At 41.5% G+C, this 72,089-nt stretch overlaps 1 protein-coding gene across 2 annotated transcripts; it reads left to right on the top strand.

Annotated features, from left to right (window-relative positions):
* The first annotated feature begins 45,622 nt into the window (after positions 1-45,622).
* On the top strand, positions 45,623-56,083 carry LOC147340918 (uncharacterized). 2 transcript variants are annotated; one of them, XM_086386582.1, is made up of 3 exons: positions 45,623-46,622; positions 47,611-47,785; positions 55,853-56,083. In XM_086386582.1, exons 1-3 carry the CDS (start codon positions 46,232-46,234, stop codon positions 55,863-55,865), a joined length of 579 nt encoding a protein of 192 aa, XP_086242708.1. In that variant the 5' UTR covers positions 45,623-46,231; the 3' UTR covers positions 55,866-56,083. The 2 variants fall into 2 exon arrangements, 1 of the variants encoding a protein (XP_086242708.1); XR_015158437.1 differs by having other exon boundaries at positions 45,728-46,061.
* The last annotated feature ends 16,006 nt before the right edge of the window (positions 56,084-72,089 follow it).

The following is a 72,089-nucleotide window of genomic DNA, read 5'->3' as shown; positions in this document are numbered from 1 at the left end:
TATAGATTCCTTAATTCACAGTCTTTTTCTTTCAATGCATCATTACACTACCTCTGAGTCTTCCTGGATCTTGCTGAGAAGGAAATATCTCTTATAGGTGATGAGTTGCTTTTTTCTTATTGCTTTCAAGATCTTCTCTTGGTTTGGGCTTTGAAAGTTTGATTATATCATGTCCAGCTGTGTCTTTCTCAGAGTGTATCCTACTTGGATGCTACTGAATTTCTTGAGTGTATATATTAATATTTTCAACAATTTTAGTGAGTTTAGTGATAATTTCTTCATATATTCTTTTTGCCCATTCCTGGATCTCCTTTATTTCTGAGGCTACCATTATGTGTATGTTGATATGCTTGATTCTTGCCCCACAGATCTGACTCTGTTCTGTTTTCTTCACTTGTTTTACCTTTTCTGTTCCTCAATTTGTATAATGTTAGTAGACCTACCCTAAATCTGCTATTGACCTCCAATGGGAAGTTTTTCATTTCAATTGTTGTACTTTCAATTTCAGAATTTCTATTTTCTTCTTATTCTTTTTTAAAAAATATATTCTTGTTGATATTGTATATTTGGTGAGATACATTTCTCAAATTTAACTTTTATTATGTAGACATACTTACCTGTACTTATTTGAAAATATTTATAACAGTTGATTTAAAGTCTTTATTTGGTAAGTTCAATGTCTAGGCTTTATCAAGAATGGTTTATATGACTGTTTTTTTTTTCCTGTTTTCATGAGTCATTCTTAGTTTGTTCTTTTCATGTTTATATAGTTTTATATAGTTTATATAGTTCTATTGTTTTGATTTTTATTTTTTCAAGTTAGATATTTAAAATAATACATTGTGGAACTTTTCTGGCGGTCCAGTGGTACACCTGCCAGTGCAAAGTGCATGGGTTTGATCCCTGGTCAATGAAGACTACACACCCTGAAGGGCAACTGAAGCCACATGCAGCAACTGCTAGAGCCCACCAAGCTGCAGCTACTGAGCCCATGTGACATAGATACTGAAGCCTGAACACCCTAGAGCCTGTGTTATGCAACAAAATGAATCCATTGCAATGAAAAGCTCATGAGCTGCAGCTAGAGAGTATCCCACATTTGCCACAGCTAGAGAAAGCCTGTGAGCAGCAATGAAGACTCAGCATAGCCAAAAATAAAAATAGATAATAATAAATTTAAAAAACATTGTGGAAACTCCATCAAAAAATGGGCCAAAAAACTAAACAGACATCTCTCCAAAGAAGACATACAGATGGCTAACAAACACATGAAAAGATGCTCAACATCACTCATTATCAGAGAAATGCAAATCCAAACCACAATGAGGTACCATCTCATGCCAGTCAGAATGGCTGCCATCAAAAGGTCTACAAACAATAAATGCTGGAGAGGGTATGGAGAAAAGGGGATACTCTTTTATTTTTGGTGGGAATGCAAACTAGTACAGCCACTATGGAGAAGAGTGTGGAGATTCCTTAAAAAACTGGAAATAGAACTGCCATATGACCCAGCAATCCCACTGCTGGGCATATACACTGAGGAAACCAGAGTTGAAAGAGACACGTGTACCCCAATGTTCATTGCAGCACTGTTTACAATAGCTAGGAATGGAAGCAACCTAGATGTCCATCAGCAGATGAATGGATAAGAACGTTGTGGTTTATATACATAATATGTGTTATACATAATACACAGCTATTAAAAAGAACACATTTGAGTCAGTTTTAATGAAGTGGATGAAACTGGAGCCTATTATACAAAGTGAAGTAAGTGAGAAAGAAAAACACCAGTACAGTATATTAATGCATATATATGGAATTTAGAAAGATGATAATGACAACCCAATGTGCAATATAGCAAAAAAAAAAAAAAAAATATATATATATATATATAAAACAGACTTTTGGACTCTGTGGGAAAAGGCGAGAGTGGGATGATTTGAGAGAATAGCACTGAAACATGTATATTACCATATGTGAAATAGATGACCAGTCAATGTTCTATGCCTGAAACAGGGCACACAAAGCTGGTGCACTGGGATGATCCAGAGGGATGGGATGGGGAAGGAGGTGGGAGGGGGATTTGGGATGGGGGGACACGTGTACACCTGTGGCTGATTCATATCATTGTATGGCAAAACCCACCACAATATTGTAAAGTAATTAGCCTTTAATTAAAATAAATAAATAAGTAAGTAAATAAATAACCTTATAAACATCTCCTTATGATAAAGGGACACTGTGTGTATTGAGCACCAGTGAGGACTCTCAATAAGAGATGAGACAATTACACACCTACTTTACTCACTTGGAAGTCATAATGGAGATCTTAACTTTGGCAAAGGATGAAATGATCCATGTGTTTTAGTCAAAAATATCCTTTATTAATTTCTTATAGTAATAGGGATTTGGGAATTCTTGCCCATAGCAGAGTATGAAGGTAGGAATCCATAGTAATGAGATGAGAGACATTCATCAAGATGGTGGAGAAAGAAGTTGTGGAGGTCACCTCTCCCCATGAACATACCAAATACACCTACGTGTGGGACAATTCTCACTGAAAACTAATTGGAAACTGGCGGAAACACTCCTGTATAAGCCAGGCTATAACAATGATACACACATCATCAGGTAGAAAAGGAAGAGAAGTGATTGGGTCCGGACATATGCCTCTGGGAAGAGACTCAGAGGAAAAGGATGATTACATGGGCAGACACCTGCCCTGGGGAGTGAGTAATTTGAGCCAGAGACTGGGCGCCTCTGTCCTGGAGTTCTACATGGAGGAGAAAAACCTCTTACTGGTTCAAGGACTGCTGCAACAGATAGAAGGACTGTGGAAGCCTGGACTCTGCTGGTGAAGAGTGCACGTGTACTGACTTGCCCCCAGGCAGGGTGCAAAGTGTTCTGCCCTAGCTGGTGCCAGCTGTCGGGTGACTACCTAGCCACAAGCCCCAGCCTTGCAAATGCTCTGCTCACTCCACATCACAGTTTGGCGCTGGATCTGGGGCAGACATGACTGGGCACAAGACTGGATCATGGAATGCAGAGGCTATGGAGTCCCTGGGTGGAGCCTGAGTTGCACCGTAGGGGCTATTGTTAGCACATACTCAAAGAGTGCCTCAGAAGCAGCCCAAATCTTGGATAGCAGCCGCTTTACCACAACTTGCCCCTGATACATGCTAAGATTTCATTCAGGCACTGCCTGCTCTGACCAGTGGTTCCACCACAAGGTGGGGGCATGAGTTGGGGGCAGAGGCTGGGAGTGGTAGTTGGCTATGAAGGAATAAATAAGGGTGGGAACATGCACTCAAGGCTGCCTCTGAGTAGAGTCATGGGAACCTGCACAGGCAATGCATTGGACCTTCCTCGGGCAGAGGCCCTGCTTGCTTGAGCACTAACTTCCCTTGGGACAGGGGTTCCAGTGCAGGAAGAGGGAAAAGTAAATACACACTTAAAGGGAACAGAGTCAACTTGGAACCAACTTGGACTCTGTTCCCAATGAAATTCCCACCAAAAAAGTGTTAGAACTAATAAATGAATTCAGCAAAGTTGCAGGATACAACTATGCTCCACAAAAAAAAAAAAAAAAAAAAAGAGTGAATCGATGACCGATGTTTTATTCTTTCAAAAAAAAAAAAGTGCTACATTTATTTAGATTGGCCAAGGGAAAACTGAGGAGATTTTATTTTAAAATATCAGGAATGAAAGAGGTGACATAACAATTGTTAAAAACAAGACAATAGGTCCAAAATGGAGTCATTTATGCTAAGCTTCTGGTCATCAAACAGAGACTTAACTTCATTACAGTTTCAACTCTCCCAAAAGTGTAATCTTAAACAAGTCAGTCATAAATCAACTAATCAGCACTAGTTAAACAGTCTTCATAGACCTAGGCCATCCTCTATAGGAAAGTGACCTTGCCACAACCTTTCTGCTTTTTGCTAGCATAACCTCTTAATTCTTGTTCCCTTTTGCCTATAAAAGTCTTTCACTTTGTAAAGCTCCTTGGAACTCCTTTCTGTCTACTAGATTGGATGCTGCCTGGTTCATGAATAACTGAATAAAGCTAATAAGATCTTTAAAATTTACTCAGCTGAATTTTGTTTTGTAACACTACCAATGCTACAACATTAAAAGGATTATAAGGGAGTACTATGAAAAACTGTATGCCAACAAGTTAGATAACTATATGAAATGTAAAAATTACTGGAAAGATACAAAGCAATAAAACTGACTCAAAAATCAATAGAAAACCTGAATAGACTTTTCACAAGAGATTGACTTATTAATCAAAATACTTCTCACATGGAAAAACCCAGTATCAGATGTTTTCACAGATGTACTCTATATTTAAGGAAAGCTTAACATCTTTTAAAAACACTTCCAATATATGCACTTAACATAGGAGCACTGCAATATGGAAGGCAAATGCTACCAAGTATGAAAGGGGAATTTAACAGTAACACAATAATAGTGGGAGACTTTAATACTGCATTCACACCTATGGATAGGTCAACTAAACAGAAAATTAGCAAGGAAACTCAAACTTTAAATGATACAATGGACCAGTAAGACCTAATTGATGTCTATAGGACATTTCACCCCAAAACAGTGAATTTCACCTTTTTCTCAAGTGCACACGGAAACTTCTCCAGGGTAGATAACATCTTGGGCCATAAATCTAGCCTTGGTAAATTGAAAAAGAATTGAAATCATTTCAAGCATCTTATCTGATCACAATGCAGTAAGATTAGATGTCAAATACAGGAACACACACACACACACAGAACACATTCATACATGCTCATTTACAAACAGAAACATACTCATACATTCAGTCACACATATGGGCATCCCCATCTCAACATGATCACACACTCAAATGTTAACACATTCAAACCATGCACACATATTAATGAGATCGTACACATGTATACTCTTACATGTGATGATTTGTACAAATCACATGTCCAGTCTTATGCCCATATTCATATACACATGCGCAAACGTCTCTGCGTTCTCTCACACACACGTACCTGCTATTCCCCTTGAATATGCTTACAAATTCACTAAAACAAATTTGTGCTCATATGCATATATTCACACATTCACTGACACTGCTGCTAAGCTGCTAAGTCACCTCAGTCCTGTCCCATTCTGCGACCCCAGAGACGGCAGCCCACCAGGCTCCACCGTCCCTGGTATTCTCCAGGTAAGAACGCTGGAGTAGGTTGCCATTTCCTTCTCCAATGCATGAAAGTGAAAAGTGAAAGTGAAGTCGCTCAGTTGTGTCTGACCCTCATCGACCCCATGGACTGCAGCCCACCAGGCTCCTCCATTCATGGGATTTTCCAGGCAAGAGTGCTGGAGTGGGGTGCCATTCACTGATACAAGCATCCTCAATTCTCACACACATGTAAACACACATATTTTGAGACCACCAATGCACACATTCACTCATTCACACAATTCATATAAAAGACACACTCATATCTCACATGAACACATTTCCTCATTTACACATATTAGCACACACTTGAAGGTGAAAGAGGAGAGTGAAAAAGCTGACTTAAAACTCAACATTTAGAAAACAAAGATCATGGCATCTGGTCTCATCACTTCATGGCAAATAGATGGGGAAACAATGGAAACAATGACAGATTTTATTTTCTTGGGCTTCAAAATCACTGCAGATGGTTACTGCAGCTGAAATTAAAAGATGCTGGCTTGACAAACATAGACGGTGTTTTCAAAGGCAGAGACATCACTTTGCTGAGAAAGGTCTGCATGGTCAAAGCTATGATTTTTCCAGTAGCCATGTATGGATGTGAGAGTTGGACCATAAAGAAGGCTGAGCACCAAAGAATTGATAGGCACAAATTGTGATGCTGAAGAAGACTCTTGAAAGCCCCTTGGACAGCAAGGAGATCAAACTTGTCAATTCTAAAGGGAATCAGTCCTGAACATTCATTGGAAGGACTGATGCTGAAGCTGAGGTTCCAGTCCTTTGGCCAACTGGTGGAAAGATTTGACTCATTGGGAAAAGACCCTGATGCTGGGAAAGATTGAGGGCAGGAGGACAAAGGGGCGGCAGAGGATGAGATGGTTGGATGGCACCACTGACTCAAAGGACAAGAGTTTGAGCAAACTCCAGGAAATAGTGAAGGACAGGGAAGCCTGGCATGCTGCAGTCCATGGGGTTGCAAAGAGTCGGACATGACTGAGTGACTGAACAACAACCAAGCACACTCAAAAACAGGGACATACTCACATTCATTGACTTAACGTGCATTCTCACAGACTCACACTCACAGAAACCCAGTCATATAGATGATGTGCTTACACGCAGCCTGCTCACAGGCACGTTGACACACTCAAACAGAAATCTGATTACATAGTCTCTCTGACACAAGCATACTCACACTCACCATCAACTCAAACATTCACTCACACACACAAAGATTAACTCACACAAATTTAACATAGAGCACACGCTCACATTAACAGGCTTATGAAAACAAATATAGATATTCCCTCACTGACACAAGCATGTAAACACATATACAGAGACTCACAAATTCCACAGGCTTGAACACACACATCTACTTCAACACTCAAATATTGTTACATAACATACTGTAAGACATGAAAAAGTTCACAAACTCACTCTCACAAATGTTTTTGTTGTTGTTCAGTCACTCAGTCGTGTCTGACTCTTTGCGGCCCCATGGACTGGAGCATGCCAGGCTTCCCTGTCCTTTTCCACCTCCCAGAATTTGCTCAAACTCATGTCCATTGAGTCAGTGATGCCATCCAGCCATCTTGTCTTCTGTCGTTCCCTTCTCCTGCCTTCAATCTTTCCCAGCATCAGGGTCTTTTCTATGAGTCAGCTCATCATCTGTTTTAGCATCAGTCCTTCTAATGAATATTCAAGACTGATTTCCTTTAGGACTGACTGGTTTGATCTCCTTGCAGTCCAAGGGACTCTCAAGAGTCTTCTCCAACAGCACAGTTCAAAAAGCATCAGTTCTTCAGTGGTCAGCCTTCTTTATGGTCCAACTCTCACATCCATACATACTGGAAAAACGAAAGCTTTGACTAGACGGACCTTTGTTGCTAATGTCTCTGTTTTTAATACACTGTCTACGTTGGTCATATCTTTTCTTCCAAGGAGCAAGTGTCTTTTTTAATTTCATGGCTGCAGCCACCATCTGCAGTGATTTTGGAGCCCAAGAAAATAAAGTCTGTCATGGTTTCCATTGTTTCCCCATCTATTTGCCATGAAGCATTGGGACCAGATGTCATGATCTTAGTTTTTTGAATGTTGAGTTTTAAGCCAGCTCTTTCACTCTCCTCTTGCACCTTCATCAAGATGAAGAGCCTCTTCGCTTTCTGCCATACGGGTGGTGTCATCTGTATATCTGAGTTTATTGATGTTTCTCCTGGCACTCTTGATTCCAGCTTGTGCTTCATCCAGCCCAGCATTTCTCATGATGTACTCTGCATATAAGTTAAATAAGCAGGGTGACAATATACAGTCTTGATGTACTCCTTTCCCAATTTGGAACCAGTCCTTTGTTCTATGTCCAGTTCTAACTACTGCTTCTTGACCTGCATACAGGTTTCGCAGGAGGCAGGTAGTGTGTACAAATGTATATGTTCAGATGTATGTGTATGCTCCCACATTCAGTCACTTACATTAACATGTTTACTGTTTACTCACTCAAATGAACATGCTGACAAATTATTCACATGCAGACACACTCATGTACATTCACACCCACATGGTCACACATTCACTCATTAATACAGATGTGCTCACATCATTGCCTCACGTGAACTTGCTCACAGATGTATTCAAATATGTACACATAACTAGTCACACTATAATAAATTCACTCTGTGCAAACTTGCACAAAAATTCACTCAATCACATGAATATTCCTACAAGTTCAGTCACACAGGTTCATGAATACATAAACTCAGGTGCTCCCAGACATTCACTTTCACATGCACACTAGCACTCTCATAGTCAGGAACATGCTCACATGGATGCTCTCCTACAAACATGTGCACATCCTCCACAAAGTACAAATATTCCCTCATAAAGAAAATACACCCATATGTATTTACATTCAGATGATCACATTTCACTCATACAAGAATACTCCACATGTTACTTAGTTTGCAACACGAAACATGATACACATTCACTGACTCACAGGAAAGTGCTAATAACATCCATACACATGGCTTCAAATTCAGGTATACACTTGGACACACACAAACATGCATTTCAACACTCAAACATTACTTTAACCTACTCTGACATGTACAAGTCCATATGTTCACCCTCTTGAACAGTATTACTCACACGTGCAGACACTGACACATTCACTCACATAAACATACTCAGATCTCATTCACATGAAAATTATCACACATTCACTCACGAGCATACATGATCAAAATTCACTCACACTCATGAGATTTGTGTACCCACAAAGACACACTCATTTAGACATGCAGGCCAACATTGACATAAAGAAGAACATGCCCAGGTATTCATCTGCACACAAACAGTAAAGCTCACTAGGAAGCTCACAAATTCAGTCACATAAATACACTTACATTCACTGACACACATATATGTGCCTTTACACAAATACAACCATATATTAATAAGATTACACAGAAACACATAAACACGCTAACATGTGTGTTCATGCTCACAAATACCTTCATACAACCGAGCACACACATATTCACTAAAGCACAAATTTACTCACAATGGACCGCTCTTACCTATAAACAGGCTCAAATACACACTGACACTGTCACATTTATGCTCATGTGCAAAAGTGCTCAAACAAAAAATCCAAATAACAAATACACTAAAAAAATGCTCAAAACATTTACTTACCAAAAACGCTCACTCATTAGCTCCCATCAATGTGATGAAAATCTCACTCACATGCCAGCACACATTCAGATTGTTGATTTGAAACCTCATGAATTCCCTGGATGAAATTTGAAACTCACTCCCATGTATGAAGGGCAAGGAGATACCAGAGCAAGAGGCAGAGCACTCCAAGTGGATGGGTGGCATTTTTTTTTTAGCTCTAGAAGGGAAATTTATATATATATATATATATATATATATATATATATATATATATACACATACACACACACACATATATATATTTATGTATATATATGTATATATATATATTTTTTTAATTGGAGGCTTTTAATTGGAGACTTTACAATATTGTGGTGGTTTTTGCCATATATTCACATGAATCAGCCATGGGTGTACATGTGTTATTAGCAAGAGAACTTACATATAAGTTGTTGCGTGGCCACAAGACAAGTAGTTCTCCACGCCTGACTGTCAGAATCTTAAGTTTATATGGCGAATTTAATGGGGCTCAGCCAAATGTCTTATCCATATGATCTCAACAGCACATTCCTCTTTCAAGGCTGTGTCTTTAAAACAAGACCTAGTATGGGAACTGTGGGCAGAACATACATTGCAAGGATGAGGAGGGGGTGAGGAGACTCTGATTGCCAAGATTCAGCTCTTGGGTCAACCAGTAGTCATGTCTTCTTTTTTAAAAAAAATTAAGTATTTCTATTTGGCTATGCCAGGTCTTTGTTTTGACACACGGGATCTTCAATCTTCATTGCGGCATGCAGGATCTTTTTAGTTACAGCATGAGAGACCTTTAGCTGTGGCATGTAATCTCTTAGTTGCAGCATGTGGGATCTAGTTCCTTGACCAGAGACTGAGCCTGGGCCCCCTGCATTGGGAAAGTGGCATCTTAGCCGCTGGACCACCAGAGAAGTCCCTGTCATATCTTCTTGATGATCTTCTCCAACATTCCATCCCTCATGACTGATTCTTACAATCTTATACATCCCCCTCTTCTGCCATGTGCCCTGAGCCATTAACAAGGGGTTTTATTAGCATGGAAATAGTTCATTTGGTGGCTGTCTAGCTGCATTGGAGGCAGATACCCCAATAATAATATAAGCATATGCAAGAGAAAAGACAGATTATGATTCCTGATGAATAAGCTTTTTTGTTCTCCCCACCAAGAGCTCCATGATCTGAACCACTGAAAATAAGTCCCCTAAGCAGGGAGTTGGATCACTCAAGGTGTTCACTTGTGTGACTGAATAAGGATGATACATTAGTAGACTCATCAGGTATGAACGTATAACATTCTGTTACCCAACGGTTGTGTTGATTCCTTCGGCAGGCCCTTGAGCAGACCTACTGAAGGAAGGTATTTCCATCAGAGTTCATTGTGTGACCAGACACTGGAGCAGTAGTAGTCTAAAGACAAAAAGACAGATATTTAGTAGGGACTTGTATGGAAAGTCTTCCCCTCGCATAAAAATTACACTTCTGGCCTAATCCTTAGATGTTAATGGTTAATGTGGCTGTTGCATTAGGAGCTTGACCTGGTTGTTTATACCATATATATTGGCTGGGGAAGGCAGCGCTGTCAGGCATATGGGGATGAACTGTGGGTGGGATATGCTAGGCCAGGACTCCCACCTTCTCCCCTCTTTCAGTGGTGTGTATTCGATTCCAAGCATAGTGCATTTCCTCAGGTCTGGCTCCCAGTGGAGATGTGAGCAGTTCCTCCTCACCCAGGGTTGCAGAGTAACTCATCCATCCTGGTACAAAGTCTTATTGCAAATTCCATTAGACAATGCCTTTCCCAGGTGTGACGTGGCTTGCGTGTTCCCAGCATCATAGTATGTAGATCCTGTTGGAAATGCTCTCAAAATGGTGCCACGGGAATAGAACAGACAATCAAAAATGGCTCAGCAAGGTATTCTTCACTTCTGCAGAAGGGCGCTTTGCAGACAAAAGGTCTGGAAGCAAGCACACTGAGTGGGAGGTCTGACCAGGTTTTATCTCTAAGACCCAGGTTCCCGCCCCTGGCTCCTCATAGGCTGAGGACCAGAGTCACAATCTTCCCAGGATGTCACCTAAGATTTTTATTGGTCGATGGGGTCATGAGTAATATCTGCAAGCTCTTGAGTGGAGGACTGTTTTACCCACCCTTTTAGTCCTCTGAACGTATGCAGTGAAAAAACCCATGAAATTACCCTACCAAACTGTTTTTATGAGGAAGGGGAGAGAACAAAGGACTGGCAACAAGCTGCCATTTTTAGAAACCTTATTCACAAGCTGGGTGTATATGTATATATATCTAAATAATGTGTGCCTAAAATGAATATGGATCACTTCTCTATTTCTCATACCTTTCTTTTGGTAGAAAAGACTGTATTTTCCTACAGTCCACAGTGAGAAGAGTGCAATCTAAGTCATATTCCATGACTTCTGTACCTTCATGATACTGGGTGTCTTGGTAGAGGGCCTCAGTCTGGATTATGGGGCAGTCAGCATCATTCAAATGTATTAAAGCTTGAGATAGTACTTTAGGCTACCTGGCTAAAGTGGTTTTACCTGTTAGTAATTTAATCTGCTGCTTCAATATTCTCCTTTTCTTTTCCATCTCCCATGCTCCTTAGGGGAGACAGAACCTCCATTTACTATCATGTTCTTTTGTGCAAGCTTGTATATCACGATATTTGAAATGTCATCCTTGGTCACTGTCCATTTGACTAGTGTATCTATACATAGTACTCTACTCTTGTAACTCCCTAATGATGACCTCTTTTTTGTGTGTGGTGACTGGAGAAAGTCTAAATTAGGCCAGACACCGTGTCCACCCAAACCAAGACATTTAGAACCCTCACTCAGAGGAAGGGGGTCGATATAATCATTTTGCTCTCAGTGACTCACAAGTGGGGAGCTCCAGTGAACGGACTCATGCTCCTTTGGCAGTTGCCTTGGGCCTTGTTTAGAACACACAGCAACTGCATTAAGCAAGTCATTTTGTTTCAAGGGCAGTCTAGCAACCTTGGCCATATGCCATCCCCTTCAAACACTATGGTGGCCACTCTTTGTATGCTGTATCTACTGAAGGACAGATTCCTAAGGCTTGTACCTGGGCTAGGGCATCAGCTTCCTGCTGCCAGAGGATATCAGTGCCTCATGATCTGGTATATGGACATCAGTGACAACTGACTCAGGTTCTGGCAAGCAAACCCAAATGCCTTTCTATATATTCTAACCTCCAAAGGGCTTATTCATAATTATCCACTCATATGCTTCCCACTGTCCAAGCCACAGGGTTAATCCCTTTAGAACAGCAGAATTGTCAGTGCAAAATGTTAACAGTCAGGACCTATGAGTGATTACCAGTGAAATCTTCTGCATTCATCCCCATGGCTGCCGCAGTTCATTCCTGTTTCTATCCAGATGATGTGAGTGTTGCTAAGACCAAGACCAAATTCCCAGACACCTGGATTAAACCGATCTGTACCTGATGTCCTCACGGGCTGCCAGAGGAATTCGAGTGGGGGAATTTGGAGGACTGACACATTCTATAAGGCCTAGTGGGGAAGGAAATGGCAACCCACTCCAGTATTCATGCCTGGGAAATCCCATGGACCGAGGAGCCTGGTGGGCTACAGTCCATGGGATCGCAAAGAGTTGGACATGACTGCGTGACTTCACTTCACTTCACTTCATAAGGCCTAGAAGAACCTTAATTTTTAGAGACAGTGGGCCGGCATACAGGATGTGCCTCTGCTGCAAATAGGCAACCATTTAGTCAAAGTGGGGGCTTAAGCTATGGCAGATGTGGGTCAATAGAACATGTTCTCAATCTCCCCTTGACAGAAAGGCAAACTCTTACTGTAAAATGCTGTTCCTTAAAACTGTCTGGCCATATCTAATTTGTGTGTATTCTCAGATATTCGAGTCAGAGCCTTGGTAATATAACCAATGTTTCCAATTGTGTCCTGTTACAAGGAGAACAGATTATTATTGTATTTATACAAATAAATATATGACCATAAAAATCAGAATACTCACAGAACACTCCAAAACCTGGAGGGATCAGATAGGGAGAAAAAATTAAATGTTTCATCTTTATTCACAAATGTATATGTTAGCAAATTGCTCATAGCTTAAGAGAAAAGAGAAAAAGTTTTCTTAAATCTGGAAAACCAAAACACAAAAGAACTAACAATGTTTCAAACAGAAAGTCAAAATTGTGATCATGCACATTATTTCACTCAGTCCCATGAAATTTATGGAGAAAGACCAACACTAAAAAAACAAAACATAGAAACAAAAAAACTGCCCTTTTTAACTGATGAAGGAAAATTAAGTTTTAGTTTTACGTAAGTACACTATAGATATTAAAGCCTGTTTTTCTTTCGTATAGAAGCCTTAATGAGTTCAATAATGTATCCAATCTAGATCATATAAGCAACACTACTCTCTCAAGGCTGCATTTTTGACATGCCTCCTAGTATGGGAACTGTGGGCCACATCTACATTCCAAGAAGAGGGGAGGTAGCAAGGAGCCTCTCATTGCCTGAGTTCAGCTCGCCTGTCAACCAGTGGTCATATACTCTCAGTAAGCTCTAACACAGATACACTGACCTGGACCCTGACACATTGACTCCTTCACACAAATGTGCTCAACTGCTCATAAATTCACTCAGTTCAGTTCAGTTCAGCCGCTCAGTCATGTCTGACTCTTTGTGACCCCATGAATTGCAGCACGCAATTAATTTCCATCACCAACTCCCAGAGTTCACCCAAATTCATGTGCATTGAGTCGGTGATGCCATCCAGCCATCTCATCCTCTGTCGTCCCCTTCTCCTCCTGCCCCTAATCCTTCCCAGCATCAGAGTCTTTTCCAATGAGTCAGCTCTTCGCATGAGGTGGCCAAAGTACTGGAGTTTCAGCTTTAGCATCAGTCCTTCCAAAGAACACCCAGGACTGATCTCCTTTAGAATGGACTGGTTGGATCTCCTTGCAATTCAAGGGACTCTGAAGAGTCTTCTCCAACACCACAGTTCAAAAGCATCAATTTTTCGGCACTCAGCTTTCTTCACAGTCCAACTCTCACATCCATACATGACTACTGGTAAAACAGTAGCCTTGAGTAGACGGACCTTTGTTGGCAAAGTAACGTCTCTGCTTTTTAATATGCTATCTAGGTTGGTCCAAATATGTACACTCTGATTTTCCCATATACCCCTTCATTTACACATGCACATTAACCTCAAAATAAGGAATCTGCTAACATACACACTCACACACAAGCAAACTCACGTCTACCATGAAGCTCAACCATTCACTCATATGTAAATAAAGTCACACTCCCATTCATGATTATGTTACACTCATACAATTCTTGCAAGTTAAGCTCACTTTAACTTGTGTGAACCTAGTACACATTCACTGCCTCACATAAACTTACTGATGTTCTCTCATGTGTTCACAAATTTCAGTCATACCCCTGAACATAAACATGTACTTCAATACTCAAGTATTATCACACTAACAGACTCTTAATGTTAGTGTTATAATACTTGAGTATTTTGGTGTATAGGATTATGAGGCTTGGAGAGAGGAGTGCACTTCTCCAGAGGTGGAACCAGCACTGGAGCACCAGCACCTTTGGGCTGCATCCTTTCCTTGCTGGACAGCACTTCAGCTGCACACTTTCCCCCACCCTCAAGACTCAGTGAACAGACAGGTCCCACAAGACTGTGGACTAGAAGAATGTGCATTCATATTCTCCTGTGAGAACTCCAAAACTACAAAGAACTGTTGAACAACCATCGACAGGAAAATGTTGGATCCCACTGAGAAAAGATACCCCATGTCCCAACGAGACGGTAGGAGAGGCGAAATTGTGTTTAGAATCAAACCTCATACCCACCAAAGATGCTCAGAGGGCTCAAACAAAACCTTGTGTGCACCAGGACCAAGAAACCCCACAAGAGACTGAGCCACACCTGCCTTTCAGTGTTTGAGTCTCCTCTATGGCTGCATAGGTCAGCATTGTCCTGCCATGGGAACAGGGGCTCTGGCTGCAGCAGACCTGGGAGGCGTGGTGTGTAAGCTCCACCATAGAGTCACCAAGCAAAAAACTCACAAAATGGAGGACAATCAAACAATTATACCAAAGAAGTTCTCACAGTGTTGTGAAAGTTCTGGGGCCCATAACAGATTTCCCAACCTGGGAATCCAGCAAAGAGACTGAGAACCCCCAGGGAATGTGATTTTGAAGGCCAGTGGGCTTTGATTACAGAACTTACACAGGACTAGGGAAACAGACTCTTGGAGGGCACAAACAAAACCTTGTGTGCCCCAGGACCCAGGAGAAAGGAGCAGTGACCCCACAGGAGAATGAGCCAGACTTGCCTGTGAGTATCCAGGAGATTCCAGTGGAGGCATGGGTCAACAGTGACTTGCTGTGGGGTCAGGGGCACTGAATCTAACAGTCATGGCATAAGTTCTTTTGCAGGACCTCCATTACCCCTATCATAGTTTAGCCTCAGGCCAGACGACAGGGAGGGAACACAGCCCCTCCAATCAACAGAAAATTGGATTAAAGATTTACTGAGCATGGCCCTGCCCATCAGAGCAAGACCCAGATGCCCCTACAGCCAGTCCTTCCCATCAGGAAGCTTCCACAAGCCACGTATGCTTATCCATCAAAGAACAGACAGAATGGAAACCACAGTTACAGAAAACTAACCAAAGTGATCACTTGGATCACAGCCTTGTCTAACTCAATGAAACGATGAGCCATGCCATGTAGGGCCACGCAAGACGGATGGGTCAGTGTGGAGAGTTTTGACAAAACGTGGTTCACTGGAGAAGGAATGGAAAACCACTTCAGTATTCTTGCCTTAAGAACCCCATGAAGAGTATGAAAAGGCAAAAATATATGACACTGAAAGATGAACTCCTCATGTCAGTACATGCCCAATACACTACTGGAGAAGAGTGGAGAAATAGCTCCAGGAAGAATGAAGAGGCTGAGGCAAAGCATAAACAATGCCCACCTGTGGATGTGACTAGTGATGGACGTTAAGTCTGATGCTGTAGAGAACAATATTGTATATGAACCTGGAATGCTAGGTCCATGAATCAAGGTAAATTGGAAGTGGTCAAACAGGAGATTGCAAGAGTACACATCGACACTTTAGGAATCAGTGAACTAAAATGGACCAGAATGGGCAAATTTAATTCAGTTGGCCATTATGTCTACTGCTGTGGACAAGAATCCCTTAGAAGAAATGGACTAGCCCTCATAGTCGACAAAAGAGTCTGAAATGCAGTACTTGGGTGCAATCTCAAAAAAGACAGAATGATCTCTGTTCATTTCCAAGGCAAACTATTCAATATTACAGTAATCCAAGTCTATGCCCTAACCACTAATGCCAAAGAAGCTGAATTGACTGGTTTGATGAAAGCATGCAAGACCTTCTAGAACTAACAGCAAAAGAAGGTATCCTTTTCATCATAGGGAACTAGAAAGCAAAAGTAGGAATTCAAGACATACCTGAAGGAGCAAGCAAGTTTGGCCTTGAAGTACAAAATGAAGCAGGACAAAGGCTAGCACAGTTTTGCTGAGAAAACGCACTGGTCATAGCAAACACCCTCTTCCAACAACACAAGGGATGACTACACATGGACATCACCAGATGGTCAACACTGAAATCATATTGATTATATTCTTTGCAGCCAAAGATGGAGAAGCTCTATTCAGTTAGCAAAACCAAGACCAGGAGCTGACTGTGACTCAGATCATGAACTCCTTATTGCCAAATTCAGACTAAAGTTGACGAACGAAGGGAAAACCACTAGACCATTCAGGTGTGACCTAATTCAAATCTCTTACGATTATACAGTGGAAGTAAACAATAGATTCAAGGGATTCAATCTTATAGAAAGAGTGCCTGAAGAACTGTGGATGGAAGTTCCTAACATTGTGCAAGAGGCGGTGATCAAAACCATCCCCAAGAAGAAGAAATTCAAGCAGGCAAAATGGTTGTCTGAGAAGGCCTTACAAATAGCAGAGAAAAGAAGAGAAGTGAAAGGCAAAGGAGAAAAGGAAAGATATATCCATTTGAATCCAGAGTACCAAAGAACAGCGGGAGAGATAAGAAAGCCTTCCTCAGTAATCAATGCAAAGAAATAGAGGAAAACAATAGAATGGGAAAGACTAGCGATCTCCTCAAGAAAATTAGAGATACCAAGGGAATATTTCATGCAAAGATGGGCCCAATAAAGTACAGAAATGGTGTAGACATAACAGAAACAGAAGATATTAAGAAGAGATGGCAAGAACACACAGAAGACCTATACAAAAATGATCTTCATGACCCAGATAACCACGATGACGTGATCACTCACATACAGCCAGACATCTTGGAATGTGAAGTCCAGTGGGCCTTAGGAAACATCACTATTAATAAAGCTAGTGGAGGTGATGGCATTCCAGCTGAGCTATTTCAAATCCTAAAAGATAATGCTGTGAAAATGCTGCACTTAATATGCCAGCAAATTTGGAAAACTCAGCAGTGGCCACAGGACTGGAAAAGGTCAGTTTTCACTCCAGTCACAAAGAAAGGCAATGCCAAAGAATGTTCAAACTACTGCACAAATGCACTCATCTCACAGACTAGCAAAGGAATGCTCAAAATTCTCCAAGCTAGGCTTCAACAATATGTGAACTGAGAACTTCCTGATGCTCAAGCTGGATTTAGAAAAGGCAGAGGAATCAGAGATCAAATTGTCAACATCCTTTATATCATCGAAAAAGCAAGAGAGTGCCAGTAAAACATCTCCTTCTGCTTCGATGACTATGCTAAAGGCTTTGACTGTGTGGATCACAACAAACTCTGCAACACTCTTAAGGAGATGGGAATACCAGCCCACCTTACTTGCCTCCTGACAAATCTGGTTGCAGGTCAAGAAGCAAGAGTTAGAACCAGACATGGAACAACAGACTGGCTCCAAATTAGGAAAGGGGTATGTCAAGGCTGTATATAGTCACCTTACTTTTTTAATTTATATGCAGAGTACATCATGCGAAATGCCAGGCTGGATGAAGCACAAGCTGGAATCAAGATTGTCAGGAGAAATATCAGTAACTAGCCTCAGATATGCAGGTGACAGTACCCTTATGGCAGAAAGCAAAGAGGAACTAAAGAGCCTCTTGATGAAAGTGAAACAGGAGAGTGAAAAAGCTGGTTTAAAACTCAACACTGAAAAATGAAGACCATGACATCTTGCCCCATCACTTCATGGCAAATTGATGGGGAAACAATGGAAACAGTGACAGACTTTATTTTCTTGGTCTCCAGAATCACTGCAGATGGTGACTGCATCCATGATTAAAAGACGCTTGCTCCTTGGAAGAAAAGCTATGGCAAACCTAGACAGTGTATTAAAAAGCAGTGACATTACTTTAGCGACAAAGGTCCGTGTAGTCAAAGCTATGGTTTTTCCAGCAGTCATGTATGTCTGTGAGAGTTGGACCATAAAGAAAGCTGAGCACCGAAGAACTGATGCTTTTGAAATGTGGTGTTGGGGAAGACTCTTGAGAGTCTCTTGAACTGCAAGGACATCAGACCAGGCAATGCTAAAGGAAACCAGTTCTGAATATTCATTGGAAGGACTGATGCTGAAACTGAAGCTCCAATACTTTGGTCACCTGATGCGAAGAACTGACTCATTAGAAAGGACCCTGATGCTGGGAAAGATTGAAGGCAGGAGGAGAAGGGGACGACAGAGGATGAGATGGTTGGATGGCATCACTGACTCGATGGACATGAGTCTGAGCAAGCTCCGGGACTTGGTGATGGACAGGGAAGCCTGGCATGCTGTGGTCCATGGGGTCACAGAGTCGGACATGACTGAATGACTGAACTCACTGGAAAAATAACATGCTCATATGTTTACTTGCACACAAATATGGTCACACCAGGAAGCTCCCAGATTCACTCAGTCACATTAATTAACAGTAGCTATGTTCACTCACATGCTCACAGGTTTCTTTTTTCAAATATTTTCACACTTTTACAAGATCACTTGCACAACAAAATCACTGACTCAGTACTCAGATATATACTAAAATGCATTCATGTGATCGAAAATTTATCTATAGAGATGAGCACACATAAATTTATACTCTAAGTGTGCAAATTTATAGCCAGAAAATTCCTCTTGCCCCTACATAGTCTCACACATAGACTGTTGCACACAGATATCCTGACTTACATCCAGATACACATTCACTCACAAAACAGATCAAATATTCACAAACTCAAACATGCACTCACATTCAGAAACACAGATGCATGTACACATACACTCTTGACACATTCACTCTTTCACAAAAACATGCTTAAACATGCATTCAACCAAATGACCATTCCAATGAATTCACTCAAACTGAAATACAAATACATACAGTCAGATGCTCCCACTCACACCTTCACTTACACATATCATTCACAATCTTAAAATGCAGACTGTGCCCACATGAATGCATGAATACAAGCATGCTCACATCCATCTTGGAGCTGAAACATTTGCTCACAGAAGAAAATGCACTCATACGTCCTTCCGTGTACACCCATATTTTATACTAAGGTGCTCACTCTACATTAACTAGTTCAAAACAAAGAACCTGATACATATTCCCTTACACAAACCATCCAAGCACATGGTCACAGATATGTAACCAGGCATGCACACTGTGTTTATAGGTGCAAACATGTGAATTCATTTACTCAAGCAAACTTTTTGTCATAAGCATGAACATGGTCACAAATATAGTTGCACACAAACATACTCACCCATCTATATAAAACAGTTACATTCACTCACACATGGGTATGAATGACCTTATTCCAATATACAGTTGACCCTTGCATGACACGGATTTCAACTGTGGGTCCACTTATGTACAAACTTTTTCAATAAATATACAGTTGGCCCTCTGTGTCTATGGGTTTTGAATTCACAGATTTAACCAACTGCATATCACATTCTATACTGATGATCCACGGCTGGTTGAATCTGAGGATGCAGACTACAGGGACAGAGAGGGCTGACTATGGGACTTGGACACGCTCAGATTTTGGTATCCTCAGTGGGTCCTAGACTCAGTCTTCTGTGGATAGTGAGTGACCACTGTAATCACATATTAACAAGGTCACAAGAAAATATACTTTCCCTTCCATTATACATGAATATGCCAAGATGATTATCAGACTTGCAAATGCGTTTATACAGATGAGCATACATAAATGTTCACTCTAAGCATACAGATAAATATATATCCTAGAGACCACTCTCACCCATGAACAGGCTCACAGAAACACTGTCACAGACAGATGTGCTGACATACCTATACATTTACACATTCACTCACTCACAAAACACTTTAACACTCAAACATTCTCAGACTTGCCCACCAGTACATTCCCATTCACACACCCATACACTTACATGTGCATATTGACATTCACTCCTTCACACAAACATGCTCAAACATTCACTCAATCACATGACCATGCCCATAGATTCATTCACACAGGGACACAAATGCTTATATTCAAAAGTTCCCACTCACACATTCCACTTATACATGCACATTTTCACTCAAAATCTATGTTCACATAGATACTCACATACAAATATGTTCACATCCTCTATGAAGCTCAGATATTCACTCAAAGAAGAAAATACACTCAGAAGCACTTCCACTCATGTTTATGTCTCACACAAATACACTCACCTGTTAACTAGCTCACAACGGTGAACCTGATACACATTCCTACTCATACAAATGTGCCAACACCCATGCATGTGGCTACAAATTCAGGGTATACTTGAACACACAAACATTGACAGCAATACCCAAATATTGAAATATGAACACACTCTCAGATGTACTCGGTCACATATTTACTCTCACAAATGGACAAACTCATATATATGCACATGCTCATTTGTTCAGGCTTCTCTGGTGGCTCAAATGGTAGAGAATCTGCCTGCAATGCAGGAGACCCGGGTTAGATCCTGGGTCAGGAGTATCTGCTGGGGAAGGGAATGGCAACCCACTCCAGCATTGTAGCTTGGAGAATCCCATGGATAGACAAGCCTGGCGGGCTACAGTCCATGGAATCACAGAGTCGGACACGACTGAGTGACTAGCTTACAAATTAACACATGCTGACCAATGTACTCACACGTATACACATACTAACATGCATTCACACTTGGTGGCTCACAATTCACACATATGAAGTGGCCCTAGATAATTCATATTATCATAGTCGTGCACTTAAAAACATACACATGATTATAAATTCACTCACATTCAAGATACACTCATTTCATTTATACATGCACACACCCATCACTTACCCATATAAAATATCATTGTCACAAACATGCTTAAATATTGAATTGCACAGGAACATGCTCACAATCAGCAAGAAGCTCACAATTTCATTCATTTATTAAATAACCGTTACATGGGACTTCCTGGTGGCTCCGTGGTAAAAGCCAATGTAAAAGCCATGGGTTTGATCCCTGGTCCGAGAGGATCCTACGTGCCACGAAGCAACTAAGCCCATGTGCCACAACTATTGAGCCTGTGCTCTAGACCCCGCAAGCCACAAGTACTGAGCCCACATGCCACAACCACTGAAGCCTGCGTGCCCTAGAGTCCTTGCTCTGCAACCAGAATTCTGTGCACCTCAGCCAAAGAGAAGCAACTAGAGAAACACCCTTGCAGCAACAAAGACACAGCACAGCCAAAAATAAATAAATAAAATTATTCATGCATATATGTGCAATTTAGAAAGATGATATGGACAATCCTATATGCATGGCAGCAAAGGAGACATGGATGTAAAGAACAGACTTTTGGACTCAGTGGGAGAAGGCGAGGGTGGGATGATTTGAGAGAATAGTATCAAAGCATATGCATTACCACATGTAAAATAGATGGCCAGTGCGAGTTTGATGCAAGAAGCAGGGCACCCAAAGCCGGTTTTCTGGGACAACCTAAAGGGATAGGGTGGGGAGGGAGGTGGGTGGGAGATTCAGGATGAGGGGGGACACGTATATGTATGGCCGATTGATGTTGTTTTTTTTTTGATGTTGATTTATAGCAAAACCCATCACGATATTGTAAATAATTATCTTCCAAGTAATTTAAAAAATAAAAAACCATTGAATGTACTCCCACATATATGCTCACAAATAACCTTACTCAAATGTATTCACACATAAACAAGATCACACAAAAAACACATTTACCCCAACTACTCAGTATTATGCTAATATGCATTCACATGCCTACAAATTCATTTATACAGGTGAACACACTTAAATATTCATTTTAAGCACACACATTTACACCTAGGAAAACACTCTCACCATGAACATGCTCACACATACAATGTCACACAGAGATATGTTGACATACATACACATTCTCACACACTAACTAAACACACACTGATTTGCCCTCAAATGCAAATTCAAAAACACATACATTCACATGCGTGCACCAACACATTCATTGTTTCACATAAACATGCTGATGTGTGTGTGTGTGTCTGTGTGTGTGTGTCTGTGTTAGCCGCTCAGTCGTGTCCGACTCTTTGTGACCCCATGGACTGTAACTGAGGCTGCCAGGCTCTTCTGTCCGTGGGGATTCGCCAGGCCAGAATGCTGGAGTGGGTTGCTAGGCCCCCCTCCAGGGGATCTTCCTGACCCAGGTATCGAACCCAGATCTGCCACATTGCAGGTGGATTCTTTACCGTCTGAGCCACCAGGGAAGCCCAAGAATCCTGGAGTGGGTAGCCTATCCCTTCTCCAGGGGATCTTCCCAACCCAGGAATCGAACCAGGATCTCCGGCATTGCAGGTGGATTCTTTACCAGCTGAGCTACCAGGGAAGCCAAAACATGCTGATATAGTCACTCAATTTTAGGACCTTACTCACAAGTTTACTCACAAAGGGACTCAGATATAAACAGTCAGATGCTTCCAGATGTTCCCACTCACACTTTCACTTACACATTCTTAAAATCCAGAACATGCTTATATACATGTATACACAAACATGTTTCCATCCGCCATAAAGCTCAGACATTAGCTCACAGAAGAAATTTGCTCACATGTACTCACATTCTCATTTTATCTCACATAAATATGCACATACTAGCTCACAGCTGAGAACCTGACACACATTCTCTCATTCACATGAACATAACTTGAATATTGTCAATAGATAATTATGCCACATGGAGTTTAAGGCAAGGAAGGCTTTGTTTAAGACTTTGTTTAAGCCTTTGTTTAAGGCTTTGTTTAAGGCTTTGTTTAAATGGGAACAGAGACTGTTGCAACAGGGAAAATAAACTCAACTCCATCTACATGAGAGACAGATGAAAATTTATCGCCAACAAGGTGGTTGAAGGAGGTAGTGACTGGGAAATTACTAACAGGAACTTAGGTATTGTGCTGGCTAATTTTAGATGTCAACTTCCTTGTACAGCATTTCCTGGTGTGTCTGTAAGCAGGATTCTGGAAGAGATTAGCATATGAATTGGTAGACTGAGTAAAGAAAATTGCCCTCATCAATGCAAGTGGGCATCACCCAATCCCTTGAGGGCCTAAATAGAACAGAAAGACAGAGGAAGGATGAGTTTGCTCTTTGCCTGAACTGAGACATCCGTATGACTCTGTTCTAAGACATCGGCATTCCTCGTCTTAGGCCTTTGCACTTAGACCAGGATTTGCACCGTCTGCCCTCTGATTCTCAGGCTTTTAGCCTTGAACTGGGTTCAGGGTTTGTCAGGCCTTCTGACTTAGACTGAATTATACCACCGACTTTCTTGGTTTACCAGCTTGCAGACAGCAGATTGCATGATTTCTGCATGAGCCAATTTCTATAATAAATCTCCTCATGTATATGTATGCTCGTGCTCATGCTCAGTTGCTAAGTCATGCCTGACTCTGCAACCCTGTGGACCTGTAACCCTCCAGAATCCTCTGTCCATGGGATTTCCCAGACAAGAATACTGGAGTGCGTTGCCATTACCTCCTCCAGGGGATCTTCCCAACCGAGGGATTGAACCCATGTCTCCTGCGTCTCCTGCATTGGCAGGCAGATTTTTACCACTGAGCCACCTGGGAAGCCATATCTATATCTATCTTATATCTATGCTGCTGCTGCTGCTAAGTCACTTCAGTCGTGTCTGACTCTGTGCAACCCCATAGACGGCAGCCTACCAGGCTCCCCCGTCCCTGGGGTTCTCCAGGCAAGAACACTGGAGTGGGTTGCCATTTCCTTCTCCAATGCATGAAAGTGAAAAGTGAAAGTGAAGTCACTCATTCATGTCTGATTCTTAGCAACCCCATGGACTGCAGCCCACCAGGCTGCTCCATCCATGGGATTTTCCAGGCAAGAGTACTGGAGTGGGGTGCCATTTCCTTCTCCGTCTTATATCTATAGCAACATCTATATATAGTAGAGGAATAGAACTAATATATATATATATATATATATATATATATATATATGTATACACACACACACACATACACACACACACATATAAATTTATAGACATTAGGTATCTGATCTAGTTATCTATACCTATAGGTATAGATACTTGATATATAAGATATGTGTATATCTATCTGTTTCTTTTTTTTTTTTTTTAATCTGTTTTTTGTTGATCCTGTTTCTGTGGAGAACCCTGACTAACATAAGTATCAAGGGAGGCTGGGAGTGGACCTTGATTAGATATCAAGAGGAGGGATTAAAAACTCAGATATGAAGTATGGGGGGATTCTGATTACACTGATTCTGATTAGGGAGGATCTTTGCTAAAACTGGGCTCAGCAGCTTGGCAGGTAGGATCAAGCTTCAGGTAGAGTGAAGAAGAGGACTCAGAACGGCCTAAGGTTTGGTTAAGGAGGGAGTTATTTTCAGTTCCTCCCCTTCTTCAAGGGAAGAAGAGGCATTCTTTTTCCTGTGAACAGTATAAGTCCATTTCTCACTCAGTCACCTTTTGTTCACTAAGCAACAGCTGAAGCATCTGCTGATATTTGGTCGTAGAAGATATCTGCTGGATCCTGCTAGGAGTCAATCACTTAATGAGGGAGGTTTCTAAGGAAACAAAAAAGAAAGATTAAGATTTATAGTGGACTATTAATATTTAGACACAGTTTCTGAGTCCAGAAGGATAACCAATTGAAAACATTTCTAGATGTTGCGCTTGAAGCATGTTTAGATGGTGGAATGAGGAGATGGCAGTGGTAAGCTGATAGATTTCCTAGTTTGCAGTGAATGTTTTCTATGAAGCATAGACATCAGATAGGTTTTGGTAAGCTCATCCACAATCATGATTATTTCCTGGAGCAGAGCATGGAGATAAAGTGTAGTTTCCTGAGTGGCCCACATGGCAGCAGTTTCAGGCATGAAGATCATACATAATCTGCTGCAATGATGAGTCCTTTGAAATTTATATCAAGTTGTCTAGCTTCAGCTCATAGGACTTCTTTTGATCCTATGAAGACAAAGCGTAGACTTCCAATAAGAATCTGGGCAGTCAGCTTTGTGTTCTCAATGATGTCAAATCAGGAGGGTTGGAAAAAATTTGGAAACAGAAGTTTGAGGAGTTGCTGCCAGATATTGAAGCAAACTGGAAGAGCTGAGAATTTGGTAAGGACTGACAAAATGTATGAGATAGCAGAAGCCAGTCCAATTTAGATGTAGGTCACATAACCACGTAGTTTACAACAACGTGCAAAATAGCTCAAAGACCAGAATCCCATACCTTACAATGCTGTGTTTTCTTTTTTAAAAAAAAATTTCAACAGTCACTTCCTTTTTGGCCAAAGATACTCAAAGTAAGATTATTATGTGTAATTCTTTGTAATTCTTGTTCTGTTTGATCTGGGATTAGCCATCTCATGAATTTATCAGCTTCTCCAGGAGAATTCAGGAAATCCTGACTCGGTCTAGTGGTGTGGTCTCCAAGTTGTTTAAGCAATGCCATTAGGAGTTCTGTGCCTCAAGAGTACCTGGCAGAGTCCTTTCAGGACTCCAAGATAGTCTCATTTTGTTGAAGATAGTCTGGCATGTAGCTGATTGCAAGGGTTTTCAGGGAAGCATCAAGGTAAAATAACTATGGATGACAAAAGATGAAAATCATTGGTCTGTATTTCTGCTTTTGTGCCAATACCATACTGTCTTGATGACTGTAGCCTTGTAGTATAATCTGAAGTCAGGAAGGTTGATTCCTCCAGCTCCATTCTTCTTTTCAAGACTGCTTTGGATTTTTGGGGTCTTTTGTGTTTCCATATTAATTGTGAACTTTTTTGTTCTAGTTCTGTGAAAAATGCCATTGGTAACTATTTACAATAGCTAGAACATAGAAGCAACCTAGATGTTCATTGACAGATGAATGGATAAAGAGATAGTGGTACATATACACACGGGAATATTACTCAGCAATAAAAAGGAACGCGTTTCAGTCAGTTCTAACGAGGTGGATGAACCTGGAACCTGTTATAAGTAAGAAGTATGTATTATAGGACTGAAGTAAGTCAGAAAGAGAAAGATAAATATCATATTCTAACGCATATATACGGAAAATAGAAAAATGGTACTGAAGAATTTATTTACAGGGCAACAATGGAGAAACAGACATAGAGAATAGACTTATGGACATGGGGAGAGGGGAAGAGATGGTAAGATGTATGGAAAGAGTAACACGGAAACATACATTACCAAATGTCAAAGAGATAGCCAATGGGAATTTGCTGTATGGCTCAGGAAACTCAAACAGGGGCTCTGTATCAACCTAGAGGGGTGTGATGGGGAGGGTGATGGGAGGGAGGATCAAAAGGGAGGGGATATATGTATACCTATGGCTGATTCATGTTGAGGTTTGACAGAAAAGAGCAAAATTCTATAAAGCAATTATCCTTCAATAAAAAATAAATAAATTAAAAAAAAAGATGAAAATCACCATGGTAAAAGATGGGATGGATGTTCATTATACAATGTTCGTTATACAAAGTGATGCAATTGACAAGGACATTTAGTTGTTTCTGTGGCATACAGCATTCTAAAATAGTAACTGGAATTGCAGCTGATAACATTATGCCAGTGTTGTCTAATTATAAGGCAAAGCAGCACCAAGATACATCATGAACAACAAAGACATTGACATTTCTAGGAAGTTAATATAATTTCTAAAGTATTTACATTAACATTGTACGCAAAGAAGTATAAATTAGAAAAGGTGAAGCATCTCTTAGTATTTGAGAGTGCTTCCTGTGCAACTCAGCTGATCAAATAAACCTAATTATTGTAACATCTCTCATTTACAAGGTGAAGGAACAGGCTCTTCGTGATTTTCCAGAGGCCTTCTGGGAAATATCAAGGTCAGTTTGAGATCAAGCAGATTTAATTTAGAATTTTATTTTGGAAAGACAGAATTGCACAAGTTGTTAGAAATATCAAAAGATTTGTACAATTTCCTAAATACATTCATGAGTCATGGACTTCCCTGGCGGTTGAATGGTTAAGACTCTTCCTTCCGATGCAGGAGACACAGATTTGAGCCCTGGTCAAAGAAATAGGATCCCACATGCGGTGTGGAACAACAAATGATGCTGGAAGACTTGAATGTGTGTGTGTGTGTGCGTGTGTGTGTGTGTGTGCACGCGTGCATGTGTGCACAGGCACACGTACATGCTCAGTTGTGTCTGACTCTTTGCAACCCCATGGACTGCCAGGCTCCTCTGTGCATGGAATTTTCCAAGCAAGAATACTGGAGTGTGTTGCTATTTTCTCCTCCAGTGAATCTTCCTCACCCAGGGATCAAACCCGCATCTCCTGCATCGGCAGGAGGATTCTTTGCCACTTGAGTCTCCTGGGAAGCCCAGAAAACATGAATACCTCTATGGAAATAGAACAGCAACAACAACTGATCACACCTTGTACCATATACAAAGATTAACTCAAAAAATGAATTATAGACCTAAATGTAAAACCTGAAGAAAAAAAAAAAAACAACCCAGAATTAAAAAAAGAATCATAGGTAACTAAGAAACTGTTTGGCTATCCATTTATCCAGAGTATTGATAAGAAGATTTCAAAAGTAAATATTAAAGGTAATGTGATTGCAAATAGCCTTATCTCTTTTATTTATTTATCTATTAAACATGTGGTTTTAATCTTTATTAAAGAATCCTTGTATAATTTCACTGAAACTAAGGAAATGTGGCAACAAAGAAGGGAAAAATTCTTGCTATTGCATCGAGGGCTTCCCTGGTTGCTCAGTGGTAAAGAACCTGCCTGCCAACGCAGGAGACACAGGTTCCATCCCTGATCCCACATGCCGTGGAGTAACTAAGCCTGTGGCACAACTCCAACCCTGTGCTCTAGAGCCTGGAAGCCACAGCTACTAGACCCACATGCTGCAACTGCTGAGACTCACATGCTCTAGAACCCATGCTCTGCAACAAGAGAAGCCACCGCAACGAGACACCCATGTACTGCAACGAGAGATAGGCCCCAGTCTCCACAACTAGAGAAAAGCCTGCACAGCAACAAAGAACTAGCAAGCCAAAAATAAATACATAAATAAATAAAATTGAGTTGCACCTACATGGGCAAACTAAAAGTCATACCTACGAATCAGTCCTATAAATCAAAGCAAAAACTACAACATTTTTTTTCTTTAAAACATTAACTGCATGTGTAAGCATGAAAACAATGATCTCTTTTAGAAGTAAGACTGCTCAGTTCTCTTACAAATAAAAGACGCGATAAATCACAAAGAGCACAGGACATTATTCTGATAAGACATAGAATCTGTGCCTTCTAAGGAGATTACTTAGAAGATAAGGAAAAAACTTTTACAATCTCATATTAAGAGCAAACCTAGGAAAAAGTTACCTTAGCAACTGTCAAATATACAATACAGTATTATTAACTATAGTCACCATGCTGTACATTATATTCTTATGATTATCTATTTTATAACTGAGAGTTTGTACCTTTTTTTGGCTTCATAACTGTTTCATTTTTTGTTGTTGTTGCTGCTGTTCAGTCACTATGTTGTGTCTGACTCTGCAACCCCATGGACTGCAGCACGCCAGGCACCCCTGACCATCACTATCTCCTGGACACTGCTCAAATTCATGTTCATTGGGTCGGTGTCTGCACTAAGTCATGTCTGTCATGTCTGACTCATTCTGACCCATGTACTGTAGCCTGCCAGGCTCCTCTGTCCATGCAATTCTCCAAGCAAGCATACTGGAGTGGGCTGCCATGCCCTCCTCCAGGGGATCTTCCCGACCAAGGAGGGATCGAACCCCCGTCTCTTACATCTCCTGCTTTGGCACTCGGGTTCTTTACCACTAGCACCGCCTGAGAAGCCCAAAAGTAGATGAGGGTTTCCCTCATGACTCAGTGGTAAAGAATTTGCCTGCCACTTCAGGAGACTTAGGTTCAGTCCCTGATCCCAGAAGATCCCACATGCCACTGAGCAGCTAAGCCCATGTGCCACAACTATTGAGCTTTCATTGAGTCAGTGATGCTATCTAACCATCTCATCCTCTGATGTCCCCTTCTCCTCTTGCCCTCAATTTTTCCCAGCATCAGGATCTTGTCCAGTGAGTCAGCTCTTCACATCAGGTGGCCAAAGTATTGGAGCTTTAGCTTCAGCATTGGTCCTTTCAATGAATATTCAGGGTTGATTTCCTTTTGGATTGACTGGTTTGATCACCTTGCTGTCCAAGGGACTGGAAATCATCACAATTTGAAACCATCAGTTCTTCAGTGCTCACCCCACTTTATGGTGCAACTCTCACATCCACATTAGACTACTGGAAAAACCATAGCTTTGACTAGACGGACCTTTGTCGGCAAAGTGATGTGTCTGATTTTTAATATGCTGTTTAGGTTTCCCACAGCTTTTCTTCCAAAGAGCAAGCGTCTTTTAATTTCATGGCTGCTGTCACCGTCTGCAGTATTTTGGAGCCCAAGAAAATAAACTCTGTTATTGCTTCCACTGTTTTCCCATCTATTTGCCATGAAGGGATGGGACCAGATGCTGTGATCTTAGTTTTTCTGGGTTTAAGCCAGCTTTTTCACTCTGCTCTTTCACTTTCATCAAGAGGCTCTTTAGTTCCTCTTCGCTTTCTGCCATTAAAGTGGTATCATCTGCATATCTGAGATTGTTGGTATTTCTCCTGGTGTTCTTGATTCCAGCTTGTGTTATATCCAGCCTAGCATTTCACATGATGTACTCAGCATAAAAGTTATACTAAATCAGAATGACAATATACAGCCTTGTATGCCGTTCACAATTTTGAACCAGTCCATTGTTCCTTGTTAGGTTCTAACTTGTTCTTGACCCACATACAGGTTTCACAGAAGACAGGTAAGGTGGTCTGGTATTCCCATCTCCTTTAAAAAATTTTCCACACTTTATTGTGATCCACACAGTCAAAGGCTTTCATTTTTCAATATATTTTTATTGAAGTGTAATTGATTTACAATGTTATATTCAGTTCAGTTCAGTTCAGTTTTTCAGTCGTATACGGCTCTTTGCAACCCCATGAATTCCAGCACGCCAGGCCTCCCTGTCCATCACCAACTCCTGGAGTTCACTCAGACTCAGGTCCATCGAGTCAGTGATGCCATCCAGGCATCTCATCCTCTGTCGTCCCCTTCTCCTCCTGCCCCCAATCCCTCCCAGCATCAGAGACTTTTCCAATGAGTCAACTCTTTGCATGAGGTGGCCAAAGTACTGGACTTTCAGCTTTAGCATCATTCCTTCCAAAGAACACTCAGGACTGATCTCCTTCAGAATGAACTGGTTGGATCTGCTTGCAGTCCAAAGGACTCTCAAGAGTCTTCTCCTACACCAGAGTTCAAAAGCATCAATTCTTTGGTGCTCAGCTTTCTTCACAGTCCAAGTCTCACATCCATACATGACCACTGGAAAAACCATAGCCTTGACTAGATGGACCTTTCTGGCAAAGTAATGTCTCTGCTTTTTAATATGCCATCTACATTGGTCATAAGTTTCCTTCCAAGGAGTAAGCGTCTTTTAATTTCATGGCTGCAGTCACCGTCTGCAGTGATTTTGGAGCCCCCCAAAATAAAGTCTGACACTGTTTACACTGTTTCCCCATCTATTTCCCATGAAGTGATGGGACCAGATGCCATGATCTTAGTTTTCTGAGTGTTGAGCTTTAAGCATATACGTTTTCATATTCTTTTCCATTATGGTTTATTACAGATAGTTCCCTGTGCTATACAGTAGGACCTCGTTGGTTATATATTTCATATTTAGTAGTTCATATCTGCTTATCCCAACCTCTCAATTAACCCCTTCTGTACCCGCTTACCCCCTTGGTAACCATAAGTTTGTTTTTTATGTCTGTGAGTGTTTCTCTTTTGTAAACATGTTCACTTGTAACATAGTTTGATCCCACATATAAGTGAAATCCTATGATGTTTGTCTTTGTCTGTCTGACTTACCTCACTTAGTATGATAATCTCTCGGTCCATCCATGTTGCTGATAAATGGCCTCATTATATTTCATTCTCTTATGGCTGAGTAATATTCTGTTGTATATGTGTACCACATCTTTATGCATTCATGTGTGGATGGACATTTAGGTTGCTTCCTTGTCTTGGCCCTTGTAAATAGTGCTGCTATGAACGTTGGGGTGCATATATCTTTTTGAATTAGAGTTTTCTCTGGATATATGCCCAGGAGTGGGTTTGATGGGTCATATGTTGTATTCTTGCTAAGTCACTTCACTCCAGTGGTGTCCAATTCTGTGCAGACAACAGTGTTGTGTTGGTTTCTGCCATACAGCAACATGAATCAGCCATAGGTATCCATGTGTCACCTCCCTCCTCAGACTCCCTTTCGACTCCCACCCCATCTCACCCCTCTAGGTTGTCACAGAGCACAAAGTTGAGCTCCCTGTGTTATACAGCAACTTCACAGCAGCTATTTATATTACATATAATAACGTATATATGTCAATGCTGCTCTTTCAATTCGTCCCACCCTCTCCTGCCCCCGCTGTGTCCAGGAGTCTGCTCTCTATATCTGAATCCTATTCCTGCCCTGCAAAGAAGTTCATCAGTACCATTTTTCTAGATTCCATATATATGTGTTAATGAACGATATTTGTTTTTCTCTTTCTGACTTACTTCACTCTGTATATATAACAAGCTCCGGATAGGAGGTCTGGTTTGAGAGCTCGCACTCTTTAACTGCCACACCTGCCCAAAGACCCCAGGTCCTGCCTCTGGAGGCCAGCTCATCCTATGAGTTTAAACACAGGGAATTGGAAAGTGTTTCTGTGTAGAGTGTATGTTTGCAGTTTGCTTAAAGTTCAACTGAAACAATACACGTACACTCACACACACCCACACAGTGCTCCAGATAAGTTTCTGAGTCATAGAAGGTTTGTGTCTCTACACAGTTTTTACACAGGTTTTATCTTTAGATCTCCCAATTCTTACAAAATTTTTAAGGCTGTTTTAAAATCTTTCAGGTAGAAAAACTGGCTTACATAAGAGTGATGTTCCACCTGGTGCTCAGGCAAAGGTGTTGAGTGTGCCTGAGGCTGGAATATTAAACAAGTATATGGAGAAGGATGCTTTTTACCTACACTCTGAGTTTTCTAGGTGGCCATGTGAGAAAGAAGAGAAGTCATTATGTGTATGAAATTTTCAATACCAAAATTAGTAAAATATGTAAACTTAATTAAAATCTGTCAACGGTTCCCTACTTACTATGTAAACATCAGTACAGCTCCTAACGAAGGTCTCAATTTTAGTTTTTGTGTTTTTGAAAGTGGGTGTTATTGATGTTATTACAGTCATTTCTGTGTTTCTTTTGTTACAAAAGGCACAGTGTTTGCATTCTCTCTCAGGGTATATGTGGCATAAGACACAGATGCTAGGTAAGTTACAGTTGTCTAAATACATGAGTTCCAAATTCTATAATGTGTTCTATGTTTCTGGGTCACTGCCAACCCCATTTTGCCTTTTCAACTGTCTCCCTATTAAGCTCTGCCTGTAGAGATTTCCAGAGAAAGGGAAGAAGTCTGAAGGACGGAGAATCCACTATGTATTACACTGCTCCTGCTTCCCCTCAGTTTCACCCCCATAAAGGCAAAAATATTTTTTCAGATGAATTTTTAAAAAGAATTCTATTTTATGCCACATAAGTATTTATGATATATAGTATATTATAATGAGCATATACTGTATATATATATATATTATATTAAATACATATTGTGTTACATATATTGTGTTATATATATTATGTATGATGTATATATAGATATAGATATAGACATATATCAATCACTGGAGTGGGTTGTCATTTCTTTCTCCAGGGGATATTCCTCGTCCTGGGATCAAACCCAGGTCTCCTGCTTTGCAGGCAGATTCTTTACCATCTGAACCACCAGGGAAGCCCCATATATATATGTATATATGTATATGTATATTATACACACATATACATACATATGCATATAATATTTTATTTATCCTTTCATCTGCCACAAACACTTAGGTTGTCTTCATTCTTGACTATTGCAAATAATGTTGCAATGAGCATATAAGAGCAGAGCAGGAATCATGTGCTTTGGGTATATTTTCAGGAGTGGGATTGCTGGATGATCTGATAATTCTATTTTTAATTTTTTGAGGAATCTCCACACTGTTTTTCATAGTGGCTGCACGATTTTACATTCCCACCAACGGAGCAGAAGGGTTCCCTTTTTACCACAACCTTGCCAACACTTGCTATTTCTTGTCCTTTTGATAATAGCCATTGTAACAGATGTGATGTCTTTTTTCACATTTTATTTTATATTGGAGTATAGTTGATTAACAATGTCATGATAGTTTCAGGTGTACAATAAAGTGATTTGTTATACATGTATTAATAGATGTAAGTATTATTTTTCAAATTCTTTTCCCATTTAGGTTGTTACATGATATGATCAGAAGATTTCTCTTTGGGGGGCCATGCCACGAGGCTTGTAGGATCTTAGTTCCCTGACCAGGGGTCAAACCCATGCACCCTGCAGTGGAAGTGTGGAGTCCTAACCACTGGACCACCAGGGAAGTCCTCCGTGTATCATTTTACTGATTGAGAATTTCTCTTTTGCTCTTGAGTTGACTGAGTTCCTTATACATTTTGCATATGAATCCATTAGCAGATACATGCTTTGCAATTATTTTCCTCTGCTCCATAGGTAAGTTGCCTTTTCATTTTGTTGATTGCTTCCTTTGCTGTGTAGAATCTTTTTAGTTTGATGTAATTCACTTGTTTATTTTTGCTTTAATTGCCTTTGCTTTGGGGTCAATTAAAAAAATTCTTTGTCAAAACCTATGTTAAAGTGCTTACCCCAATATTTTCTTCTTGGAGTTTTACAGTTTCAGGCCTTATGTTTAATCTTTATACATTTTGAATTGACTTGGGGATATGGTGTAAGATAACAGGCTATCCTTTCCTCATGATGTTTTCTTGATTGTTGTTTTCCTTGCTTGCAGGTGGTCTTCCCAACCCAGGGACCCAACACACATCTCCTGCAAGTCTCCTGCGTTGCAGGGGAATTCTTTGCTGCTGAGCTACCAGGAAACACTCATTGCATGTTCTTGGAGCTCTTGTCAAATAGGTGAGCATATATGTGTGGGTTTGGCCTTCCCAGGTGGCACTAGTGGTAAGACACAGGTTGGATCCCTGGGTTGGGAAGATCCCCAGGAGGAGGGCACGGCAGTGCACTCCAATATTCTTGCCTGGAAAATCCCATGGACAGAGGAGCCTGGTGGGCTACTGCCCATAGGGTTGCAAAGAGTTGGACATGACTGAAGTGACTTAGCACGCACGCATGAACTCACGCATGCACATGTGGGTTTATTTCTGGGATCTGTATGTTGTTTCAAAGATCTGTGTATCTATTCTTATGCCAGAACCATACTGTTTTGATTACTATACCTTTGTGATATAATGAAAGCAGGAAGCACGATGCCTCCAGGACTTTAACTTGTGGAGTGGTTCATCAAAGGGTAAAAACAATCAGTTATAAGCTAAATAAATTCTAGGGATCTAACGTACAGCATGTTGAATATAAATTTAAGACATTGTATGGTATACTGGAGACTTGATGAGGGAGTAGATCTTAGTTTTATCCCACACCCCACCTCCGAAAATCCTTTAACTATGTGAGGTAATATGTGTATTAAGTAGCCTGTGGTAATCATTTAACAATGTATGCATACATCACATCACATTGTTCAACTTAAATATACAAATTTTATTTATAAATTATACCGCAACAAAGTAGGAGGAGATGGGAGGCATGCATATCCTGTTCACACTGAAAAATTGATATAGGGACTGCCCTTGTGGCTCAGTGATAAAGAATCTGCCTGCCAATTCAGAGGACATGGGTTTGATCCCAGGTCCAGGAAGATCCCACATACTGTGGAGCAATTAAACCGGTGTGTCACAACTGCTGAGCCCGAGCCCTAGAGCCCATGTTCTGCAATAATAGAAGCCATTGTAATGAGAAGCCCTTCCACTGCAACCAGACAGTAGCCCCTGCTCTTCACAGCTAGAGAAAAGCCTGCGCAGCTAAATAGACCCAGCATAGCTTAAAAAATAAATGCTAAAGTAGTCCTTCGGGCTGAAGTGAAACACCGGTGGGCACCTATTTGGGGCACTGTGAAGAAATAAACCACAAAGGCCAAGGGAACTGCACAGATAAATGTGAAAGCCAGTATTCCTGCACTTTGGGTTTATAACTGCTCTTTTCAAACAATACTTATTTATTAATGGACACATTGGGTCTTCATTGCAACACAATCTTCACTGCATCATGAGGGCGTCTCTCCAGCTGTGACACACGGGCTCCAGAGCATGCGGGCTCAGGAGTTGTGGCCCCAAGGTTTAGTTGATCCACCACATGTGGCATCTTAGATACGGGTTCAGGGTTTGAACCTACATCCCCTGCATTGGAAGGCGGATTCTAAACCACTGGACCACCAGGGAAATCCCTGTGACTTCTGTTTATCTTCTCCTCTTTTTTATTTTGATTTAAAAGAAAAATGTATAAAGCAGTAACCATAAATCTGTAAATAGGAACCATATGCAAACCTGCCATTTATTACAATAAATAAATAATGTGGCAGAGCTGGGAGGGAACAGAGTTTAGAACACTATGAAAACTATCTCAGTATTAACACAAACTTTACTTTTTTAAAGGTAAGATAATAATTATAATTCGCAGCATAACAAACCCCCCAAAAAAGCACAAAACAAATTTAAAAACTCCAGACTTAAAAATATTTTAAAAGTAAACAATAAGAGTGATAGTCACTGTGTGCAAGAGAAAATTTCAATTAATCACAGAAAAAGACAGTAATTGAGGAGTGATGGAACAAAAATGGGCTGACATGTGAAAAGTTAGAAAACTGTTAGGAAAAATCTTTCCTCGGAAATAATCTCTGCAATGCTGCTGCTGCTAAGTCGCTTCATCGTGTCCGACTATGTGCGACCCCAGAGACGGCAGCCCACCAGGCTACTCTGTCCCTGGGATTCTCCAGGCAAGAATACTGGAGTGGGTTGCCATTTCCTTCTCCAATGCATGCATGCATGCTAAGTCGCTTCATCATGTCAGACTCCGTGCAACCCCATGGGCAGCACCCCATCAGGCGCCTTTGTCCTCAGGATTCTCCAGGCAAGAATACTGGAGTGGGTTGCCATTTCCTTCTCCAAATCTCTGCAATTCCAACAGATAAAACTATTCAATGAAAAGGCAGGTTGGCAAAGAGGATTAACAATAAATGTAACCCAGTATATGTTATCTATTAATACAAGAGTCTTGTCTTACATCCAAAAAGAGTTTGCAAACAAAAGGGTAGAAAATGGTATCCATGCAAATCGTCCCAAAGTGGGAATTGCAGTGGCTGTACTGGCATTAGATGAAATAGATTTTAACAGAACTTTTTTTTTTTTTTTTAACAGAATATCAACAGACTTCTATATTAATAAAAAATCAGTACACAAAGGAGATGTATGAGTTATATATCCATAAGGTCCCCACAGCCTCCCCAAATATATGAAACAAAAAGTGACAGAATTGGATAGAGTACATAGTTCTAAATAATCCTTGGAGACTTCAACACTCCATTTTCAATGAGGGACAGGAACATAGACAGGAGACCAATAGTGAGATCAAGGAACTGAACAGATAGGCCTAACTAACATCTGTAGAGCACACAGCCAAGAAAAGCAAATGTGTTTGGAAAGCAACACAGGGAAGCCACAAGGCTTCCCTTGTGGCTCAGCTGGTAAAGAATTCTCCTGCCATGCGGGAGACCTGGGTTTGATCCCTGGGTTGGGAAGATCCCCTGGAGAAGGGAAAGGCTAGCCACTCCAGTATTCTGTCCTGGAGAATTTCAAGGACTGTATAGTCCATGGGGTCACAAAGAGTTGGACATGACTGAGTGGCTTTCACTTGGAAAGCAACAGCAAAGGAGACAGGGAAGTTTGCTACCCTTGCCTGAAATGGGCACACTTGAGAAGCAACCGGGATGACTGCCCCATGGTCCACCCCCTACTGCACCCCATGATCTGTCTTCAGTGACCACCCTACTACACTGGATTTCTTATCCCCAAAGACTCTAGGCCGGCCCCTGGAACGTGGGAATCAAAAGCAGAACTGTTAAGCTGTGTCATCAGCACCTCCTGTCACTATCGGCTGAACACACCCTAGACTTCCACTCTATGGATTCATTGATGATCCCCAGCCTCAGACTGCGTCCTCGGAGGTGCCAGGCAAAGGGGGCAAAACAGCCCACCTCAGGCCAGGAGTTCCCTCCTCAGGCACTAGAATAACAAGTTAGGGTGGGAAGAGACGGCCAAGGTCGAGAGGCAACAGAACAGGCACAAGCCAAAGCACAATCCAGGCACCTTTGGCAGCTCCAGCCCAGATCACCATCACCTTCAACTAACAAAACTTTTAGTTAGCAAAAGAGAAGCGAGTTAAAGCTGTTCAGGCTTCCCGGGTTGTGGTTGGGCCATCTTGTTGTGACACCAAAAGTTCTGTTTATCTCCCATCTACCCTACTAATGAAGGAGGGATCCCCTACCCTAAGAAGTGTGAGATGGCCAAGCACACGGGACTGGACAGATGGAAAGCTGTTGGTGAGTCTCAGGTCCTCACAGCCTGGGTGGACAACAGGGAATGCCATGCAGGACAATGGGGGAGTGTGGCTCTGGAGTAGAGTTAAGCGGCACGCACCGTGGGAAATAGATGTTGAAGTAACAAGAGGATGGGGCACACCAGGGTTCCCACATGAGGGGATCGTTGTCCTGTAGGAATCATTGCACTGCCTGGCAGGAAAGTAAAGCTTGGTGGCTGGAAGAATGGGCAGAGTGCGGCTAGTCTGGCTGATAGGAGAGAATCAGCTGGGTGGGATAGTTTTCTGACAGGGAGGGGGACATTGCAGGTGAGAGGCAGAGAAAGCACAGTTGGGCCAGCAGTGTATTTGAGGCTCAAAGGCATCAAGGCAGCTTAGAAAATTTGAGATCTTAATATACAGATGAGAAGCCTATGTAAAAAGGTCTACAGATGAAAAGCAATACTTTTCAAGATGCCAGTGACCTATTTTGCAGAAAAAAAAAAAAAAGCTGGTCCTAGAATTTATGTGGAATTGCAAGAGACCAGGAATAGCTAAGACAATCTTGAAAAAGAAAGTTGCAGGAGTCCCCAACCCTGTACCAGAACTTACCTTGGGAACAGTAATCAAGACAGTGTGGTACTGAGATAATGATAGACACACAGATCAATGGACTAGAACAGTGAGTCCAGAAATAAACCCACATACATACCCTCAATTGATTTTCTGCAGGGATGTCAGATCATTAATTGGTGAGAAGTGCAAGTCCTGTCCCTAGAATGGTACAAGGAAAGCAGGATATCCACACACAATAGAATGAAGTTGGACTCCTACATTTCACCAAATACAGACATTAAAGTGATCCTCTGGACAGCACACAGCATTCAGCTACAAAAAGGAATGAGGTCCCAAATGAAACTCAAAATCATTATGCCAAGTGAGAGAGGCCAGACAAAAAAGGTCACATACTGTACAATTTCATTTGTAGCAACTATCCAGGAAAGGTAAGTCTGTAGAGACAGAGAGCAGATTATTGGTTCTCAGAGCTTGGTTGCAGTGAGGGGGAAATGGAGAAGGACTGATTACTGGGCATGGGGTTTCCTTTTGGACACAACAGAGGGGATGGCTGAACTACACTGTGCATGTACCAGATGCCTGTAAAGTATACCCTTTAAAAAGGTGACATTTACCACAATAGCATACCAATATTTTTTAAAGATAACAAGTGCTTATTGGCTTAGACTTCTACAAATAGATTGGGAATTGACTTCAACATCTGCTAAAATGCATCCTTTAGGAAAATTTTTTGACCTTCATACTGGGGCACAAAATAGAGGAAACTTGAGGATAACACTGAATTTTTAAAAGATGTCCCTATAGTGTTAAGGGAGGTACTGAAGTTAGCCAATAGGTATATTTGCCTTAACCATCTTACCACTGCAGTGTTTCCGTTCTCCAGACCATAGCAGCCATTGTTGTAAAATATCCTACAGTGGGCATAGGCACTCTGACATATAGCTCAAAAGTTAAATTGAGTCTTTGCCACTTATAAACGGGCTTAACCACATGGGACCAGATGGACTATCCTCACTGAAAATATTGATTATGAGTTAAGGTAAAATAAAACAAGGCTGATATAAAGCGAGAAACCCATATTACGTATGTTCTAGGTAGGGAAGGGGTAATTATCCCCACTGTTTTTCAATTCACTTCTCCAATATGCCCAGTTCTTGAGCCATGGGAAACAAATGGCGCCTCTGGATGGATTACCCCAGGCTTTTTTTCTTAATATATATATGTATTTCTTGAAGTCTAGTTGACTTACAGTGTTTTAGGTGCAGAGCAAGCTGATTCAGTTATACATATATATTATTTTTCAAATTATTTTCTTTTCTAGGTTATACAAGACATTGACTATAGTTCCCTGTGCTATATAGTAAACCCTTGTTGCATATCTATTTTTTAATTAGAAATCTATCATTGTATTCATACTAAGTGAAACAAATGGAATCAAAATAGAACAAATTTTTTAGGCAAACACTCGTAAGTTTTCTAAAATAGATATACATACTATGTATATGTGTGTGTGTGTAGCTTTTCTACTATGCTTGCTAAAGGCTTGAGAAAGAATATCAGAAAGAGAGATGGAAAATTGGAAAACATAAAGTAAATGAAATGAGGGCACTGAATATGAAATAGAAAAAGTGAAACAAACTAGATAAAAGTAAAAGATTATCGTATAGTCCAGTTGTTTTTAAACATGGTAGCTCATTAGAAACATGTCTGTAGCTTTGGGTAAAAAAAGAGATTGCCTGGGCATTTGTATATATATATATATATATATTTTTTTTTTTTTTTGTATTTCTAATACTTCAATTTTGTTTTTTTTTTATTTTTATTTTTTAATTTTATCTTATTTTTAAACTTTACATAATTGTATTTGATATTATGCCAAATATCAAAATGAATCCACCCCAGGTATACATGTGTTCCCCATCCTGAACCCTCCTCCCTCCTCCCTCCCCATACCATCCCTCTGGGTCGTCCCAGTGCACTAGCCCCAAGCATCCAGTATCGTGCATCAAACCTGGACTGGCATCTCATTTCATACATGATATTTTACATGTTTCAATGCCATTCTCCCAAATCTTCCCACCCTCTCCCTCTCCCACAGAGTCCATAAGACTGATCTATACATCACTGTCTCTTTTGCTGTCTCGTACACAGGGTTATTGTTACCATCTTTCTAAATTCCATATATATGCATTAGTATACTGTATTGGTGTTTTTCCTTCTGGCTTACTTCACTCTGTATAATAGGCTCCAGTTTCATCCACCTCATTAGAACTGATTCAAATGTATTCTTTTTAATGGCTGAGTAATACTCCATTGTGTATATGTACCACAGCTTTCTTATCCATTCATCTGCTGATGGACATCTAGGTTGCTTCCATGTCCTGGCTATTATAAACAGTGCTGCGATGAACATTGGCGTACACGTGTCTCTTTCCCTTCTGGTTTCCTCAGTGTGTATGCCCAGCAGTGGGGTTGCTGGATCATAAGGCAGTTCTATTTCTAGTTTTTTAAGGAATCTCCACACTGTTCTCCATAGTGGCTGTACTAGTTTGCATTACCACCAACAGTATAAGAGGGTTCCCTTTTCTCCACACCCTCTCCAGCATTTATTATTTGTAGACTTTTGGATCGCAGCCATTCTGACTGGTGTGAGATGGTACCTCATTGTGGTTTTGATTTGCATTTCTCTGATAATGAGTGATGTTGAGCATCTTTTCATGTGTTTGTTAGCCATCTGTATGTCTTCTTTGGAGAAATGTCTATTTAGTTCTTTTCAAAAAAAAAATCCAAGAAAATTCTGGATTTTAAAAAGTGATTACAGGTTTTTCTATTAAATGGTAGTTTTGGTGATATCAGTTCAGTTCAGTTCAGTTGCTCAGTCGTGTCCACTTTGCGACCCCATGGACTGCAGCACCCCAGGCTTCCCTGTCCATCACCAACTCCCTGACCTTGCTCAAACCCATGTCCATTGAGTTGGTGATGCCATCCAACCACCTCATCCTCTGTCATCCTCTTCTCTCCCTGACTTCAATTTTTCCCAGCATCAGGGTCTTTTCCAAGGAGTCAGTTCTTCGCATCAGGTGACCAACATATTGGAGTTTCAGCTTCAGCATCAGTCCTTCCAGTGAATATTCAGGACTGATTTCCTTTAGGACTGCCTGGCTTGATCTCCTTGCAGTCCAAGGGACTCTCAAGAGTCCTCTCCAACACCACAGTTCAAAAGCATCAGTTCTCACCCTGAACCCCCCTCCCACCTCCCTCTCCATACCCCTGTGGCAGATTCATGTTGATGTATGGCAAAACCAATACAATATTTTAAAGTAATTAGCTCCAATTAAAATAAATAAATTTATATTTTTTAAAAAAGCATCAGTTCTTTGGAGCTCAGCTTCGTTTATGGTCCAACTCTCACATCCATATATGATTACTGGAAGAACCATAGCCATGACTAGACAGACCTTTGTCGGCAAGGGCATGTCTGCTTTTTAATATGCTGTCCAGGTTGGTCATAGCTTTTCTTCCAAGGAGCAAGCGTCTTTTAATTTCATGGCTGCAGCCACCCTCTGCAGTGATTTTGGAGCCCAGGAAAATAAAGTCTATCACTGTTTCCATTGCTTCCCCATCTATTTGCCATGAAGTGATGGGACCGGATGCCATGATCTTTGTTTTTTGAATGTTGAGTTTTAAGCCAACTTTTTCACTCTCCTCTTTGACTTTCATCAAGCAGCTCTTTTGTTCTTCTTCACTTTCTACCATAAGGGTGATGTCATCTGCATATCTGAGGTTATTGATATTTCTCCCAGTAATGTTGCTTCCAGCTTGTGCTTCATCCAGCCCGGCCTTTTGCATGATATACTATGCTTCCCTCAGTTGCTCAGTGGTAAAGAATCTGCCTGCCAGTGCAGGAGATGCAAGAGACCTGGCTTCAGTCCCTGCATCGGGAAGTTCCCCTGGAGAAAGAAATGGCAGCCCGTCCGATATTCTTGCCTGGGAAAATCCCATGGACAGAGGAGCCTGGCAGGCTACAGTCCATGGGGTCACAAAAGAGTCAGGCACGACTTAGTGACTAAACAACAACAACAGCTCTGCATAGAAGTTAAATGAGCAGGGTGACAGTATAGAGCCTTGACGTACTCCTTTCCCAGTTTGGAACCAGTCTGTTGTTCCACGTCCGGTTCTAACTGTTGCTTCTTGACCTGCACACAGATTTCTCAGGAGGCAGGTAAGGTGGTCTGGTATTCCCATCTCTTGAAGAAGTTTCCACAGTTTGTTGTGATCCACACAGCCAAAGGCTTTGGTGTGGTCAATAAAGCAGAAGTAGATGTTTTTTAGGAACTCTCTTGCTTTTCCTATGATCCCACGGATGTTGGCAATTTGATCTCTGGTTCCTCTGCCTTTTTTTGGTGATGTAGAATTCTATTATTTTTCTGTTGACCAATCATAACACAATGGTATTAAGTGAATAATAGTTACATACCCACCATGGTAAAAGATGTTTATCAGTTTTCACAATCAATAGCCAGACAAAAAATAAAAGGTAATTACAATTGCAAGCCATAATTGGAGCATGATTAATCCTACAGTATAAAATGATTACATACAATTTGGGAGTTAAGCAGAGTGATGGGGTAAGCGGAAGTGCATGCACGCATATGTTTTCATCCACCCAGCCAGTCTATGTCTTTTGGTTGGTACATTTTATCCATTTACATTTAAGGTAATTATCGATATATATGATCTTATTACCATTTTCTTAATTGCTTTGGGTTTATTTTCTGTAGGTCTTTTCATTCTCTTAACTTTTGCTTGCGTGGAAAGCTTTTGATTTCTCCGTCAAATCTGAATGAGGATCTTGCAGGGTGGTGTATTCTTGGTTGGAGTTTCTTCCTTTCCATCACGTTAAATATATCATGCCATTCCCTTCTGGCTTGTAGAGTTTCTGTTGAGAAATCAGCTGATAACCTGACGGGGGTTCCCTCGTGTGTTATTTGTCATTTTCCCCTTGTGCTTTTAATATTTTATCTTTGTCTTTAATTTTGGTCAGTTTGATTACTAGGTGTATTGGTGGATACAGTCACCAATATACCTCCTTGGGTTTATCCTGCCTGGGACTCTCTGCCCTTCCTGGACTTGGTTGACCATTCCCTATCCCATGTTAGGGAAGTTTTCAGCTATTACCTCCTCAAATATTTTCTTGAGTCCTTTCTCTCTCTCTCTTCTCCTTATGGGGACCCCTTTGGTGCATTTAATGTTGTCCCAGAAGTTTCTTACACTTTTTTTTTTTTTTTGCATTTTTTCTATATTCTGTTTCACAGCAGTGATTTCCACCATTCTGTCCTCCAGGTCCCTTATTCATTCTTCTGCCTCAGTTGTTCTGCTATTGACTTCTTCTAGTGTTGTGTTCATCTCAGTTTGTTCTTTAGTGCTTCTAGGTCTCTGGTAAACAATTCTTGCATCTTCTCCATTGTTTTTCTTCTTGCTTCTTCTGCATGCCCTCTGGTGGATGAGGCTAAGAGGCTTCTGTAAGCTTTCTGATGGGAAGGACAGGGTGGGGAAACCTGGGTCTTGTTTTGGTGGGCAAGGCCTTGGTCAGTAAATCTTTAATTCAATTGTCTGCAAATGGGTGGGCTTGTACTCCCTTCTTGTTAGTGTTTTGGCCTGAGGCATCCCAGGGCTGGGATCTATGGGCTCTGTGGTAAGGTTAATGGCAAGTCCAATTGGACTTACATCAAGGGGGACCTTCCAGGACTGCTGCTGCCAGTGTCCCCGTCCCTGCCATGAGCCCTTGCCGTCTCAGGCCTCCACAGGTGACCCTCCAACAGTAGCAGGTAGTTTTGCATCAGTCTCCTCTGGGGTCACTGCTCTTTTCCCTTGGGTCGTGGTGCATGTGAGATTTTGTTTGTGCCCTCCAAGAGTGGAGTCTCTCTTTCCTCCAGTCCTGTGGAAGTACTATAATCAAAGCCCGCTGGCCTTCAAGGTCAGATTCCCTGGGGATTCCCAGCCCCTTTATCAAATTCCCAGGTTGGGAAGCCTGATGTGGGGCTCAGAACTTTCACAACAGTGAGAGAACTTCTTGAGTATCATTGCTCTCCAGTTTGTGGGTTGCCCAATGGGTGGGTACGGGATTTGATTTTATCGTGATTGCACCCTTCCTACCATCTCATTGTAGCTTCTCCTTTGTCTTTGGACGTGGGGTGTCTCTTTTTGGTAGGTTCCAGCATCCTCCTGTCGATGGTTGTTCAACAGGTAGTTGCAATTCTGGTGCTCTCACAGGAGGAGATGAGCACATATCCTTCTACTTCCCGAATCTGGGGTGTGAGGTGGCTAAGCAACTCAAAATATGAATTTGGGAGGGAGTGTGTATAACTGTTTAGTGCAGAGCAGGTGCTTAGTGCAGTCTTGAAAGAAGTCACTCTCTCTTCATGTCATGGAGCCTTGCAGTGAATTAGGGGAGCCCTGATGAAACAGTGTTCAGTCCAATTTTTACTGCTTCTTCCACTCTCCATTCTCATCAGCATCCATATCAACTTTGTATGCTCTTACTAAGTAACTTTAGCAACATTAAAACCACCACATTCTCTTTCTGTCTCTCACAGGAGGTTTTAATCAGTTGCTGATATTTGATCTATACACCTTTGCTTTTTCTTTCTTTTTTTAAAAACTGTATCCCTGCTGGTGTGAGTTGTCCCAGCGTGGCATCTGGGCAGCACATTCAGGTTCCCGTACACCAGGCCAACCCCCCTGCCCCGCCCTATATCGACACTGTAGTTTTGCTTTTGCACTAATGGAATGAAAGGGAAGGGACTCGTGTGGGCTTAAAGTGTGACCTCGGCCTGTCAGGCCTCCAGGGAAGCTGAGGGCCTTGACCACTCACTGGATGGCGATCATGCCAATCCTTGACTCCTGGCAAATGAGCTTAGAGCTGGCGCTGGAGGAAGTGGTCCCCGGTTGACCTTTAAGCTCCACCTACTGTCGCCAGCCCTTCAGGATCTTTCCTGCGTGTACACCGCCATCTCAGCCTCGTTCGTGGTGGGCCAGTCTCTGGGCCACCCCCTTGCCATTCCTGTCGCGGGTCCCACACCAGCAACTTCACAGACTCCTGTTCCCTGTGCAGCTGACATCTCTGCCGCCCACACACCGCACCCTGCGGTCTGCGCTGTGAACGGCGTCTCCTCCGCGACTCTCAACTAAACGGCTGCCATCTTCCCCGTGGACATCACTGCAGGCCCATCACCATCTGGCACAGTCTCTCCTGCCATGTCTGCCACAGAGGAGCACGACTGGATGCCAGGTGGCCTGGACAGGGCTGTTGGCAGGGCGGGCTGTGACCCCAGTCCCCTTGGGGTCCTGGCACCTGCTTGGGAGGGGACGGATGGGGTCGAGGAGGCCGTGGCCCTCTTCTGCCCTCCCTGAGGGTGTCAGGAGGCCTTCGCAGGGGGGCACGGTGGGCCACAGGCCACAATGGAAGAGTGGGCTATAGAGCCCTTAGAGGAGGAGGAGGAGTCTGATTTCGAGCTGGAGGATCTGGAGGAGGAGGAGCACCTGGAGGAGGAGGAGCACCTGTTGGAAGAGGTCGAGGAGGAGGAGACAGTAGAGAATGATGAGAGTGAGCAGGAAGGCGCAGCAGTGGTTGCAGGCCACAGGGACCCCTTGGAGCAGTTTGGCCCTGTGTTCTGGGGTCTGGTCCACTCCCTTCTACACAGTTTCTCCTACGATGACCATGTCCTGGTCTGGCCCCCTGGCCCCTGCCCGATGGCCAGGCACAGCTCCCAGCCTCCCTCCGGCCCTGGAGAGGGTCCCGCGCCTCGGCAGGAGCAGGAAGACCTGGCAGAGGGAGGCGAGGCCTCGCAGGGTGAGTACCAAGCAGAGGGCGCCCCACCCTGGAAGCCTCAGGGACCCAGGGTCCAGGGGTCTGCATCCCAGAAGTCAGAGGAATCTACAGTGGAGGCTGAGCTCTGGGAGGGTGGCGCCCTGGCTGTTGCCTCTGAGTCCTGGGAGGCTGGGGCCTGTGGTCCTGGCAGGGCCCAGGTGGGCAAATGGCGGCCAGGCCCTCAGGCCCTTGCGGACCCTGTGGGGGCATCGGGCTCAAAGGCAGGCCGCACTCAGCACTGGCCTCTAGTGGTTAAGCAGCGGGTCAAAGCTCTCAAAAACCTCCAGGCATAATTTGCACAAGAGGAAGCCCAATTCTATAAAGACCTTTACGGTCTTGAGAAAAAGTATGCTTCCTTCTGCCAGCCTCTGTTTGATAAGAGATGACATCATCAATGCAATTCACGAGCCCACAGAAGGTGAATGTTAGTGGCCAGTACCTGTTCCAGAAGGAGCCTGGGAGGAGATGGAGAGCCTGAAGGGAAGGAGAAACAAAGGGCATCCCTCGTTTTGCTTGAGGGCATTTAAAAACCTAAAGATTCTCGGTAGCATGATCTGGGAAAATGATGCACTTGTACTGGAGCACCTGAAAGATGTAAAAATAAAAACTCTCAGGGGTCCGGGAACCAATGAGTGTCACAGTAGAATTTCTTTTTAAGTGAAAGGAATACTTTTTCAACGAAGTTCTGAGAGAAACATACCAAATATGGTCAGACCCAGATGATTCTGATCCCTTCTTCTCCAAAGGGCCAGAAATAATCAGCAGCACAGGGTGTGAGATCTACTGGAAAGACGGGAAAGACCTCACCCTGAAAACCCTGAAGCTGCAGAAATGTGAGGCCCCTCACGGTGTCGCATCAACCTGTAGGAAGGTGCCCAGCTATTCTCTCTTCACCTACTTCTCTCCTCCCTGGGGGTAGAGTACTGGATGTGGCTACTGATTATAAATTGTGTTATTTTTTTCCGTGAAGTTCCGGTCCCAAAGTCTGTATTACACTTCACACAAGAAGCGAGTGATTATCAGTATGAAGAGTCTGATGAGGAGGTCCAAGAAGCTGAAGGTGAGGAGGAGGACAGCGATAAAAAGCCAGAAGAAGGACCTGAAAAGGACCTGGACCCAGCAGAGGACAGCCCCGGAGAACCCAGGTATCTTTGTGCAGCTCTGAGTATCACCCAGCCACCATTCCTGACATACATTTTTAAATGTTCTCCCCAAAGTAAATAATAATTAAAACTTGGTTAAAGTCTAGTTTCAAAACAGCTTAATGTTAATAATACTTTGTGTGCTAGATAACATAGAACACAGCATGTTCTGAAATGTACTTCATTCACAGCTACAGGTCCTTTGAGCTGTAGCTGTAAGGCTTCTCCACGTGGGAAATTTTTCAGACCTGGTAGCAGAGACCACTGTTTGTCTGGAATGCAGTTAACTAGAACAAGCGACTAAAGGTGACTGGAATGTACACTAGCTGGGCCTTCAGCACTGAGCTACAGACATATGGTCTTTTGTCTTAACCGGGAGAAAGCAAATGCCTTTGAGGTTGTGACTACTGACAAAGATGTAGTCAGTAAAAATTTTCAAGTGGGAGCACATTTAATGACTAATCCCTATTTGTTCAGTTTTTCTAGTTCATGGGACAATCAGAAGAAAAGCAAATTAGTCATGGTGAGATTGTTGTTCACCACTGAATTGGTCATTCAATTCAGTTCAGTTCAGTAGCTCTTTCGTTTCCAACTCTTTGCGACCCCATGAATCGCAGCACGCCAGGCCTCCCTGTCCATCACCGAATTGGTCATTAAGTCAACTTATATCTGACCTGTCCCTTCCTCTCTTTCTTGCTTTGCTTTTTCCTGTCTTTCTTCTCTTCCTTTTATGGATGTGCAAACTGAAAGTCTGGGAGTTTAAGAGTGTGATTGATGGAGAGAGCACAGGCTTGTAAGGTGGAAAGACTTATTAGATAAGTCTCTCTCAAGAAAAACCACCAACAACAAAGCAGGCATTTTGGTGTTTGGCGAGTGGGAGAGGACGTTGGTATGAGGGGTGAGTGATTGATGACATATCTCAAGGTCTGTGTTGAGAGAGGTAAATGTGGTAATTTCTCTTTTGACTTAGCAGGCATATGTAGGACTGACTGTTTTCTTAGATTTAGAAAGTCACTGTTGCCTGTTACTGATTTACAGTTTTTTAAAATTAATTTATATATTTTAATTGGAGGCCAGTTACTTTACAGTATTGTGGTGGTTTTTGCCATACATCAACATGAATCAGCCATGGGTGTACATGTGTCCCACCATCTTGACCCCGCTCCCACCTCCCTCCCCACCCGATCCCTCTGAGTTGTCCCAGAGCACCCTGGGAGAGATTCTTTGGAGAGATGTCTGTTTAGTTCTTTGGCCCATTTTTTGATTGGGTTGTTTATTTTTCTGGAATAGAGCTGCATGAGCTGCTTGTATATTTTGGAGATTAATTCTTTGTCAGTTGCTTTGTTTGCTATTATTTTCTCTCATTCTGAAGGCTCCCTTTTCACCCTGCTTATAGTGTCCCTCGTTGTGCAAAAGCTTTTATGTTTAATTAGGTCCCATTTGCTTATTTTTGCTTTTATTTCCATTACTCTGGGAGGAGGGTCATAGAGGATCTTGCTGTGATTTATGTCAGAGAGTGTTCTGCCTATGTTTTCCTCTAAGAGTTTTACAGTTTCTGGTCTTAGGTTTAGATCTTTAATCCATTTTGAGTTTATTTTTGTGTATGGTGTTAAAAAGTGTTCTAGTTTCATTCTTTTACAGGTGGTTGACCAGTTTTCCCAGCACCACTTGTTAAAGAGGTTGTCTTTTCTCCATTGTATATTTTTGCCCCCTTTCTCAATGATAAGGTATTCATAGGTGTGTGGGCTTATCTCTGGGCTTTCTATTTTGTTCCATTGATCTATATTTCTGTCTTTGTGCCAGTACCATAATGTCTTGACTGTAGCTTTGTATTGTCGTCTGAAGTCAAGCCGGTTGATTCCTCCAGTTCCATTCTTCTCTCTCAGGATTGCTTTGGCTATTTGAGGTTTTTTGTGTTTCCATACAAATTGTGAAATTATTTGTTCTAGTTCTGGGAAAAATCCCGTTGGTAGCTTGACAGGGATTGCTTTGGGTAGTGTACTCATTTTCACTATATTGACTCTTCCAATCCACGAACATGGTATATTTCTCCATCTATTTGTGTCATCTTTGATTTCTTTCATCAGTGTTTTATAGTTTTCCATATATAAGTCTTTTGTTTCTTTAGGTAAATTTCTTCCTAAGTATTTTATTCTTTTCATTGCAATGGTGAATGGGATTGTTTCCTTAGTTTCTCTTTCTGTTTTCTCATTGTTAGTGTATAGGAATGCAAGGGACTTCTGTGTGTTAATTTCATATCCTGCAACTTTACTATATTCATGGATTAGCTCTAGTAACTTTCTGGTGATGTCCTTAGGGTTTTCTATGTAGAGGATCATGTCATCTGCAAACAGTGAGGGTTTTACTTCTTTTCCAATCTGATTCCTTTTATTTATTTTTCTTCTCCAATTGCTGTGGCTAGGACTTCCAAAACTATGTTGAATAGTAGTGGTGAGAGTGGGCACCCTTGTCTTGTTCCTGATTTTGGAGGAAATGCTTTCAATTTTTCACCATTGAGGATAATGTTTGCTGTGGCTTGTCGTATATGGCTTTTATTATGTTGAGGTATGTTCCTTCTATGCCTGCTTTCTGGAGAGTTTTTATCATAAATGGGTGCTGAATTTTGTCAGAGGCTTTCTCTGCATCTGTTGAGATAACCATATGTTTTTTATCATTCAGTTTGTTCATATGGTGTATCCCATTGATTGATTTGTGAATACTGAAGAATCCTTGCATCCCTGGGATAAAGCCCACTTGGTCATGATGTGTGATCTTTTTAATATGTTGTTGAATTTGGTTTGCTAGAATTTTGTTGAGGATTTTTGCGTCTCTGTTCATCAGTGAGAAAGTGTCCGTAGTTTTCTTTCTTTGTGGCATCTTTGTCTGGTTTGGGTATGAAGGTGATGGTGGCCTCATAGAATGAGTTTGGCACTTTACCCCCCTCTGCAATTTTCTGGAAGAGTTTGAGTAGGATAGGTGTTAGCTCTTTAAGTTTTTGGTAGAATTCACCTGTGAAGCCACCTGGTCCTGGGCTTTTGTTTGTTGGAAGGTTTTTTATTACAGCTTCAATTTCCCTGCTTGTGATGGGCCTGTTAAGATTTTCTATTTCTTCCTGGTTCAGTTTTGGAAAGTTATACTTTTCTAAGAATTTGTCCATTTCTTCCAAGTTGTCTATTTTATTTGCATATAACTGCTCATAGTCGTCTCTTAGGACCTTTTGTATTTCTGTGTTGTCTGCTGTGATTTCTCCATTTTTTTTTCTAAGTTTATTGATTTGTTTCTTCTCCAGGTTTTTCCTGTGAGACAGCTAATGGTTTGTCTATTTTATTTATCTTCTCAAAGAACCAGCTTTTAGGTTTGTTGATTTCTGCTACAGTCTCCTTTGTTTCTTTTTCAGTTATTTCTGCTCTCAGCTTTATGATGTCTTTCCTTCTACTAACTTTGGGGTGGTTCATTTCTTCTTTTTCTACTAGCTTTAGATGTAAAGTTAGGTTCTTTATTTGATGTCTCTCTAGGTTCTTGAGGTAGGCTTGTATTGCTATGAGTCTCCCTCTTAGTACTGCTTTTACTGAATCCCATAGGTCTTGGCTTGTCGTGTTTTCATTTTCACTTGTTTTCTATGCAGATTTTCATTTCCTTTTTGATTTCTTCCATGATCTGTTGGTTATTCAGAAGCGCGTGTTGTCTAGCTTCCATATATTTGCATTTTTAATAGTTTTCTTTTTTTTTTTCCTGTACTTCACATCTAATCTTACCGCCTGGTGGTCAGAAAAGATGCTTCAAATGATTTCAATTTTTTTTTTTTTAATTTTGCCAAGGCTATATTTATGGCCCTGAATGTGATCTATCCTGGAGAATGTTCCATGTACACTTGAGAAAAAGGTGAATTCCATTGTTTTTGGGTGACATGCCCTACAGATATCAATTAGCTCTAACTGGTCCATTGTATCATTTAGCACTTGTGTTTCCTTGCTAATTTTTTGTTTGGTTGATCTATCCATAATTGGGGGGGGTGTTAAAGTCCCCCACTATTATTGTGTTACTCTTAATTTCCCCTTTCATACTCGTTAGCATTTGTCTTCCGTATTGAGGTGCTCCTGTGTTGGGTGCATATATATTTATAATTGTTATATCTTCTTTTTGGATTGATCCTTTGATCATTATGTACTGTCCTTCTTTGTCTCTTATCATGGTCTTTATTTCACATTCTATTATATCTGATATGAGAATTCCTCTCCTGCTTTCTTTTGGTCCCCATTTACATGAAATATCTTTTTCCAGCCCTTCAGTTTTAGTCTGTACATGTCCCTAGGTTTGAGGTGAGTCTCTTGTAGACAGCATATATAGGGGTCTTGTTTTTTTTATCCAGTTGACCAGTCTTTGTCTTTAGGTTGGAGCATTTAACCCATTTACAGTTAAGGTAATTATTGATAAGTATGATCCTGTTGCCATTTACATTTTTTTTGGGGGGGGTGGTTCATTTTTATAAACGTTTACTGTGTTTTCTGTCTAGAGAAGATCCTTTAGTATTTGTTGAAGAGCTGGTTTGGTGGTGCTGAATTTTCTCAGCTTTTGCTTGTCTGTAAAGCTTTTGATTTCTCCTTAATATCTGAATGAGATCCTTGCTGGGTAGAGTAATCTTGGTTGTAAGTTTTTCTCTTTCATCACTTTAAGTATGTCCTGCCATCCCTTTCTGGCCTGGAGAGTTTCTATTGAAAGATCAGCTGTTATCCTTATGGGGATCCCCTTGTGTGTTTTTTGTTGCTTTTCTCTTGCTGCTTTTAATGTTTGATCTTTGTTAGTTTGATTAATTTGTGTCTCGGGGTGTTTTGCCTTGGGTTTATCCCGTTTGGGACGCTCTGGGTTTCTTGGACGTGGGTGGCTTTTTCCTTCCCCACATTAGGGAAGTTTTTGACTACTATCTCCTCAAGTATTTTCTCACGCACTTTCTTTTTGTCTTCTTCTTCTGGGACACCTATGATTCGAATGTTGGGGCATTTAACTTTGTCCCAGAGGTCGCTGAGGTTGTTCTCATTTCTTTTAATTCTTCTTTTTTTTCTTTTTTCCTCTGTGCTTCATTGATTACTACCATTCTGTCTTCCACCTCACCTGTCCTCTCTTCTGCCTCAGTTATTCTACTGTTGGTTCCCTCCAGAGTGCTTTTGATCTCAATTACTGCATTATTCATTACTGGTTGATTCTGCTTTATTTCTTCTAGGTCCTTAGTTAAACATTTCTTGCATTTTCTCGATTCTTGCCTCTAGTCTATTTATCCGTAGCTCCATTTTGTTTTCAAGATTTTGGATCATCTTTACTGTCCTTATTCTGAATACTTTTTCAGGTGTCTCCTCCTCTTTTGTTTGATTTGGTGGGTTTTTAGCGTGTTCCCTCACCTGCTGAATATTTCTCTGCCTTTTCAGTTTGTTTAGATTGCTGTGTTTGGGGTGCCCTTTCTCAGGATGGAAGTTTGTGGTTCCTCTTAATTGTGGAGTCTTTTCCCTGTGGGTGGGGTTGGACTAACGCTTGTCAAGGTTTCCTGGTTGGGGGGAGCTTGTGCCTGTGTTCTGGTGGGTGGAACTGAATGTCTTCTCTCTGAAGTGCAGTGAAGTGTCCAGTAGTGAGTTTTGGGATGTCTATGGGTTTAGCATGGCTTTGGGCAGCCCGTCTGTTAATGTTCAAGGTTGGGTTACTGTTTTGCTGGAGAATTACTGTGGTGTGTCTTGCACTGGATCTTGTTAGGTCTTGGGTGGAGCTTGGTTTCAGTGTAGGTGTGGAGACATTGGGGTGAGCTCTTGTCTATTAATGTTCTCTGGAGTCAGGCGTTCTCTGATGTTCTAAAGTTTTGGAGTTAAGCCTCCTGCCTCTGGCTTTCGGTCCCTGTCTTACAGTAGCCTCAAGACTTCTCCATCCACACAGCATAGACGATAAAACCCCTAGGTTTATTGATGAAACAGTTCTCCACAGCCAGACACACCCAGAGAGATTCACAGAGTTATATAGAGAAGAGAAGAGGGAGGAGGGAGATACAGGTGACCAGGAGGGGAAAAGGGAGAGTCAAAAGGGGAGAGAACAGTCTAGCCATTAATCTAATCCCTAAGTGCTCTCCACAGCCTGGAACACCCAGAGAGATTCACAGAGTTATATACAGAAGAGAAGAGGGAGGAAGGCGATAGAGGTGACCTGGAGGAGGAAAGGGAGAGAGCAGTCAAGCCAGTAATCAGATCTTTTAAGTGAAAATGGATACTGAAGTTTAGATTCTTAGAGGTACAAAATTGATAACAAATATCAAAAAGCAAAGATTATAAACCTGGGAGAGAGGTTAGACTCTCAAAAATAAAATATAAAAAATACAAACATAATCAGTCACAGTAATCAAAGAACTATGGAATTTGTTTTCTAAAAAACAACAGGGTTTTTTTTGGGAAACGTAATACTAGGCTATAAAAATGAAAGTTAAAGGAGTGATAAAAACTAAATTAACAAAAATTAAAAAGTGATAACAGTAAAAATATATCTAGGAATTTCTCTGGGCATTGTGGGGTCTATTCAGTGTCAGATCATCCCTTGTTCTGGCTTGTACTTGTTCTCAAGGTATATAGGCGCCCCTCAAATATCTCTAGTATTAAATGCAGGGTTTCAATCTGTTGTACCTGTTACTTCCAAAGCGGTTCCCCCTTCTTTGTTTATTTTGGCTTCCTCTGCAAGTCTCTTCAGTGTCTAATTTCTGCCCTGACACAAGGAGGTGAAGGTGGCCACTTACTTGGGCTCACTTGTTCAGTTGTGTTGTGGAGAGGGAGGGACACTGCAAACAAACACCGCTGGCGTGTGTGGGGAGTGCTCGCAGGGGATGGACCACCTTGGGTTTGCCACAGTCCAAGGCAGCATGTGCTTCCCGGGTCTAGACTGATCAGTCTCCAGGGTGCTCTGCAAGGGCACTGTGCCAAGTGGGCCCTGTGTTTCATGCACTTCCCAGGTCTCAGCCGCTCAGATTCTCAGGTGCTCCACAAGGGCACAGACCCAGATAGGCTGTGCGTTTTGTGGCCCTCCCAGGTCCGAGCAGCTCAGGCGACCGGGTGCTCGGTGGGCCATGCGTCTTAACTCACCTGCCTGGTGCCCCGCCACTCAGTTTCCGCAAGAGCGCAGTTCCAGGTGTGCCGTATGTCTCCTCTGGGGAGCTGATCCCAGGCTGTGACACTCCTGGCAGATGTCAACCATCTAGGATCCCAAGAAGACGAGGTTAGCAACTGTCAGCCTGCTCACAGTTTGGTGGAAGATGTCATCTCTGGGGCCAAGATTGCAGCAGCCCCTTGCCTTCCGGCTCTGGCTATCTCTCGCCTGCCTCTCTGCCTCCAGGGAGGGAGGACCCTATATGGCAGCTGGCTTATTCTCCTTTGGTATTTGCTCAATCCTTTGTTCTGTGAGCGTGCCAGGGGTGCCGATAGAGCCTTTCATGAGAAAGGTCTTTTTTGTGTGTCTCTCTGGCGATCCCACGGTTTGGGTGCTGTCTCACATTAGCTCCCTCAGACTGTCCTCAGGGCATTCAGGCCCAGTTCTTACCCTAAGGACTAGTTATGCAGGCTGCGCCTTCCTGCCCAGCCCCAACTCACTGGTGGTGGACCCGAGTGTCTGGGCCACTTCTCCACTGGCAGTTGTGCTTAGGTACGTATTCTGTGGTGTTTTTTTTTTTTTTTTTTTCCTCCTGGTTATATTGCCCTCTGAGATTCCAGAACTCCCCTCAGGCACTCCTGTGCGAGGGTTTCCTACTGTGTGGAGACTTCTCCTCTTTCCTGACTCCCTCCCAAGGATGGGTCTCTGTCCCTAAATCTTTTGTCTCAGTTTTTGTCTTTTATATTTTGTCCTACCTCCTTTTGAAGAGATTGGGCTGCCTTTCTGGGTGCTTGGTGTCCTCCGCCAGCATTCAGAAGTTGTTTTGTGGAAGTTGCTCAGCATTCAAATGATCTTTTGATGAATTTGTGGGGGAAGTAAGTGGTCTCCCCGTCCTATTCCTCTGCTATCTTGGGACTGCCCCCTGGTTTACAATTGTTAATTGACTCTTACTTCATCCCACAGCTGTCAAGCATAGAAAGACATGATGGAGGTAGAAACAGTGGACGCGTCCCTCACGAATTTGAGATTTTCGGCTGCTCAGTAGCCACTGGGAATTTTATCAACACTGGTTTTGTTCCAGATTTCATCATGTGAAATGTCTTATCCACTGACATCTGACTTTTTTCCTTACATTTGTCAGATATATTTGACTGCGTTTGTTCATGTTAAAAATAAAAATTTGCTAGCCATGGATAAGCCGCAGATTTTTTAGATGTGTAACACTGATGCAAATCTTGTATCTTTTTGTTTGGGTCCACTTTACTGTCATTGAAACCATTTTTTTAAGTTCTTGCATTGCAGGTGGATTCTTTACCAACCAAGTTATCAGGAAGCCCTTTATTGCAGCCACAGGTTAATTAATATATCAATTGACAAACAATTTATGTAAAGAGAGAGACGGAGGTCTAGCCCCTACTTCATTTTAGTGAGAAGAACCAGGGGGTGACCAAGCTTATCTGGAGACCAGATGGAGCTACTGAGCTGCCACAGACCAGCGGCATCAGCATCACCTGGGAACTTGTTAGAAGTGCAACCTCTCAGGCCCCACTCCAGATTTACTGGATCAGTATTCTGAAGGTGGCCCAGCTATCAGAGCTTTACGTGTCCTCCAGGTGACTCTGAGGCATCTCAAAGTTTCAGCATCACCATCTAAGAGCAATGATGGGCATGGGGCAGGGGATGGGTGTTGTGAGGGACTGAGTTTCTCCTGTGGTAAGACCACCGTTTGCTGAGTGATTTGATACACAGGTAAGCTGAATGGGATAGTAAAGGCTGACAGTAAAGGAATGGGGACGAGACTAGAATTATCAAGGCCCTGAGATACAGAAAAACCTCCTGGCAGGGCAGGGATTGGATGGTGGCAGTGAAGAAAAAAATGGATGAGGGAACAAACTAGGTTCAGAAGATAGAACCATTATGATATCATGAATATGAGGTTTAAAAACATGCAAAACAATCACTGATGATAGATACATCTGTGTAGTAAAAGGTATGCATGGAAGGAATGCATGCATATGTAACTTGTAGAAAGGCATGCATGAGGATGATAAACACCTTGCTTAGGATAGTGGAGAGGGAGAGAGGAGAATTCAGCTGGGAAGGGTTACTCTTACTTTCCTAGGGCTGCTGTAACAAATTACCACAAAGTAGGTGGCTTAAAACAACATAAAATTTATTCTCGCATTAGTTCTAGAGATCAGAAGTCTGAAAGCAAGGGGCTCTGGGGGAGAATCCTCCTTGCCACCCCCAGTTTGTGGTGGCTTCTGACACTTCTTGGCTTGTGGCAAAATAACTCCTGTCTTCACAAGACCTTCTTCCCTGTGTCTGTGTATCTCAAATCTCACTCTTTCTGTCATAAGGATACCACCCAGTCCATTTAGGGCTCATCCCAAATCCAGGGTGACTCTATTAAATTAGATCCTGATGTAATTACAACTACAAAGACCCTATTTCCAAATAAGGTCACATTCACAGGTACCAGGGACCTGGACTTGGGCATATCTTTCTGGAGGACACAGGTACGTACCGGGCTTCAACTGTATCTGTAGTGTAAAATTTCTGAAGTTCGGTGATGGGTACACGGATGTAGTATTCTTTATACCATTATGTAGGTCTGAAATGTTTCCTGACCTTCCCCCACCAAAAAGACAGAAGAAAGAAAATGGGCCTAAGAAATGGAAGCTATTTAATGGGGGTGGGGGGGGGATGAAGTTGCAATTGACCAGAATACAGGATCAGAGAAGGAGAAAGGCCAGGGGGTTGACGGTAGAGGATTTCCTTTAGGCATGTTTTGGTAAGGCAGTGTAGGTGCTCTCTAGGTCTCATTGGTACCACCCCCTCTGCCTCTTTCATATTCTATGGTAGCATGTCTCATATCCTAATATATTTTCACATTTTTACATATTTGTGTCTGCTTCCATCTCCCAAACTGTAGGATATGAGCTTCTGAATGATTGGGATCTTAAAGGGATTTATTTCTCTCTGTCTCTCCCAAAGCACCTATCAATACTACTGTGTTTTCTTTTTAGTAGGTGCTCCATAAATGAGCACTAAAATAAAGTTAATGCAATGCCATCCTCTTTTCTGTCATCGGTGTTAACATTTTAAAAGTGCATTACCACATAGTAACATGCAGTATTCCTTATGGAGTGGCACAGGGCTTTGTCTCCCCCACTCAGTATTTAATTTCATTGAATGAGTTAATACATATAAAGCACTCAGAAGAGCACATGGCACTTAAGTGTCATGTAAGTGTTTGCTCTTAGTCTTACCATTTTAATTTAATTTTCATAGTGTTAACTATTATCCCTAAGAAGTTAAAATGCACAAGAGTCCCATAGCCAGTGCAAGTATCACTTTATAAATAAATAAAGCAAAGAGAATGTAACCAACTTAATAATAATAATACCTTTGAGACTAGAAATCTTGTGTCCTCACTCCCAGACTTTCGTAGTAAAAGTCTGACTCCATTAGATAGCTCACAAACTACATTAAAACATTTATTTTCATTGATTTATAATTTATCCCTTGTGTACATTCAGAGAAAAATTAAGACGCCTTACAGTAAAAATACATAAACAATAGCCACACTATTCACAATAGCCAAGACGTGGAAAAAGCCTGAATGTCCATCAACAGATGAATGGATAAAGAAGATGTGATACATTACTCAGAATGAAATAATGCCATTTGCAGCAACATGGAGTAACATCGATGGGCCTAGAGATTACCATACTAAGTCAGAAAGAGAAAGACAAATGCCATATGGTAGCACTTATATGTGGAATCTAAAACATGACACGTGTAAACTTACCTGTGAAAGAGAAACAGACTCACAAACATAGAGAACAGACTTGTGATTGCCAAGTGGGAGCAGTGTGGGGGGAGGGATAGATTTGGAGTTTGGGGTTAGCAGATGCAAACTATTATATATAGAATGGATAAACAACAAAGTCCTACTGTATAGGACAGGGAACTGTATTCGATATCCTAGAGTAAGTCATAACGGAAAAAGGATATGAAAAAGTATATATATGCATGTATAACTGAATCACTCTGCTGTACAGCAGAAATCAGCACAACATTGTAAATCAACTATACTTCAATAAAATAAATTAAAAAAAATACAAAAGGGCAGTCCAAGTAGAAATTTATCCACGTAATGTCATTTGAAGGGCCTCATGTTGTTTCTGATTGGTGTGTGCTGTGCTTTCTCCTATCTTTCTGCTAAAATATAAAAAGGGATCCTTTCCTCCAGTTTCCATAGCACTTTCCCTATGCAGTTTCCCTATTTCCCTTATAACTCACTGGCAGCCTCCACAATTGCCCTCAACCGGGCTTCTGATAAGGTTCTCTTCAAAGCATCTTTGACTATCGCTAATGCTCCAAAATCACTGCAGACGGTGATTGCAGCCATGAAATAAAGACACTTACTCCTTGGAAGGAAAGTTATGACCAACCTAGATAACATATTCAAAAGCAGAGACATGACTTTGCCAACAAAGGTCCGTCTAGTCAAGGCTATGGTTTTTCCAGTAGTCATGTATGGATGTGAGAGTTGGACTGTGAAGAAAGCTGAGCACCAAAGAACTGATGCTTTTGAACTGTGGTGTTGGAGAAGACTCTTGGGAGTCCCTTGGACTGCAAGGAGATCCAACCAGTCCATGCTAAAGGAGATCAGTCCTGGGTGTTCTTTGGAAGGACTGATGCTAAAGCTGAAACTCCAATACTTTGGCCACCTTGTGTGAGGAGTTGACTCATTGGAAAAGACTCTGATGCTGGGAGGGATTGGGGACAGGAGGAGAAGGGGACGACAGAGGATGAGATGGCTGGATGGCATCACCGACTCGATGGATGTTTGTTTGTGTGAACTCCGGGAGTTGGTGATGGACAGGGAGCCCTGGCGTGATGCAGTTCATGGGGTCGCAAAGAGTCGGACATGGCTGAGCGTCTGAACTGAACTGAACTGATATCACCAAAACTACCATTTAATAGAAAAACCTGTAATCACTTTTTAAAATCCAGAATTTTCTTGGATTTTTTTTTTGAAAAATACAAATGCCCAGGCAGTAGCTTTTTTTATCCAAAGCTACAGAAATGTTTCTAATGAGCTACCATGTTTAAAAACAACTGGACTATACGATAATCTTTTACTTTTATCTAGTTTGTTTCACTTTTTCTATTTCATATTCAGTGCCCTCATTTCATTTACTTTATGTTTTCCAATTTTCCATCTCTCTTTCTGATATTCTTTCTCAAGCCTTTAGCAAGCATAGTAGAAAAACTACACACACACACACGTATACATAGTATGTATATCTATTTTAGAAAACTTACGAGTGTTTGCCTAAAAAATTTGTTCTATTTTGATTCCATTTGTTTCACTTAGCATGAATACAATGATAGATTTCTAATTAAAAAAAATAGATATGCAACAAAGGTTTACTATATAGCACAGGGAACTATAGTCAATGTCTTGTATAACCTAGAAAAGAAAATAATTTGAAAAATAATATATATGTAAAACTGAATCAGCTTGCTCTGCCCCTAAAACACTGTAAGTCAACTAGACTTCAAGGAATACGTATATATTAAGAAAAGAAGCCTGGGGTAATCCATCCAGAGGCGCCATTTGTTTCCCATGGCTCACGAACTGGGCATATTGGAGAAATGAGTCGAAAAACAGTGGGGATAATTACCCCTTCCCTACCTAGAACATACGCAATATGGGTTTCTCGCTTTATGTCAGCCTTGTTTTATTTTACCTTAACTGATAATCAGTGTTTTCAGTGAGGATAGACCATCTGATCCCATGTTGTCAAGCCCATTTATAAGTGGCAAAGACTCAATTTAACTTTATGAGCTATATGTCAGAGTGCCTACGCCCACTGTAGGATATTTTACGACAATGGCTGCTAAGGACTAGAGAACGGAAACACCGCAGTGATAAGATGGTTAAGGCAAATATACCTATTGGCTAACTTCAGTAGCTCCCTTAACACTATAGGGACATCTTTTAAAAATTTAGTGCCGTATTCAAGTTTCCTCTATTTTGTGCCCCAGTATGAAGGTCAAAAAATTTTCCTAAAGGATGCATTTTAGCAGATGTTGAAGTCAATTCCCAATCTATTTGTAGAAGTCTAAGCCAATAAGCACTTGTTATCTTTAAAAAATATTGGTATGCTATTGTGGTAAATGTCACCTTTTTAAAGGGTATACTTTACAGGCATCTGGTACACGCACAGTGTAGTTCAGCCATCCCCTCTGTTGTGTCCAAATAAATAATCACTCCAAAAGGAAACCCCATGCCCAGTAATCAGTCCTTCTCCATTTCCCCCTCACTGCAACCAAGCTCTGAGAACCAATAATCTGCTCTCTGTCTCTATGGACTTACCTTTCCTGGATAGTTGCTACAAATGAAATTGTACAGTATGTGACCTTTTCTGTCTGGCCTCTCTCACTTGGCATAATGATTTTGAGTTTCATTTGAGACCTCATTCCTTTTTGTGGCTGAATGCTGTGTGCTGTCCAGAGGATCACTTTAATGTCTGTATTTGGTGAAATGTAGGAGTCCAACTTCATTCTATTGCTGTCCTCGTACCATTCTGGGGACAAGACTTGTACTTCTCAGCAATTAATGATCTGACATTCCTGCAGAAAATCAATTGCGGGTATGTATCTGGGTTTATTTCTGGACTCACCGTTCTAGTCCATTGATCTGTGTGTCTATCATTATCTCAGTACCACACTGTCTTGATTATTGTTCCCAAGGTAAGTTCTCTGATACAGGGTAGGGGACTCCGCCAACTCTCTTCTTCAAGATTGTCTTAGCTATTCCTGGTCTCTTGCAATTCCACATAAATTCTACAACGAGCTTTTTTTTCAGCAAAATAGGTCACTGGAATTTTGAAAAGGATTGCTTTTCATCTGTAGACCTTTTTACATAGGCTTCCCATCTGTGTATTAAGACCTCAAATTTTCTAAGCTGCCTTGACGCCTTTGAGCCTCAAATACCCCACTGGCCCAACTGTGCTTTCTCCTGCTCTCACCTGCAATGTCCCCCTCCCTGTCAGAAAACTACCCCACCCAGCTGATTCTCTCCTATCAGCCAGACTAGCTGCATTCTGCCCATTCTTCCAGCCACCAAGCTTTACTTCCCTGCCAGGCAGTGCAATGATTCCTACAGGACAACAATCCCCTCGTGTGGGAACCCTGGCGTGCCCCATCGTCTTGTTACTACAACATCTATTTCCCACAGTCCCTGCTGCTTAACTCTACTCCAAAGCCACACTCCCCCACTGTCCTGCATGGCATTCCCTATTGTCCACCCAGGCTGTGAGTACCTGAGACTCACCAACAGCTTTCCATCTGTCCAGTGTCATGTGCTTGGCCATCTCACACTTCTTAGGGTAGGGGATCCCTCCTTCATTAGTAGGGTAGATGGGAGATAAACAGAACTTTTGGTGTCACAACAAGATGGCCCAACCACGACCCAGGAAGCCTGAACAGCTTTAACTCGCTTCTCTTTTGCTAACTAAAAGTTTTGTTAGTTGAAGTTGATGGTGACCTGGGCTGGAGCTGCCAAAGGTGCCTGGATTGTGCTTTGGCTTGTGCCTGTTCTGTTGCCTCTCGACCTTGGCCGTCTCTTCCCACCCTAACTTGTTGTTCTAGTGCCTGAGGAGGGAACTATAGAGAATTGACTGTATCCTGGCCTGAGGTGGGCTGTTTTGCCCCTTTGACTGGCACCTCCAAGGACACAGTCTGAGGCTGGGGATCATCAATGAATCCATAGAGTGGAAGTCTAGGGTGTGTTCAGCCGATTGTGACAGGGGGTGCTGATGACACAGTTTCTTAACTGTTCTGCTTTTGATTCCCACTTTCCAGGGGCCGGCCTAGAGTCTTTGGGGATAAGAAATCCAGTGTAGTAGGGTGGTCACTGAAGACGGATCATGGGGTGCAGTAGGGGGTGGACCATGGGGCAGTCATCCCGGTTGCTTCTCAAGTGTGCCCATTTCAAGCAAGGGTAGCAAACTTCCCTGTCTCCTTTGCTGTTGCTTTCCAAGTGAAAGCCACTCAGTCATGTCCAACTCTTTGTGACCCCATGGACTATACAGTCCTTGAAATTCTCCAGGACAGAATACTGGAGTGGCTAGCCTTTCCCTTCTCCAGGGGATCTTCCCAACCCAGGGATTGAACCCAGGTCTCCCGCATGGCAGGAGGATTCTTTATGAGCTGAGCCACAAGGGAAGCCTTGTGGCTTCCCTGTGTTGCTTTCCAAACACATTTGCTTTTCTTGGATGTGTGCTCTACAGATGTTAGTTAGGCCTATCTGTTCAGTTCCTTGATCTCACTATTGGTCTCCTCTCTATGTTCCTGTCCCTCATTGAAAATGGAGTGTTGAAGTCTCCATGGATTATTTAGAACTATGTACTCTCCAGTTTGTAACTTTTTGTTTCATATATTTGGGGAGGCTGCTGGGACCTTATGGATATATAACTCATACATCTCCTTTGTGTACTGATTTTTTATTAATATAGAAATCTGTTGATATTCTGTAAAAAAAAAAAAAAAAAGTTATGTTAAAATCTATTTCATCTAATGCCCGTACAGCCACTGCAACTCCCACTTTGGGACGATTTTCATGGATACCATTTTCTTTTTTTTTTTTTTTTTTTTCATTATTTAGAGAATACTTTATTAGTTTCTGTAATCAAACCCATGTAGATAAGACCTTACATATTTAATACAGTGTGTTACCCCTGTACAAATGGAAAAAATTATGTTTAACGTTTCTAGACCAATATGGCTGTTAATTTCTGTACAATGCCAACCCAACACGGTACAACTGGGATACTTTTTCCAAAGTTGACAGCACAGCTAAAGTTTCCAAAAATTCAAATTATATATATATATGTATATATATATATAGATTTATTTATTTATATAAAAAGACCAATAGCAGTATGTTATGCATCAATAGCAGCAACAGCTTTTCCAAGTTCTGCAGTCATCTGAACAAAATTATAGAGACATCCAGCACACTCCATTAAAAAAAAAAAAAGTAAAAAACCAAAACCTCAGAAAACAGCTAAGTTCTGTTACTGTTGTGGTACCTGGCACCATTTTTTAATTACGTTTCTCAATCATCATCTGGAAAGAAAACATTCTAGAATAACGTCATTAAAAACAGATCTGATAAAGCACAGTCACTACTACATATCATAAAGCAGGTACAAGATATTTTACATTCACAGAGGTATGATACAGTACTGTCCTACATCTATAATACTAGAGGATATAATTAAAAAGGCATTATTTGAGACTTGATTCTACTTTCCAGCAGAGGGCCCAAAGGATGGTTATGACACAGCTCTGGTACAGAAATGCACCTTCTTAGATAGGATTTCCTTTCTTCATTGGCATAGTTCTAGGTACTCACTGCTCTTCATGAACATCAGCTAAAAACCGTTTAAAAAAATAAACAAAAACCAACCATTGGATTCATACAAAGATGACTGAGGAGAGGCAAGCAGGACTCAACCTAAGTAGTATTTGACCAACTCCGTCATGTCTGAATGGTTAAGAGCTTCACGGAAGAAAGGAGATGCCAAGTAGCACTTCAAAGCTTTGGGCCACAACCAAAACACAGCATCATTTCAAACAGAAGCAGTAGCCAAACACTGCCCACTTGGGTATGTTCAAGGATGTTGACGTCAGTATTTCATCATCTGCTCACTCATCCAGGAAGAAGGGGAGATCAGTTACTGTACTTTGATTGTGTTCAACTCAATCACCATGTTACAAAAATAGCAAGCTGCCATAATAAAAAATAAGGCTCCTCTATCCAGCACCAGTTATCTTCTGTTCTTCACCACCAAGCCCATAAATGCTCTAACCATATTCCAAGAACAAGAGGGAGCACAGAAACCACATCTGATGTCTTAGCTGGGACCATCACTTTGTTCAGGCTGAGCTATTCCTCTGTGGTGTTATTTCCCTCATATTTCTGGTGTTTCATCTAACCATAAGGATTTTAGTTCTACATTATATGCACTCAGGAATGTGTGCACGTATTCACATACAAATTCTGACTGAAGATGCATGGCCGTCAACAGAGTGCATGTTATACAGTAGGTGCAAGCTGGCAAAGCCTCATTTACGGGTGCAGCAGCTGCGTGTCAGTGTAAATCGCTCCTATGTCCCTTGTGCACCTCCAGGCTCTGGACGGGATAGTGTCAGAGACCACTTTGCCCCTTTGGCTGACGGCATTGTCTAACTTCATTCTCCCTCTTTCCCCTCTCCCTTCCCCTTCCCCCTGCAATAACCCACAGCCTTTACTTCCAGGGGTTCCGCCGAGTTCTGATACGGGGAAAGGGAAAGGGGAAATAGGGGTAGGGGGCGGCTGGAAGGACCACGGGACCCGGAAAGCCTAAGCTACAGGATGGACAAACCGCCAAAGCACTTTCGCTGCCGCCTGGATACCATTTTCTACCCTTTTGTTTTCAACTCTTTTTGGATGTAAGACAAAACTCTTATATAATAGATAACATATACTGGGTTACATTTATTGTTAATCCTCTTTGCCAATCTGCCTTTTCATTGAATAGTTTTATCTGTTGGTATTGCAGAGATTTGGAGAAGGAAATGGCAACCCACTCCAGTATTCTTGCCTGGAGAATCCCAGGGACAGAGGAGCCTGGTGGGCTGCCATCTATGGGGTCGCACAGAGTCAGACACGATGAAGTGACTTAGCAGCAGCAGCATTGCAGAGATTATTTCCAAGGAAAGATTTTTCCTAACATTTTCTAACTTTCCACATGTCAGCCCATTTTTGTTCCATCACTCCTCAATTACTGTCTTTTTCTGTGATTAATTGAAATTTTCTCTTGCACACAGTGACTATCACTCTTACTCTTTACTTTTAAAATATTTTTAAGTCTGGAGTTTTTAAATTTGTTTTGTGCTTTTTTGGGGGTTTGTTATGCTGTGAATTATAATTATTATCTTACCTTTAAAAAAGTCAAGTTTGTATTAATACTGAGATAGTTTTCATAGTCTTCTAAACTCTGTTGCCTCCCAGCTCTGCCACATTATTTATTTATTGTGATAAATGGCAGGTTTGCATATGGTTCCTATTTACAGATTTATGGTTACTGCTTTATACATTTTTCTTTTAAATCAAAATAAAACAGAGGAGAAGATAAACAGAAGTCACAGGGATTTCCCTGGTGGTCCAGTGGTTTAGAATCCGCCTTCCAATGCAGGGGATGTAGGTTCAAACCCTGAACCCGTATCTAAGATGCCACATGTGGTGGATCAACTAAACCTTGGGGCCACAACTCCTGAGCCCGCATGCTCTGGAGCCCGTGTGTCACAGCTGGAGAGACGCTCTCACGATGCAGTGAAGATCGTGTTGCAATGAAGACCCAATGTGTCCATTAATAAATCAGTACTGTTTGAAAAGAGGAGTTATAAACCCAAAGTGCAGGAATACTGGCTTTCGCATTTATCTGTGCAGTTCCCTTGGCCTTTGTGGTTTATTTCTTCACAGTCCTCCAAATAGGTGCCCACCGGTGTTTCACTTCAGCCTGAAGGACTACTTTAGCATTTATTTTTTAAGCTATGCTGGGTCTATTTAGCTGCGCAGGCTTTTCTCTAGCTGTGAAGAGCAGGGGCTACTGTCTGGTTGCAGTGGAAGGGCTTCTCACTACAATGGCTTCTATTATTGCAGAACATGGGCTCTAGGGCTCGGGCTCAGCAGTTGTGACACACCGGTTTAATTGCTCCACAGTATGTGGGATCTTCCTGGACCTGGGATCAAACCCACATCCACTGAATTGGCAGGCACGTTCTTTTAACACTGAGCCACAAGGGTAGTCCCTATATCAATTTTTCAGTGTGAACAGGATATGCATGTCTCCCATCCCCTCCTACTTTGTTGCAGTGTAATTTATAAATAAAATTTGTATATTTAAGTTGAACAATGTGATGTGATGTACACATACATTGTTAAATGATTACCACAGGCTACTTAATACACATATTACCTCACATAGTTAAAGGATTTTCGGAGGTGGGGTGTGGGATAAAACTAAGATCTACTCCCTCATCAAGTCTGCAGTATACCATACAATGTCTTAAAGTTATATTCAACATGCTGTACGTTAGATCTCTAGAATTTCTTTAGCTTATAACTGATTGTTTTTACCCTTAGATGAACCACTCCACAAATTAAAGGCCTGGAGGCATCATGCTTCCTGCTTTCATTATGTCACAAAAGTATAGAAATCAAACTAGTATGGTTCTGGCATAAGAATAGATACACAGATCTTTGAAACAACATACAGATCCCAGAAATAAACCCACATGTGCGTGCATGAGTTCATGTGTGCATGCTAAGTCACTTCAGTCATGTCCAGCTCTTTGCAACCCTATGGGCAGTAGCCCACCAGGCTCCTCTGTCCATGGGATTTTCCAGGCAAGAATATTGGAGTGCACTGCCGTGCCCTCCTCCTGGGGATCTTCCCAACCCAGGGATCCAACCTGTGTCTTACCACTAGTGCCACCTGGGAAGGCCAAACCCACACACATATGCTCACCTGTTTGACAAGAGCTCCAAGAACATACAATGAGTGTTTCCTGGTAGCTCAGCAGCAAAGAATTCCCCTGCAACGCAGGAGACTTGCAGGAGATGTGTGTTGGGTCCCTGGGTTGGGAAGACCACCTGCAAGCAAGGAAAACCACCTGCAAGCAAGGAAGACAACAATCAAGAAAACATCATGAAGAAAGGATAGCCTATTATCTTACACCACATCCCCAAGTCAATTCAAAATGTATAAAGATTAAACATAAGGCCTGAAACTGTAAAACTCCAAGAAGAAAATATTAGGGTAAGCACTTTAACATAGGTTTTGACAAAGAATTTTTTAAATTGACCCCCAAACAAAGGCAATTAAAGCAAAAATAAACAGGTGAATAACATCAAACTAAAAAGATTCTACACAGCATAGGAAGCGATCAACAAAATGAAAAGGCAACTTCCCTATGGAGCAGAGGAAAATATTTGCAAAGCATGTATCTGTTAAGGGATTCATATGCAAAATGTATAAGGAACTCAGTCAACTCAAGAGCAAAAGAGAAATTCTCAATCAGTAAAATGATACACGGAGGACTTCCCTGGTGGTCCAGTGGTTAGGACTCCACAGTTCCACTGCAGGGTGCATGGGTTTGACCCCTGGTCAGGGAACTAAGATCCTACAAGCCTCGTGGCATGGCCCCCCAAAGAGAAATCTTCTGATCATATCATGTAACAACCTAAATGGGAAAAGAATTTGAAAAATAATACTTACATCTATTAATACATGTATAACAAATCACTTTATTGTACACCTGAAACTATCATGACATTGTTAATCAACTATACTCCAATATAAAATAAAATGTGAAAAAAGACATCACATCTGTTACAATGGCTATTATCAAAAGGACAAGAAATAGCAAGCACTGGCAAGGTTGTGGTAAAAAGGGAACACTTCTGCTCCGTTGGTGGGAATGTAAAGTCGTGCAGCCACTATGAAAAACAGTGTGGAGATTCCTCAAAAAATTAAAAATAGAATTATCAGATCATCCAGCAATCCCACTCCTGAAAATATATCCAAAGGACATGATTCCCGCTCTGCTCTTATATGCTCATTGCAGCATTATTTGCAATAGTCAAGAATGAAGACAACCTAAGTGTTTTTGGCAGATGAAAGGATAAAGAAAATATTATATGCATATGTATGTATATGTGTGTATAATATAAATATACATATATACATATACATATATATATATATATATGGCTTCCCTGGTGGTTCAGATGGTAAAGAATCTGCCTGCAAAGCAGGAGACCTGGGTTTGATCCCAGGGTGAGGAATATCCCCTGGAGAAGGAAATGACAACCCACTCCAGTGATTGATATATATATATATTATGTGTGATATATATATATATACATATATATATATATGTATGTATATATATCACACATAATATATATATATGTATATATATATAACACATAATATATATATAACACAATATATGTAACACAATATGTATTTAATATTATGTATATATACAGCATATGTTCAATATACTATATATCATAAATACTTATGTGGCATAAAATAGAATTCTTTTTAAAAATTCATCTGAAAAAATATTTTTGCCTTTATGGGAGTGAAACTGAGAGGAAGCAGGAGCAGTGATAATACATAGTGGATTCTCCGTCCTTCAGACTTCTTGCCTTTCTCTGGAAATCTCTACAGGCAGAGCTTAAGAGGGAGACAGTTGAAAAGGCAAAATGGGGTTGGCAGTGACCCAGAAACATAGAACACATTATAGATTTGAAACTCATATATTTAGACAACTATAACTTACCTAGCATCTGTGTCTTTTGCCACATATACCCTGACATAGAATGCAAACACTGTGCTTTTTGTAACAAAAGAAACACAAACAAGAATATACAATGGATTAAAGACAATCTCTTTAACAAGTGGTGCTGGGAAAACTGGTCAACCACTTGTAAAAGAATGAAACTAGAACACTTTCTAACACCATACACAAAAATAAACTCAAAATGGATTAAAGATCTCAACGTAAGACCAGAAACTATAAAACTAGAGGAGAACATAGGCAAAACACCCTCTGACATACATCACAGCAGGATCCTCTATGACCCACATCCCAGAATATTGGAAATAAAAGCAAAAATAAACAAATGGGACCTAATTAAACTTAAAAGCTTCTGCACAACAAAGGAAACTATTAGCAAGGTGAAAAGGCAGCCTTCAGAATGGGAGAAAATAATAGCAAATGAAGCAACTGACAATTCATCTCAAAAATATACAAGCAACTCCTACAGCTCAATTCCAGAAAAGTAAATGACCCAATCAAAAAATGGGCCAAAGAACTAAATAGACATTTCTCCAAAGAAGACATACAGATGGCTAACAAACACATGAAAAGATGCTCAACATCACTCATTATCAGAGAAATGCAAATCAAAACCACTATGAGGTACCATTTCACGCCAGTCAGAATGGCTGTGATCCAAAAGTCTACAAGCAATAAATGCTGGAGAGGGCGTGGAGAAAAGGGAACCCTCTTATACTGTTGGTGGGAATGCAAACTAGTACAGCCACTATGGAGAACAGTGTGGAGATTCCTTAAAAAACTGGAAATAGAACTGCCTTATGATCCAGCAGTCCCACTGTTGGGCATACACACTGAGGAAACCAGAAGGGAAAGAGACACGTGTACGCCAATGTTCATCGCAGTACTGTTTATAATAGCCAGGACATGGAAGCAACCTAGATGTCCATCAGCAGATGAATGGATAAGAAAGCTGTGGTACATATACACAATGGAGTATTACTCAGCCATTAAAAAGAATACATTTGAATCAGTTCTAATGAGGGGGGTGAAACTGGAGCCTATTATACAGAGTGAAGTAAGCCAGAAAGAAAAACACCAATACAGTATACTAACGCATATATATGGAATTTAGAAAGATGGTAACAATAACCCTGTGTACGAGACAGAAATAGAGACACTGATGTATAGATCAGTCTTATGGACTCTGTGGGAGAGGGAGAGGGTGGGGAGATTTGGGAGAATGGCATTGAAACATGTATAATATCATGTATGAAACGAGTCGCCAGTCCAGCTTCGATGCACGATACTGGATGCTTGGGGCTGGTGCACTGCGACGAACCAGAGGGAGGGTATGGGGAGGGAGGAGGGAGGAAGGTTCAGGATGGGGAGCACGGGTATACCTGTGGCGGATTCATTTCGATGTTTGGCAAAACTAATACAATATTGTAAAGTTTAAAAATAAAATAAAATTAAAAAAAAAAAGAAACACAAATGACTGTAATAACATCAATAACACCCACTTTCAAAAACACAAAAACTAAAATTGAGACCTTTGTTAGGAACTGTACTGATGTTTATATAGTAAATAGGCAACCGTTGACAGATTTTAATTAAGTTTGCATATTTTACTACTTTTGGTACTGAAAATTTCATGCACATAATGACTTCTCTTCTTTCTCACATGGCCACCTAGAAAACTCAGAGTGTAGGTAAAAAGCATCCTTCTCCATATATTTCTTTAATATTCCAGCCTCAGGCACACTCAGCACCTTTGCCTGAGCACCAGGTGGAACATCACTCTTACGTAAGCCAGTTTTTCTACCTGAAAGATTTTAAAACAGCCTTAAAATTTTTTGTAAGAATTGAGATCTAAAGATAAAACCTGTGTAAAAACTGTGTAGAGACACAAACCTTCTATGACTCAGAAACTTATCTGGAGCACTGTGTGGGTGTGTGTGAGTGTATGTGTAAGTATTATTTCAGTTGAACTTTAAGCAAACTGCAAACATACACTCTACACAGAAACACTTTCCAATTCCCTGTGTTTAACCTCATGGGGTGAGCTGCCCTGTGGAGGCAGGACCTGGGGTCTTTGGGTGGGTGTGGCAGTTAAAGAGTGCGAGCTCTCAAACCAGACCTCCTACCCGGAGCTTGTTATATATACAGAGTGAAGTAAGTCAGAAAGAGAAAAACAAATATCGTTCATTAACACATATATATGGAATCTAGAAAAATGGTACTGATGAACTTCTTTGCAGGGCAGGAATAGGATTCAGATATAGAGAGCAGACTCCTGGACACAGCGGGGGCAGGAGAGGGTGGGACGAATTGAAAGAGCAGCTTTGACATATATACATTATTATATGTAATATAAATAGCTGGTGTGAAGTTGCTTATAACACAGGGAGCTCAACTTTGTGCTCTGTGACAACCTAGAGGGGTGAGATGGGGTGGGAGTCGAAAGGGAGTCTGAGGAGGGAGGTGACACATGGATACCTATGGCTGATTCATGTTGCTGTACGGCAGAAACCAACACAACATTGTTGTCTGCACAGAATTGGACACCACTGGAGTGAAGTGACTTAGCAAGAATACAACATATGACCCATCAAACCCACTCCTGGGCATATATCCAGAGAAAACTCTAATTCAAAAAGATACATGCACCCCAACGTTCATAGCAGCACTATTTACAAGGGCCAAGACAAGGAAGCAACCTAAATGTCCATCCACACATGAATGGATAAAGAAGATGTGGTACACATATACAACAGAA

Source organism: Bos grunniens, chromosome X, assembly GCF_055505025.1.
Source record: "Bos grunniens cultivar Pamir isolate PY7600 chromosome X, Bosgru_T2T1.0, whole genome shotgun sequence".
NCBI lineage: Eukaryota > Metazoa > Chordata > Mammalia > Artiodactyla > Bovidae > Bos > Bos grunniens.
This window is presented reverse-complemented; position numbering and strand designations above follow the sequence as displayed.

Bases quoted from the DNA above. Each gene is read 5' to 3' on its own strand.
- LOC147340918 (XM_086386582.1), top strand. From the start codon at position 46,232: ATGGAAGAGTGGGCTATAGAGCCCTTAGAGGAGGAGGAGGAGTCTGAT. The intron at 46,623-47,610 runs GTGAGTACCAAG...TTTTCCGTGAAG, and splicing joins GGGAGGCGAGGCCTCGCAGG to TTCCGGTCCCAAAGTCTGTA.